Consider the following 67,762-nt stretch of genomic DNA (forward strand, 5'->3'; position numbering starts at 1 on the left):
ATCTCCTGCCAGGTGAAGCCTTTGGGGTCTGGCTGCGGTGACTCCATACCAGTGTCGTAACCTGTTCCGGCGCTTTTCCTGTTCATGGCTGAGCAATACTCCACTCTGGACACCCCACATGAGTTGTTCTGTTGACGGACATTTGTGGGGCCTCTAACTTTTGGCAAGTGTCAATCACAATGTTCTGAACAGGCATATGCAAGTATGGGAGCCCCTGTCTCCAGTCGGGAGTTCTAGAGGTCAAACTGCTGATTCGTATGCTAACTCCATTTTACTGTTCCTGGAACTACAAAACAGATTCCCATGGCAACTGTACAATTTTCACATTCCTAAAAAGAGTAAATGAGGGTTTCTAATTTTCCTTTTAAATTAATATTTTAGAATTCCAGCCGGGTGGTGATGGTGCATGCCTTTAATCCTAGCTCCTAATTTGAGACCAGCCTGGTCTATTCAGTGAGTTCTAGGACAGCCAGGGCTGCACAGAGAGCCCTGTCTTGAAAACAAAATCATAATCACAGTAATTTAAGGACAACTTGTAGGAGTAGGCTCTTTCCTTGCCCTACATGGGTACCCAGGATCGAATTCAGGCAGTCAGGCTTGGTAGCCAGCAGGCATCCTTATTCAGTCTTGAGCCTCAGTTTCCCCCACTACTCCAAGATGGGAACAGAGGCGCATGAACTGCCTGCGGGGTCACGACTCCTGCGGTTCGAAGCTTTCTTCCTTTTTCTTGCCAGATTCTTGCCAGCTCCCGTGGACGCGCTGGACGTCTCGTTTGCACGAGCCATCCCCTTTGGGCCGCCAGAGGGCGCCGTAGGCAAAGCGAAACCATCGGCATGCAGGTCCCTTGCGCTCCTACAGAGGGAGGTGCCTGTGCCGAGGAGCGGCGCTACACCCCTGCAGGCTTCCTCGTCTGCGGCTTGGTATCACGTAGCCCAGGCCGACCTAGAGCCCTCTACATAACCCAAAACGGCCTTGGGCTCCGGATCCTTCTTCTGCACACTTGTTTTCTTTTTTATGTGTTGTTGTTTTGCACAAGACTTAAAATGATATTTTTGTTCTGTAAGTGGGTGGGTGTGCACGTGCCACCAGGAGCGTGCGGAGGTCAGCAACTCGCGTGAGTCGGTTCTCCCTTCCACCACGTGGGTTCTGGGGATTGGGCTCGGGTTCCCAGTCTTCACAGCAAGCGTCATTCCGCACCGGCCCTGCACCTGCGTCCAGAGCACTGAACCACTGAGCCTGCGCCACAAACCCTTGCTGCAGGAGTGCTTTTTGTTTGTTATGAACAGGGTGTTTGAGGCTGGGGTTCTATGGTTAGAAAGCTTGCTTAGCATGCACTAAGTCCCTGGTACCGTGCCCAGGACCTGTTCGTGGGGATCCCTGCGTTCTTTCAAAGACTAGGGGTGACCTGGAAGGGGAAACTTGTCTGTCTTTGGCTGCCGTTCCAGCTACTCCTTAGGCTGAGGCAGAAGAATGGTGAGTTCAAGGCCAATCTGCACTGCTGTCTAGGGAACGTCCAGAGCATGCCGGAGGAGAAGGCTAATCAGAGCGCCGCCCCTGCACCCGGGTTCTTCTAGGGGTTACCATAGCCCCGCCTCTACACCCAGATACCCGTGGGGGTCACCAGAGCCCCACCCCTGCAGCCGGGTTCCCCTGGGGGCCACCAGAGCTCTGCCCTTGCACCTGCATCCCCTGGGGGTCACCAGAGTGGTGGCTGCTCCGGCTCCGGCCCCGGCCCCGGCCCGCATCCCGGTCCACGCGGTACTTGCGGCGGCGCAGAGGCTCGGTGATGCTGCGCCTTGCGGGCTCGTCCAGGTCCTCGGGCTGCAGGAAGCTGCGGTCCAGCAGCTCCGCCGCCTCCTGCCAGTTGGCGAAGCAGGCGGGTCCCAGGCGCTGGATCTCGTCCGTCGCGTCGCTCGTCAGCACGTCCCCGCCCGGCTTGAGCACCACGACGGCCGGCAGACGACGCACGGAGAACTGGCGCCCCAGGTCCCTGCGGGGAGCGCGCGTCAGCCCGCCCTGGAGACCCCGCAGCTCCCGATGCGCTGCGCGCGCTGCCCCCAAGGGCCGCCAGGGCCGCCCGAGGACCCGCTGGCTCCCCAGGGCTTCTGCACCGGCTCCTCACACCTTCCCACTCCCTGCCCCATCCTCCCTTTCAGTGTCCACTTGCTGTGTGTGTGTGTGTTGGTCTGTTGTTACTGGGAAGAGGGAGGCCCCGGGGGCAGGGATTTCAAACAGCTGAAGAATGTTCCGGCAATGTGTGTTGAATGAATGAATACATACTGTGAAAGGTTATCAAATAACGTCAAACTGGGCAAAGGACAGGCCTCTCCGCGGGAATGACATTTGAACTGAGATCTTATGGGTGCAGGGAGGGATAGAAGACTGGGGAAGTGTTTGTTCCGGGCAATGACAGAGTATGTGCAAAGGCCCTGGGGTGGGCAGGGGCAGGGGTGTCACTGTTCTGAAGCCACCAAGAAGCTGTGAGGATCTCCAGGCCAGAATCCACCCCGCTGTGAGCTCTACATTCACGGAATGAGGAAGGCCAGCATGAATTCTCATTATGAAACTATGCCTTGAACTCTCCATGCAGACTGGGATCTCACAGAAATCAGTCTGTTGGGATTAAAGGCAAATGTCACCACACACATCTCAGCCGAGGGTTTTTGTTTGGTTGGTTTTTTGTTTTGGTTTATTGAGTTTCTCTGTGTAGCCCTGGCTGTCCTAGAAATTGCTCTGTAGCCCAGGCTGGCCTCCAACTCAGAGATCCACCTGCCTCTGCCTCCTGAGTGCTGGGACTAAAGGTGTGCGCCACCACCACCACCCAAGCTGGCCTCATGTTTATATAGACAAGGGTGACTTGCTGAGCAGTTACAGCACACTCCTTTAATCTCAGTCAGCGGGAGGCAGGTGGATCTCTGTGAGTTCAAGGCCAGCCTGGTCTATAGAAGGAGATCCAGGACAGACGGGGCTACACAGAGAAACCCTGTCTCAAAACAAAAACAACCAACAACAGACAAAAAAAGTGACTTTGCACCCTGATCCTCCTGCCTGTTGGGATGATGGTTTATGTGGGTGGCCGGGTTCAAGCCTCTATAGGAGACTCTGTCCACTGAAACACAGCTTTCTGTTTGCTGTCTCTATGTGTGCCTCCATGCATGCCTGTGCACCACCTGTGTGCAGTGCCCACGGGCACCAGGAGAGGGTGCCAGAGCCCCAGAACTGGGCTTCCGTGTGGGTGCTGGGAACTGAACCCAGGTCCTCTGTGTGAGCAGCAGGTACCCTGGCCTCTGAGCTTCTCCCCAGACTGTTTTTCTGTAGCCCCCGGGGTCTCTCTCTATGGAGCAAGGCGGGCCTTAAACTCCTCGGCCTCCCAAGTGCTGGGATGGGAGGCCTGCATACCACACCAGGGGCTGGTTGAGTGAACTTTACCCCAGATAGCAGGTTCCTCTATGACACTTAGAGCTTGTATTTCTTCCCTGCGTCCCATCTGTCCAGATGCTGCTCATGGGGGGCAGGGCAGAACCTACTTGGCTGCGCAGGGCAGTGAGCGGGTGTCCCAATCATCATCATGACATGTGGAATGGGGCCTCATGACCAGACCCTTGAACTTGTGCAAGAAAGTCAGTGAAATGGGTGAAAGGTCAGGTAGTCAGCTGCTCATTACAGACTCCTCAGCCCGCCTTCCCCCAGCTCAGCCCAGATACCAGCCCCGGGGCAGCTCAGCCAGGGGCATGCGGAAGCCGGTGGTTCCAGGAGAGGGACTGGGCGGCCAGATGCCACTACAGTAGTCTCTCAGAACTGAGATGAAACTCGGAGCCTCTGGTATTTACTACTGGTAGTACAAATGAGAAGCTGGGTGTGGTGATGCATGCTTGTCATCCAGAACTTAGGGAGCTGAGGCAGGGGGATTGCTGTGAGTTCCAAGTCAGAGCACCAAGAGAAGTTAGAAGGTGGCTCAGAGGGTCAAGTACTTGCTGTCAAAGGATGAGGACTTGAGTTCTGGTCCCAACAGCCCAAAAGCAGGGTAAGTGTGCTCGCCCAGGGCCCCTGGAGCTTGCTGACTGCTAGACTAGCCCTGTCTGTGAGCTCAGGGTGCACCGAGAGCCTGACTCAGGAATCGCCGGAGGGACCGACATCAGCCTTCACCCCACACTGCCAGTGCATGTACACAACACATGCTTGAGGACAGGTACATGTGGGCCACATACACACACACACACACTAACACGCACACACGCACACACATGCGCACATGCACACACACGCGCACACACACATACATACACACACATTCACACGTGCGTGCACACAGTGCACACACACATACACACACGTGCACACACTCACATGCACACACACTAACACGCACACATGCACACACACGCACAATGCACACACACACTAACACACACACATGCACACACACGCGCACATGCACACACACGTGCGCACACACATACATACACACACATTCACACGTGCGTGCACACAGTGCACACACACATGCACACACACATACACACACGTGTGCACACACACTCACACGCACACACACACACACAGTGCCTGGTGTAATGACTGTTTTGTTGGTTTGGGGACAGGGTCACCCTACATAGCCCAGGCTAGCCTCAAACTCCCGCTGGTCCTGCTTCCACTTGCCCGTGTTAGACCGCGGTGTGTACCCCACATCTGGTTTTACAATGCTGGGGATGGAACTATGGCTTCACGGATGCTGGACAAGCACTCGAGTAACTGAGCTTCAGTGCCCACCTTTGTTTTAGAGCTGGCCTTAACTTATAGCAATCCTCCTGCCTCATCTCCAAGTACTGGGATGGCAGGCTCCCGTGACTGCATCTAGCAGCCATCATGTGTTTCCCTGTCCTCCTCAGTGGGCTGTGATGGAAGATGGATGGACCCTCTTTCTGCACTAGCTTCTAGTACCGGACAGTAAACACTGGTTTGCCTTCCACGGAGACACCTTCTCCAGGAAGCCCTCCCTGGCCTTCCCTGGGGCCTCACCTCCTCAGGTCATCATGGAAAGGCAGGAACAGCCACTTTTCAGGCATGTCCTTGAGGAACAGGTCTTGTTGCTCCTCCGTGGGGTCCTGGGACACGTAGATCAGGGCCAGCTGTGCCGCCCGCAGCACGTAGAACTCATCAGTGAGTCGAACAAAGAAGTCTTTGAGGACTGGGGCAAAGGCCTGGCACTGGGGGCAGGCCCCGGCGCCAAAGAACAACAGCACAAGGCGATTCTCTAGCCGGCGGCTCAACTCGGCCTCAGTCTCCACCTCATCCTGGTCACTGTTGTTCCTGATCAAGATACGGCCAGAGAAGAGGGATGCCATGGCAGGAGCGTGTGAGGGGCTGGGGGCCCATACAGGGATATGCTGTGGCCCAGAGCCTGCTTACTGGGTTCCCCTTAGCCCCAGGAATAGGAACCTCAGAAGCCAGATTAGCTGCTAATCCTCCTGTAGGTCGACCTCTGCAGGGCCGGCATTGGTTTGAGGCGGCAGGGAGGTCTCATGGACCTTCCACAGAGCCAAGATGCTTGTGAGGTGTTAACACAACAGACAGCCTGTGAGTCCAGCAATGAGGCAGGAAGATCGCTGCAAGTTCCAGCATACCCTGGGATATATGACAAAAAATGAGAGGGGTTATGGTGTGCTCAGGGTGGAGCCCCGCCTAGAATCCCCCAGTGAGGGGCTGGGGGCGTGGTCAGGGTGGAGCCCCGCCTAGAATCCCAGTGAGGGGTTGGGGGCGTGGTCAGGGTGGAGCCCCGCCTAGAATCCCAGTGAGGGGTTGGGGGCGTGGTCAGGGTGGAGCCCCGCCTAGAATCCCCCAGTGAGGGGCTGGGGGCGTGGTCAGGGTGGAGCCCCGCCTAGAATCCCCCAGTGAGGGGCTGGGGGCGTGGTCAGGGTGGAGCCCCGCCTAGAATCCCCCAGTGAGGGGCTGGGGGCGTGGTCAGGGTGGAGCCCCGCCTAGAATCCCCAGTGAGGGGCTGGGGGCGTGGTCAGGGTGGAGCCCCGCCTAGAATCCCCCAGTGAGGGGCTGGGGGCGTGGTCAGGGTGGAGCCCTGCCTAGAATCCCCAATGAGGGGCTGGGGGCGTGGTCAGGGTGGAGCCCCGCCTAGAATCCCCAGTGAAGGGCTGGGGGTGTGGTCAGGGTGGAGCCCCGCCTAGAATCCCCAGTGAGGGGCTGGGGTGTGGTCAGGGTGGAGCCCCGCCTAGAATCCCCAGTGAGGGGCTGGGGCGTGGTCAGGGTGAAGCCCCGCCTAGAATCCCCAGTGAGGGGCTGGGGGCGTGGTCAGGGTGGAGCCCCGCCTAGAATCCCAGTGAGGGGCTGGGGGCGTGGTCAGGGTCTGGCTTCCATCACCTGCAACACAGTAAAGCTAACAAAACAATAAACTCCAGTATTGAAGGGATATGCTTGACAGAACTTCAGCAATTCATTTCTAGGCAAGAATTTTGATTAAAAACCAAAATAAATACTGTAGGCTCCTCCCTTTTCTGTCCCCTCTCATCACCCAGAATACATCTGGAAACTCAAGAGTTTTCCAGCACCCCCCTTAACCATCAAAATCCAGATAAACTTTTCCAAGTGTGTCACCCAGGCAGCTGCAGCCTGTGCTCTGGGTTTGGACATGCTCCTGCACAACTCAAAGAAACCTTTGTTGTTGTTTTTGAGAAAGGGTCTCTTGTAGCCCAGGCTGTCCTCAGATTTACTATGTAGCCAAGGTTGACCCTGATCCTCCTGCTGCCCCAGGTTGTGAATCCTGATGTCTTCAAAAACAGGTAAGAACAGAGAAGGTGCCGACGGCCGGACAAAACTGTCGCAGGAAGGGAGAACACAGGAGTCATTCCCAAGGCAAGTCCTAAGGACTGGGAGATCTACTCAGGAGCCCACTCTGCGCATGTTTAGTTGTTTTTTAAGCATTTATTAGGGTAGCAGGTCCCACGTGTCACAGTGCACTTATGGAGAAGAAAGGACAACGTGCAGGCAGTCTCTACTTCCACCATGTCCTGGGGATCGAACTCAGGTCATCAGGCTTGGTGGCAAGCGCCTTTACCTGCTGGGCCATCTCTTCAGCCCTGCACATGTTCATGAAGATAATAGTTTAAAAAGAAAAGATAGCGCGGTGGTGGCGCACGCCTTTAATCCCAGCACTCGGGAGGCAGAGGCAGGCGGATCTCTGTGAGTTCGAGGCCAGCCTGGGCTACAGAGCGAGTTCCAGGAAAGGTGCAAAGCTACACAGAGAAACCCTGTCTCAAAAAAACAAAACAAAACAAAAAAACGAAAGCAAAAAGGAAGGAAGGAAGGAAGGAAGAAAGGAAAGAAAGATGGAAATGTTTGGGGTGGGGTGGGCCTAGCCGGAAGTCAAAGATTACAGCGAAGAGACAGGAAGCTCCTGGGCATGCTCAGTTGCCTCTTGAGTTTCGCGCAGATACCAGCAGAAAGGACAGTCTGAAGATGTGTCAGTGCCAGCGATGACCAACACTGCGGGCTTCAAGGTGATGTCACTGTCCTTCCTTCTCCGGGTGTCAGCATACTGTGTTCCCCAGCTCCTTCAGCAGCCAGGGCTAGCCTTGGACTTCCTGAGCGCCCACCTGGTTTACAGGGTAAGGGAACTGGGCGTGGAAGCCAGGGCTTCCTACGTGTTGCACGTTACCAGTGAACCCCATCTTCCACATCTTCAGCTTTTCCAGACGGGGGCTTCCTCCCTCTCCCTAATGCCGGGTCCAGAGGAAGCCACCAGCCTTTACTTTTCTTGTTTATTTATTTTATTTAGTGTTCTGGGAGTTTATTCCATGATGTGGGTCCCAAGGATCATACAGAAGTCCTCGCCAGCCTGCTATCAACCTGTCAGATTTTAGGACTGAAGAGCAGGTGTTGAGATTCCAGTGAGTGGTCAAGAGCCCCACACTTAGATCAGCGCTCTGTACACTAGAGGGGGAGGGGAGGAGGAGGAGGAGGAGGAGGAGGGGGAGGAGGAGGGGAGGAGGAGGGGGGGGAGGAGGAGGGGGAGGAGGAGGGGGAGGAGGAGGGGAGGAGGAGGGGAGGAGGAGGGGGAGGAGGAGGAGGGGGAGGAGGAGGGGGAGGAGGAGGGGGAGGAGGAGGAGGGGGAGGAGGAGGGGGAGGAGGAGGGGGAGGAGGAGGGGGAGGAGGAGGGGGAGGAGGAGGAGGGGGAGGAGGAGGAGGCACAGGCTGGCGAGAGGAGGAAGTGGGGCAAAGGGCACAGGAGATGTTCCAGGAATATGGAAACAGGAGGAGGCCAAGAGAAGGGAGAGCAGCGGCTGAACCCCAGACTTAAGCTGGGGGGCCTGTGGCAGCACTCAGTGCCTTTACCTGTAAAATGGGGTGATCTCAAAAGAGGGGGAGATGGCAGCTCTAGGGTCTTGTCGAAGTGGACCCCTGGCTGTCTGGTCCAGTGTTTGGCATCTTCAGCAGCCCCCATCCCACCCCCCACCTCCCTGAGCCCAGTGGCAGCTGCGGGCGGAGGTGGGGCCGCGCCTGCCCAGCCTTGGCCTTGGCTCTGGAAGCCGGCCCGGCTGGCTGCCTCCCAAGGAGAACTGTGGGAAGGTCGGCCAAGCAGGGCAGAAAACAAGCAAGCCGGCAGGGTGGGCAGGGGGCGTGGGAGGGTGGCTGGGGAGGGCAGGGCACTGCACACCGAAGGGCTCCTCCTGGGGAGACCCGCCAAGGGCTGGACTCACCAGTTCCCTGTCCAGGCCTGCGGTGGCTTCAGTGAGAACCTGCGAGGGAGCAGCGAGGCCGGGGGCTGCAAGCCTGAGCAGGTCAGCCTGACAGCAGGGTGGGGCAGCCCAGCAGCAGGCTAGGGGTAGGGGCGCCTCTGGGTGGGCGCTTAGGACTCGGGTGCAAGCAGGCTCGAGGGAGCTCCTGCCCCGGGGAGTTACGAGAGATCATGGGGTGCAACAGGATTTCGTGGGGAATCCTGAGGTACAAGGAGGGCTCGTGTCAAGGGAGGACGGGGACCTGATGTGTGCTAGACACTTCCCTGGGGTTCCGGGGTGTGGCTGTTACGGTTTTGGAGCGGGAGAATTCAGGTGCGGGGGCTCCTGATCTCCACGACTGAGGCCTGTGCAGCCCCCTGGGTGTGAATTTCGACTCCCTGGGAGCCCGGAATGCGGAGAAGCCCGGGGGCTTGGATCTGGGACAGGCCGGCCCTGGGCGGAGCTGCGCCGCGGCCCGGGATGGGGAGCTCGGACACCTTTCGGTGTACCCGCGCCGGAGACACGCCCCCTGGTGCCACGGCCCCGCCCTCAGCTCTGCGAGTTTTCACCGCACGCTGGGACCAGGAGCTGCCCCCCCCCTCCCCCGTACTTGGTTGCCGTGGAGACTGGTAGGCGGCCTGGACGGGCCGCTCTAGCTTGCGAGTCTCGTTGGCCACGGGCTCTCTGGCCCGCGCATCCTCTCTATGGTCTAGGCCTCCGGAAGGGGGTCGGCCTGTGCGGAGCAGGGTGAGGGGCTAGGAGCGTCAGGCGGCAGGGAAGAGGGGCTCGGGGCGGAGCTAGGCGCTGGGTGGGTCGCACTGGCCCGGTCTTCCGGTGAGCCGTGACTGACAAGGCCTGGAGGCGGCGCGGAAGGCCCAGGTAGAATCTGGGTCCCGAGCGTCAGTAGGCTAGGGGCTGTGGGCGGGCCTGCGCCTGTGGGCGGGGCCATAGGCCTCGCCTGGGGCGGGGCCGGGGTCAGAGTGGGCGCGTGCGTGCTTGGGCGGGGTCACGGGACGCTGCTGAGGGCGGGGCCTGGGTCCGGGCGCGTGCGTTCGCGCCGGTGGGCGGGACCGGAGGCCTCACCTGCGGACGGGACTTGGGGAAGAGCGCGCGTGTGCGCTGGGGGGGCGGAGCCACAGCCTGGCCTGGAGGAGGAGCCTCGACCAGGCTGCCGGGCTTTGATTTGAGGCTCGCACTTGGGGGCGGAAATAGAGGCCTCCGCGGGGAGCGTTACTTGGTTACCTAGGCGGCCGCTGAAGGGACGCCCAGGCTCTGAGGCGGGATAGGCTCAAGGACAGCATGTGAATTTTGGGACACAGGAGAGGGATGGGGCGACACGGGGGCGTGGCCTGGGCCTTGGCCTGCGAAGGGTCCAGGTGTGTGCGGGGTACCAAGGAGACCCCAGCTTCGGGGGCTGAAGCTCAGGCTGGAGCGGGGCGGGGGCGGGCCGGAGGGCCATGATTGGCAGTGGCGTGGCCAATCCCAGGCCTGGGGCGGGGCTTAGGCTGCCCGGGAGCCCGCTCGGAGCCGCGGGCGGCGGGCACCGGGGACGCGTGCGGCCGGGGCCAGGTTCTTAGTAAACGCGTCTGGGTTCAGGCAGCAGCCGGAGACCCAGTGTGGCCCGGGCGGCGATGCGGCCCGGGCCGGGCGGGGCCTAGGCTGGGCGCGGGGCCTCAGCCGTCTGCTCCGCAGGATGCGGGCTCCCGGAGCGGGGACGGCCTCGGTGGCCTCGCTGGCGCTGCTCTGGCTGCTGGGGCTCCCCTGGACCTGGAGCGCCGCAGCGGCGTTCGGCGTGTACGTGGGCGGCGGCGGCTGGCGCTTCCTGCGTATCGTCTGCAAGACGGCGAGGCGGGACCTCTTGTAAGTAGACGGGGCTGAAAGCCGGCCACGACGCGGGGCCCTCGGGCGAGCCGGTGTCCTGCAGGGCGGTGTGAGGGTCCCGGTGTGGCCTGGGGCTGCTTTACAGGCGGGGCGGGGCCCGAGGGTGGAGTGACAGGTTGCCCGGCTCTGCCGGGTCCGGCAGGAGACAGAGCCGGATCGAGCAGAGCGCATGATTAGGACTTGGGCTGCTAGGTGTTAGGTGGCCACGGTGAGGGACTGGGTGGTTGGTAGATGTTGAGAGCTGGGGGTTCCGGTGGCGCGGTGGAGACTGCGAGGCCTCTAGGGGTGACCCACTGTTCAGATTCTTGGAATAAACAGGTTTGGGGTAAAGGTCTTGGGGAGTCCAAAGGACTAAGGGGTCTCTAAGGAGTGTTGGCCCTTGTGTGGAACTTTGGGGTGTTGTTCTAGATCTGGGGGATTGTCACTGATGTACCAGGGCGTCTCTGGAGGTGAGGTTCCTGGGGAGTCACGGCGTGCAGGGAACCTGGAGGCTTCTGGGAGGTCTCTCGTGGTGGTTTTGTTGAGGGGAGCTGGGGGTTGTTCTGAGGTAACCTCGGTGTTGCTGGGATTCCGAGTCTTAGGTCAACCCTTGGGGAGCCGTCTGAGCACCTTCACAGGCCTCCTTCAGGGGGGCAGACTGAGTAGTGCGAGGTTTATGGGGATGGTGTGGAATGGGCCTCACAAGCTGACTGGCTCTGAGCCTTCTCTTCTCCACACAGTGGTTCTTGCCTGGTCTCTGCCTCCTGCACTCTGTTTCTGTTTTTCTTCTCTCAGAGCAGTGGAGAAACTGCATTCGAAGCAAGTAGTATGGATCAGAGAAGACACGGAAGCGTGGCAGGGCACCTGGGTGAGGGCACTCAGGGCTTTGCTTTTGGAGATGGGCTCTCATGTAACCCAGGCTGGCCTTGAACTTCTGATCCTCTGCCTTTATCTCCCCAGTGCTGGGGTGACAGGCTTGTGCCACCACATCTGGTTGCTGCTGTGTATGCTGAGCAAGCGCTGCCCACTTAGCCCAGGCCACAGTCATTGTTTTACTTTTTGAGTTCTTATGGAACCCAGCTTTCCACATGCCCCCCCCACCCCGTTTCTTGCCCAGACTGCCCTGGGACTCAGATGCGTCTGCCTCAGCCTCTGAAGTGCTGGGGTGACAGGCAGGTGGATATCTCAGAACTGACTGAGTGGCTCTGGAGAGACGGCTCAGTGCTCAGAAGCTTGCTGACAGTTCCTCCAGTTCCGGCCATCGCTGCCGTCCTCGGGCCTCTGCAGCACCTGCTCCCACATGTGTGCATATGCATGCAGGTCCTCAAGCGCACACATAAAAACAAAGCCAGTATTTTATTTTTAATGAGCAGAGCGTGGGTGTGCAGTACACCCATGCCACACAGGCAGTCATGGGCAGGTGCAGGCTGTGTGACTCCGAACCTGGCTGGCCACTGGGAGTAGCCTTTGCTTTTAGAACGATCTGTTCTTTTGTGCTGTTATTGTTGGTGGTTTTCTTTAAGATTATTTATCTTATGTGTATTGGTGTTTTGCCTGTAGGTATGTCTGTGTGAGGGTATTGGATGCTCTAGAACTGGAGTTACAGACAGTTGTGAGCTGCCATGTGGGTGCTGGGAATTGAACCTGGGTCCTCTGGAAGAGCAGCGGGTGCTCCCAGTATCTGAGCCATCTCTCATCTCTCTTTGTCTGTTTTGATGTTTTTGAAACTGAGACTTACTGGGACCCAGGTTGGCCTTAAACTCCCCATCCCTTGGCCTTGGCCTTCCAGTGCTGGACATTGCTGCCCAGCTGTGCCCAGTTCACCTGCAGCCCAGGAGCACCTGCCAGCCCTGCCGGGGTCTCCCATGGGGCCTGCTTTTCTGTTGGCTGAGTCCTATGGCTCTGGATAAAAGAAGCTGAGGCCGGAAGAGGCCCTGGGAAGGGCCAGGCTGGACAGAGGTGTCTTTGTGCTCAGTGTGGGGGTGGCTTGGGCAGCTGCCAACCTGGGTGCCGGGGCATGTGGTAGGGACAAAACACCGGATCCCTGCCTGCCGGCGTGGGCCCACTGGTGGGAGAGGCAAGCTGGAGGGAAGGGCCCTGACAGGCCCACAGTGCTGCTGGAACCTGGCCTGCCTCTGCCTCGCAGACCCACCAGCTGTAGCCTGGTTCCCATTTGCAACATTCAGAAGAATAGCTTCCTGCCACCCTAGCCCTGTGTCCTCAGCTGACACACCCACCATCTTCATGGATCCTAGGGCAGTTAGTGGAGCTCGAGGTTCAGCCGGTTGGTTGAGTAGGTGAAGGCTTGCATGCTGACGGTGCATTGGTTAGAGGTGGACACCCAGGATCTGACTGTACTTTGGGGGGCCCACTTCTCTTATTTCTGATTTAGATCCATGAGGTGCATGCATTGAGTGCCTGCGGAGTGCGGCATCAGCATCTGCACTGTGGTAGGCCCATGCAGGGTCTTGAGGGAGCTTTGTTCAGTTCTGAGTTGCCTGTCTTTCACTTGCTGTGTGACCTCATCTGTGATAACTTACTTCTCTGAGCCGTCAACTTATCCATCGAATCCCAATTGTGTATGGGAAGCCCTGTGGTGTAGGTATAGGCAGTGCTTGTGTACATACTAGGTGTTTAATAAATGCTGGGGCCAGACATCTGCTGAGGCCACCCCATTTTAATTTTTTGGTGTGGTATTTGGCTTTCTTAGTTACTCTGTTTATTTTTATTTTTATTTATTTTTTTAAAGATTTATTTATTTATTATGTATACAGAAGAGGGCGCCAGGTCTCATTACAGATAGTTGTGCGACACCATGGGAACTGAACTCAGGACCTCTGAGCCATCTCTCCAGCCCCCTAGTTACTCTGTTTATTAACCGAGCTGTGTTCACTGCTCTCTGTTCATTCTGGTCCTTGGCCATGGTTCCAGGGATCACCCCAGGAACTCATTGCTAAGGAATCTGCCTCTATTGACACCCCAGGAGATGTAGCCTTGAGCCCCAGGCTGTCAGACTTTAACCACAGGATGAGCATGGAAAGCCAATTTTTAAAATTATTATTTAATTTTTTTATTATTTTATTGGATATGTATGGGTGTTTCTCTCTCTCTGTCACATACACACACACACACACACACACACACACACACACACACATGCATGTACACACACAAATGCACCATGTACATGTCTAGTGTCCACAGAGGCCAGAAGAGAGCATCAGATCTCTTGGAACTTGAATTACAGTTGGTTGTGAGCCACCATGTAGGTGCTGGGTACCCCTGAGATGTCCCCCAGCCCCTGATTTCATTTTGAGGCAGGGTCTTGTTGTGTAATTCAGGTGGTCTAGAACCTCTGCCTCTGCCCTTGGGAGCTAGGATGGCAGATGAGCACCATCTACCAAGCTTGGGTCGTTTTTTTGTCATCAGCCAATCAGTACATACCTTGTGTTTCTCTTTGTACTCACCTTACTTATTGCCCACTATGACTGACTGGGGCACGGTGAGCCTAGGGCCCAGGGCAGCCACCGTGTTTGGCAGCTTGTCTGTATGCAGAAACACCACAGCATCCTCAAAGATAAGGTGTCTGGGGCTGCTTTCCAGCACATGGTCACCGTCCAGGACCCCACAGCTGTAACAACAAAGCCCTCACGGGTGACCAGGAATGCTGATGCACAGTGCCGAGCAGGAGCAGAAAGGTGGGGACACACACACACACACACACACACACACACACACACACACACCCGTACATAAGTGACTCCAGTTTCTCTTCTGGGTAGGAGAAGTAGATGAGTAGCTCAGGAGGCTTGCCCTCAAGCCTGATGACCTGAGTTCCATCCCCAGGACCCTCAAGGTGGAGGGAGAGAACCGGCTCCCACAAGTTGACCTCTGACCTCCACACACACAGTGAACGAATGAGTACATTAGTGTAACTTTAAAAAACGAAAGCTTAAAGTTCTCTTTGCTTTGCAAGCACCCAGGAACGATGCTCCTGGGCTCACAGAGGTGTGTGTTCATGTGTGTCCCGTCAGGTGGTCTCTGAACGACAAGGGTGGAGTGTGTCCTGATGAGTCAGATCAGAACAGCATTGGCTGTTTTACATTTGTTGTGTGTGTACTCACGTGAGCGTGCATGTGCAGATGTGGAAGTCGGAGCACAGTTTGCACACCTTTCATCTAGCCATTTGAGAGGAGGTTCGAGGCCAGCCTGGTCTACATAGCAAGTTCTATGACAGCCAGGGCTACACAGTGAAACACTGTCTGGTTCTTTCTTTCTTTTTTTTTTTTTTTGTTTTTGTTTTTGTTTTTGTTTTTCGAGACAGGGTTTCTCTGTGTAGTTTTGTGCCTGTCCTGGATCTCACTCTGTACACCAGGCTGGCCTCGAACTCACAGAGATCCACCTGGCTCTGCCTCCCCGAGTGCTGGGATTAAAGGCGGGCGACACCACCACCCGGCAATTTTTTTTCCCCTTAATTTAAAGCTTTTTAAACCTTATATTAACTTTTTTTTTTTTTTTCCCCTGAGACAGGGTTTCTCTGTGTCATTTTGGTGCCATCCTGGATCTCACTCTGTAGACCAGGCTGGCCTTGAACTCACAGAGATCCGCTGCCTCTGCCTCCTGAGTGCTGGAATTAAAGGTGTGCACCACCACCTGGCAAAATATTCTATTATTTTTGTTTGTTTGTTTGTTTGTTTTGTTTTTTGAGACAGGGTTTCTCTGTGTAGCTTTGCTCCTTTCCTGGAACTCGCTTTGTAGACCAGGCTGGCCTCAAACTCACAGAGATCCACCTGCCTCTGCCTCCTGAGTGCTGGGATTACAGGCGTGCGCCACCACTGCCCGGCTCTATTAACATTTTTGAAGCAAGATTTTTGAGGAGGGGCTGGACAGATGGTTCAGAGGTTAAGAGCACTGACTGCTCTTCCAGAGGTCCCGAGTTCAATTCCCAGCACCCACATGGTGGCTCACAACCATCTGTAATGAGATCTGGTGCCCTCTTCTGTATACATAATAAATAAATAAATCTTAAAAAAAAAAAAAAAAAGGTTTTGAGAAGACCCTCTGTCCTGTAGCCCAGGCTGGCCTCACAATCACTGTGTAGCCCAGCCTGGGCTAGCTCATGAGCTCATGATCTCCCGCTGTAATGATAACCAGCTCCCTTAGTGGAGACCTTTATCAGTTCTCAGGGCCCCAGCCCCTCTTCTGCTGCACCTCTAAGGTCCCACTTCAAAGTCTTCAGCATAATCTCATGCCTGTCTTGAGCACTGATGACCTGTCCCAACCCTGGGAACATGTGTGTTGTTGTTTGTTTTTGCTCTTTTGGGGGGCCCACAACCCAGCTCTCAAATAAATCACCTACAGAGGCTTATTCTTAATTATAAATGTCTGACCTTAACTTGGCTTGTTTCTTGCCAGCTTTTCTTAAATTATCCCATCTAGCTTTTGCCTCTGGGCTTTTGCCTTTCTCCACTTCTGTATACCTTTCTTTTTTTTCTTACTCTGTGGTTAGCTGTGTAGCTGGGTGGCTGGTCCCTGATGTCCTCCTCCTTCTCATGCTCCTTCTTCTCCCTCCTCCCGGACTTCTCCTGTTCATTCTCTGTCTGCCAGCCCCACCTAGCCTTTCTCCTGCTTTGCTATTGGCTGTTCAGCTCTTTCTTAGAGCATCAGGTGTTTTAGACAGGCACAGTAACACAGCTTCACAGAGTTCAACAAAGGCAACATAAAAGAATGCACACACCTTAAAATAATGTTCCCAACACATGTGGCTGTGCTTGGGAGCAGCAGCTGTTCCCAAGGGCTGCGGGACCCCTGGCTGACCCCCAGCCCAGGCCCTGGGTGCTCCCATCCCTCTGGGATCATTTGTGGCAGATGCTGAACCAGGAGAGCTGGGCCTTGGGCCTCAGGTCATCTCCTCAGATCTCTCCTGGCATCTTTCCCTTCCCTCCTCTTTGTTTATTTTCAATTGTTACCTAATATTTTTAGTTTCTATGTATTTACTTGCACAGATGTCTGACTGCATGTGCCGTGTGCATGCCCGGTGACTGCATGTGTCCATGTGCATGCCCGGTGCCTGCAGAAGGCGGAGGAGGCTCTGTGTGGGGCTGGGCTGGAGCTCCATAGGCTGGGGGCTGCCGTGTGGGTGCTGGAGTCAGACGCAGGCCCTCCGCGAGAGCAGTCGGCGCCCTAACCGCGGAGAAAACCCCAGCCCGAACCCCTCTCTACATGTAGCACTGGTTGACCTCGCACTCCCATCCCCCTGCCTCAGACCCTGGATGCTAGGTTGGCAAATGACTAGGAGACAGACAGGATAGGATGAGAAGTGAGTATGTAGTCCTGGGTGCCAGGGCAGAGGTGCCAGGGCAGAGATGCCGGGGCAGCGGCAGTGCTCTGGGGTCCTGGAGTGTTTGAGCATAGTGAACCAAACCTGAGGGAGAGCATGGCTGGTGCAGCCAGCGCGTAGGGCCTGGGGAAGGAGGGTGCTGGGTGTGTTCAGGGAGACGGTTGGGATGGGGATGGCACAGGGCATTTTTCTTGGTCCCCTCGAGTCTCACCCAGGCATGTAGGAGGTGTTGGACATCTGGGGAGAAATGAAGGGCTGAGGGCTGGGCCTTGGTGGGTGGAGGACTGACCTAGCATGTCCTGGCTTCCATCTCTAGCCACAAACTGGGCATGATGGCACGCACCTTAGGGCCTTTGCGCCAGCCATGTGGAGGCCACCATCCCCTCATCCAGCCACTGTTAAGAGCTCTCATTTTTACCCTGCCCCCCATCACATTCAGTTCTTCCCAGTGCCATCCCTGTGGGGATCACCTCGCAGAGGTCTGTGACCCTGGAGGGGTGTGGGGGCCTCAGAACGGCACTGCTTCAGCTGCCGCCTAGAGGGTGATGGGCGGAGGAGGGAGGACCGAAGGGTGACAGGAGGAACAGACGGATGAGGAAGGGGTGAGTGAGTGAAAGAAGCCGGTGTGGTCCAAGAATCTGACACCTGACGGTCACTAGGCCATCGGGGAGACCACATGGCGACTAACACTCGTGTGCTAGACACACTGGCTTTGGGGATTCTTAGTTTCCTGGAAGGTTGGTATCATAGTTTCCAGGGTAGGCTGATATCCCTGCCCTGAGATCTCAGCCATTAAAGAAGTAAGCATACTGGACCCCCAGCTGTCCTAGGGCCCCAGACTGGGGAACCGAGGCTCCGGGAGGCTCTGGGCAGTGACCCTGGGCCCCTTCTCTGCAGCGGCCTCTCAGTTCTGATTCGTGTGCGGCTGGAGCTGCGGCAACACAGGCGCGCGGGAGACACGATTCCGCGCATCTTCCAGGCAGTGGTCCAGCGACAGCCGGAGCGCCTAGCGCTGGTGGACGCGAGCAGCGGTGTGTGCTGGACCTTTGCACAGCTGGACACCTACTCCAATGCGGTGGCCAACCTGTTCTGCCAGCTGGGCTTTGCACCAGGCGATGTGGTGGCTGTGTTCCTGGAGGGCCGGCCTGAGTTCGTGGGGTTATGGCTGGGCCTGGCCAAGGCTGGTGTGGTGGCAGCGCTGCTCAACGTCAACCTGAGGAGGGAACCCCTGGCTTTCTGCCTGGGCACATCAGCTGCCAAGGCCCTCATTTATGGTGGGGAGATGGCGGCAGGTGAGGCCTGGTGCACACCAGGGGTGTGGGGACCTAGGGCTAGGGAGATGCTAGCCAGGGGTGCTTGGTAACTGTGACCCTGAGCCTCTGTCACCACAGCGGTGGCGGAGGTGAGCGAGCAGCTGGGGAAGAGCCTCCTCAAGTTCTGCTTGGGAGACCTGGGACCTGAGAGCGTCCTGCCCGACACGCAGCTCCTGGACCCCATTCTCGCCGAGGCGCCCACCACACCCCTGGCACAAGCACCAGGCAAGGGCATGGATGGTAAGTGAAGGGCCTCTGCCATCTCCCCTCGGTCCTCAGCTCTCCCAGTGCCCAACACCCGCTTCTCCTGCAGATCGGCTGTTCTACATCTATACTTCGGGAACCACAGGGCTTCCTAAGGCGGCCATTGTGGTGCACAGCAGGTGAGCGGGTCCTAGAGCCCTCTGTCCCCAGTCTGCCCGGGCTGGGCCCTGGCCCCTCTGACTGAGCCCACCCATCTCCCACCCATCTCCTGCCCATCTCCTGCCGCTCCCTCCCCTCCCCCACACCCTGGCCCTGCACCCTTGAGGGTTGTTCCTTTGTTTTTGGAGACAGGGTTTCTCTCTGTAGCCCTGACTGTCCTCAGACTCGGTCTGTAGACCAGGCTGGCCTCTGCCTCCTGAGTGCTGGGATGAAGGGTGTGTGCCCCGCCCTTGAGGGTCTTGCATCCTAAATCCCCTGACCATTCTGCTTTGGCCCTCACCGGGTCAGGTCATGACTCCGTCCTGTCTGGCCCCACCTCTTCCTCTGCCCACAGTGGACTTGGAGCCTTTCGTGTGCTGTACCCCCAGACAGCCTCCCGAGGGCCCCTCCCCACACATGTCCCTCAGATCTCCGCCAGTGACTTGCCTGTCCTCCAGGTACTACCGCATCGCAGCCTTCGGCCACCACTCCTACAGCATGCGGCCAGCTGACGTGCTCTATGACTGCCTGCCACTCTACCACTCGGCAGGTACGTGGACGCCCAGGGGCGCGGGTGGGACCCCGCAGGGACCCTCACAGCCACCCTTCCTCTAGGGAACATCATGGGTGTGGGACAGTGCGTCATCTACGGGCTGACTGTGGTGCTTCGGAAGAAGTTCTCTGCCAGCCGTTTCTGGGACGACTGTGTCAAGTACAACTGCACGGTAGGCCCCGCCTCCTCCCCAGGCCCAGCTCACCACCCCTGTGGCCCTGCAGCCCTCTGGGCTCAGGCTGGTCAGGGCACACGCCTCCTGCACAGGTCACGCCCTTTGGCAGGCCCCGCCCCTCATGACTAGACCCCATCTGGGCCCTGCGTTCAGGGCATGCCCTTCCTGCCCTGGCTCCACCTTAAGGTGCTCACCTGTTCACTCAGACCCCGCCTTAAACTTCCAGGGCAGATCCCGCCCACCTTGCCTAGGCCACTGTTTACTTAGTCAATCCCACTCAGTTGGCACTTAGGCCTCACCCACTCAGCCAACCAAGGTTCAGCCTGGGGGCCAGATCTTGCCACTCCTCTGGCCCTGATATACCGGACCAATCCCTTGTCCCCTCTGACCAAGTCCCGTCCTTTGTGCTCAGTCCCCCCACCTCCTTGCAAGGCCACACTAATTCTAGACAGGCCATGTTCCACCTGCGCAGGGACGGTTTCTCCCACCTTGATGATGGAGGGAGTCTCTGTCCAGGAGAGGAAGGGGGGCCGTCCCTGGGACGCTTTTAAAGGCTGTCTGTGTAAACTCTTCATAGTCTCCTGCAGCGTCACCGGAGACATGCACCTATTTTACAGTCAGGGAAACAAGGCTGTAATGCAGCTGGTATGGAGCCAGGTTGTCTGATTTTCTCCAGGTGCTGCCTAAACAATGCTGGGTCCCTCCTGATGGGGCAGGAGACCCTGTAGGATCCGCTCTCTGGGCAGGGGGACCCTTAGGTGAGGGAGTTGAGCTCAGGCAGAGCACTAAAGCGAGAGATGGGAGCACACACTACACATAGCCCCTTCACACCACCCCCCAGCCCCTTCACACCATCCCCTGAGCCCCTTCACACCATGCCCCAGCCTCTTCACACCACACCCCAGCCCCTTCGCACCATGCCCCAGCCCCTTCACACCACACCCCCAGCCCCTTCACACCACGCCCCAGCCCCTTCACACCATGCCCCAGCCCCTTCACACCACACCCCCAGCCCCTTCACACCATGCCCCAGCCCCTTCACACCACACCCCCAGCCCCTTCACACCACACCCAGAGCCCCTTCACACCACACCCAGAGCCCCTTCACACCACCCCCAGCCCCTTCACACCACACCCAGAGCCCCTTCACACCACACCCTGAGCCCCTTCACACCACACCCAGCCCCTTCACACCACACCCTGAGCCCCTTCACACCACACCCTGAGCCCCTTCACACCACACCCAGCCCCTTCACACCACCCCCTGGGCCCCTTCGCACCAGGCCCTGGGCTCCTTCACACCAGGCCCTGGGCTCCTTCACACCACCCCCTGGGCCCCTTCACACCACACCACAGCCCCTTCACACCACCCCCCAGCCCCTTCACACCACACCCTGAGCCCCTTCTCACCAGGCCCTGGGCTCCTTCCCTGCTCCTTGAGACAGGGAACTGGCTCTCCCCCAGCTGAGGTAGGTGCAAGGCTGCTGGCTGAGGAGGAAAGAGCTGGGTGTGTCCAGGTTCTGGGGGCACTAGCAGTTGACAGGCAGGGCCCAGCGCATCACGGGACTTGTCCCTGTCCTCTGCGGGCATTGGAGGGCTTCACACCCATCTTGGGGAGAACTACTAATCCACACTTGAAACCCTAGAGTCACTTGAGAAAAAGCCAGAGGATTCTGGAGCTGGGTGGTAGGTCAGCACACAGCCCAGCCCCACGTTGGAGGCCCTGGACTCCAGCTCCAGCAGCCCCCAGTACCCTGCTGCTGCTGCTGCTGCTGCTGCTGCTGCTGGCGGCTCCTTGTTAGAACTCAGTGGGGCCCCTAGAGAGCAAGGACTCAGCAGTTCAGTGGCAAACCACAGGCTCTACACCCCGACCTCCGTCTAGGTCCAGAACATTCCATTCCCACCCACAGACCCACCTCTCGCCTCCCAGGACCTGGTGGACTCCATGCAGCTAGTGCACACACTACAGGTCCTCTAGCGCTGGGAAGGCATGCCGGCTCCTTTCTGGTTTTCATATTCTCTACTCTGGAAACCCGGGTGTGGATGGTGAGGCCACCCCAGCCCGGATGGTTGCTTCTCTGCTCTTCACTTTGTTCATGTGGGGCTGGTGTGATGTCAGTACCTGTCCTAGCTCCCCTTTTTCCTTTGTTGTTTGAGGCAGGGTCTCTCCACATCTATCCCCTGCTGTCCTAGAACTCACTCTGTAGACCAGCTGGCCTCTGACCATGCCACAGCATGTTGAACCTGCCTTGTCAGGTTGCCTGTGGTGGGGCATGCCCTGGGGCACGGGTGCCCATGACATCCCAGGGTCCCTTTGTCTGACGGTTTTCAGGGACTGCTCACTCTCTGCGGATCCTTCAAAGCCATTTCTGTCAATTTGTGTGTCAACGAAAAACCCCCATGGGGCAGAGGGGCAGGGTGAGGGACAGCGGGGTGAGGGACAGCGGGGTGAGGGACAGCGGGGTGAGGGACAGCGGGGTGAGGGACAGCGGGGTGAGGGACAGGGGTGAGGGGTGAGGGGTGAGGGACAGCGGGGTGAGGGACAGGGGTGAGGGGTGAGGGACAGGGGTGAGGGGTGAGGGACAGGGGTGAGGGGTGAGGGGTGAGGGACGGGTGAGGGACAGGGGTGAGGGGTGAGGGACAGGGGTGAGGGACAGGGGTGAGGGGTGAGGGACAGGGGTGAGGGACAGCAGGGGTGAGGGACAGCAGGGGTGAGGGACAGGGGTGAGGGGTGAGGGACAGGGGTGAGGGGTGAGGGACAGGGGTGAGGGGTGAGGGACAGGGGTGAGGGGTGAGGGACGGGTGAGGGACAGGGGTGAGGGGTGAGGGACAGGGGTGAGGGACAGCAGGGGTGAGGGACAGCAGGGGTGAGGGGCAGGGGTGAGGGACAGGGGTGAGGGGTGAGGGACAGGGGTGAGGGACAGCAGGGGTGAGGGACAGCAGGGGTGAGGGGCAGGGGTGAGGGGTGCATGGTAACAGGCAGAAGGCAGAGCTTCAGAGCTGAACAGAACAGCAGAGACCAGAGGCCTCTGGAACCCTGCCTCAGGGCTGTCGGCCAGACCCTGGCAGATGGGCGTTTGCTTCGCTTCTGAGCGAGGCTGGCAGTCAGGATGGCCTGGACCGAGGTCCTCCTGCCCGGGTCTCCTGAGTGCTGGGGGACGGGAGCAGAGGAGGCTGGGAGGGCAGCCCTGGGGATGGGCGGGGTTATAGTGAGATGGAAGACACCAAGACCCAGACCTGAAGCCTTCTCGAGGACGGACGGCTCACAAAGTGGAGATGCTGCATAGTAAACTCTTCAGGCGGTGCGACCCAGTGTGACCCCTCTCTACCCTGCACGCCCTCTCTCTCTCTCTCTCTCTGTCTCTCTCTGTCTCTGTCTCTGTCTCTGTCTCTGTCTCTCTCTCACATTTTCCCTCTCCCTCTCCCTCCTTTTTGGAGACAGTCTCACGTACCTGCCAGCCTGGAACTTGCTGTGTAGCCAAGGCTATGGACCCTTTGGTCCTAGCATCATGTCCACAGCCCTCCATTTTATTTGGCTAGCCCCTCCCCCCAGGTCTCCCCTTTCCAGTTGGGAAAAGGAGGGGACACTGCCCTGTCACTTCAGGGGAGAAAGTCCCCTTTCCAACCTTGCAGTAAAAGCGCCAGTGAGCTGGACATGGGGGCTAAAACCTGTGACCCCAGATTGGAGGCTACACACCTGTCATCCTAGCATTTGGAAGACTGAGGCAGGAGCATAAGTTCTTGGATAGCCTGGGCTACATGCACAGGGGTGACGCTTGCCCAGCTCACCGCCTCGGCTCTGACCCTGCACCTTAGAGTCCTCAGTGCGGTTCTCATTGGCCCGGCGCTGCCTGTGCCTCCTGTCACGCAGGTGGCAGCCATGTACTGTCCCTTGTGTGAGGCCCCTGGGTCTACCCAGCTTGTCTCTGAGCTGGCCGTGGTACGCCCATGACAAAAATGTTTCAGCAGAGCTGTGCAGTCCCTGACACAGAGACTGGGTGTGGGGCAGTGGGTCACGGAGGGTGGAAGGAAAAATTTGGGTTCCTTGCAGAAGATGGGAAAGAGACACTATGCTAGATCTGCGTGGGTGACTGCCTCATGCCAAACGTGTCCCGGTGCCTGGCCAGGCTCAAGTCGACTTCCTTGTTATTGTCGGCCTCAGTTTGTCCATCTGTAAAATGGCGCATGCAGCCATACAAAAGGCCACCCAAGCGGAGAATTACAGGATTAAACAAACGAACAAACCCTGGGCTGGTGGTGCAGCCCTTCAATCCCTGCAAAAGGAAACAGAAACAGGCAGATCTCTGAGTTCAAGGCTAACCTGGTCTACATGGTAAGACCTTATGTAAAAGAAAGAAAAAACAAAAAACGAGTGAGGGGAGGGATTAAGAAGAATTCGAGGGTACCCGGGAGTTTACTGGAGGTGACACCCCTACCCTGTGAGGCAGTGGGCTTTGTGTGCGGCCCCACCCCAGCTCAGGGTGCCCAAGGACAATTGCACCAGGTCAGGGCGACATCCCCGCCCTTCCCCTGCCCCGTTCTGATTGGGCGTTTCCGATGCCCTGCCCCGCAGGTGGTGCAGTACATCGGGGAGATCTGCCGCTACCTGCTGAGGCAGCCGGTTCGCGAGGTGGAGCGGCGGCACCGGGTGCGCCTGGCCGTGGGGAACGGGCTGCGGCCAGCCATCTGGGAGGAGTTCGCGCAGCGCTTCGGCGTGCGGCAGATCGGCGAGTTCTACGGCGCCACCGAGTGCAACTGCAGCATCGCCAACATGGACGGCAAGGTTGGCCGCCGTGGGTGCGGGCCGGCGCCGTGGGTCCCCCGCCACGCGCGCCCTGGGCCAGGGCGTGGGCTGCAGTGCCGCCGGCCGCTCACCGCCGTGTCCACCCCAGGTCGGCTCCTGCGGCTTCAACAGCCGCATCCTCACGCACGTGTACCCCATCCGCCTGGTCAAGGTGAATGAGGACACGATGGAGCCGCTGAGGGACGCCCAGGGCCTATGCATCCCGTGCCAGCCTGGTGAGCGTGGCCCCCGCCCGGTGCCCCGGGGAGCCGGGTCCCCACGCCTCCCACCCCGACTCAGCCTGAGTCACCCCTTCCAGGGGAGCCCGGACTTCTCGTGGGTCAGATCAACCAGCAGGACCCTCTGCGACGCTTCGATGGCTACGTTAGCGACAGCGCCACCAGCAAGAAGATCGCCCACAGCGTCTTCCGCAAGGGCGACAGTGCCTACCTCTCAGGTGCGGAGCCTCGTGGCCCGGCTGGCTGGCTGGCTGTGAAGCCCGGTCCCACCTGCCCCTCTCGCCTTTAGGTGATGTGCTGGTGATGGACGAGCTGGGCTACATGTATTTCCGTGACCGCAGCGGGGACACCTTCCGCTGGCGCGGGGAGAATGTGTCCACCACGGAGGTGGAAGCCGTGCTGAGCCGCCTGCTGGGCCAGACGGACGTGGCCGTGTACGGGGTGGCCGTGCCAGGCAAGCCGGGGACACAGGGTGGTTGTGGGGTGCAGGAGTCCACCGGGAAGGGGCCTGCAGGTATAGTACCCTTGGGTCATCCACAACCTGGAGAAGCAGTTGCTGACTTGGTGGGACACTGGATTGGGAGTCCATTCGCGTTTCTAACCTCAGTTAGGGGCAGTCAGGATCAGAAGGATAGAAACGGCTCCTTTATAAAATGGATATTGCCAGGACCAGTGTTATCCCAGTTGGGAGGTCACAGAGTAGAGACCAGGACTTTCTATGGGTGGGCGGTGTGTTCAGCTGAGCCTCCCTCTGCAGGAGTGGAGGGCAAAGCCGGCATGGCGGCCATTGCGGATCCCCACAGCCAGTTGGACCCTAACTCCATGTACCAGGAATTGCAGAAGGTTCTGGCCTCCTATGCCCGGCCCATCTTCCTGCGTCTTCTGCACCAGATGGACACCACAGGTACAGCCCCTGTCTGTACCACAGGTGCGCCTGGGCGGTGGTGGCGGCACGCCTTTGATCCCAGCACTTGGGAGGCCGAGCCAGGCGGATCTCTGAGTTTGAGGCCAGCCTGGGCTACAGAGCTAGATCCAGGACAGGAGCAAATCTACACAGAGAAGCCCTGTCTCCAAAAACAAAAAACAAAAACACTTGCTGTGCTCTGACCTCGGCCTCTCGGGTTCTAGGATGGCAGAGTGTGCTGGCACCAGCATTGATTCTCCATGCTAGGCAGGCGCCCTCCGGCTGAGCTGTCAGACTGGGAGAACTGAGTCCCAGCCCTGAGGTGCGCCATTTCTTAATAGACAAGATAATCTGTTTTCAGATGGGTGGTTGCTCCTTCACATACTCCCAGTACTCAAGAGGCTGAGGCTGGATGATCACCTTGAATTTGAGGCCAGCCTGGACTTCAGAGTGAGACCCTGTTTCCAAACAACAACAAACACCCAAGATACTGCTTTTGGACTTTGGGGGACTTCAGATAGTACATTCAGCTCTGACACAACAGTATGGGTCTCCAGGGGTATGGACCAGACTTCATTAGCAAGCACAGCCGGGGCCACACCAGGCCTGCCTCTTGCCTGAGCTGACATTTTCTTCCTGTCTTAAGAAGTGAAGGGTGCCGGGCGGTGGTGGCTCACACCTGTAATCCCAGCAATCGGGAGGCAGAGCCAGGTGGATCTCTGAGTTCGAGGCCAGCCTGGCCTACCAAGTGAGTTCCAGGAAGGGCACAAAGCTACACAGAGAAACCCTGTCTCGAAAAACCAAAAAAAAAAAAAAGTGAAGGGTGTGAAACCATGGAGCTGTCCAGTGGGCAGCGGTCAGGGAGAGTGTCTACCGCTGAAGGGAGCCCTGTGCAGAGACCTGTTTCTGGGTACCCACCTCTCTTCTCCTCCCTTCCCCCAGGCACCTTCAAGATCCAGAAGACCCGGCTGCAACGTGAAGGCTTCGACCCACGCCAGACCTCAGACCAGCTCTTCTTCCTGGACATGAAACAAGGCCGCTACCTGCCCCTGGACGAGGCAGTCCACAGCCGCATCTGTGCTGGGGACTTCTCGCTCTGATGAACCTGACCCGTGGGATGGGCCTGGACCCTGAGCCCTGGGCACCTGACACTCCTGCTCAGCAGCCTCTCCTGCCTGGCCACCTGGCCAGCAGCACTGGTGGGCATGAGAAACTGGAGCCTGAGGGCCAGGTGTCTCCCTCCTACATCTCATTATGCATCCATCCAGCTCTGCCTTTCTCTTTTTCTCCATCTCTTTTCTCCCGACCCACGGGCTTGGGCATTTAGCTCAGTCCACCAGGAGCCACACAAACACATCTTGGCTACTGGGTCCTGCACTGGGACCAGTGTCCAGGGGTCCAGGCTGTGGCGCCCACCTCCATCACCATTGTGCCTTAGGAACCTGTCCTCGGCTCCCTGTGGAGCAGGTGGTCCACCCTGCTGCCCTCCCTGCTGAGGGTCTGTAGGCACTCACATTAGCTGGGTGACATCAGCGTCCCGCACTGACCCCCAGTCAACTGGAAATTTTATTTTTTTGTTTTGAGACAGTGTCTCACTGTAGAGGCCAGGCCGGCCTCACACCCACCACCCTACTGCCTCTGCCTGTTAATGAGTGCACTGCCCTGCAGTTCCAGATAGATGACATTTATGCACTATTGCCCCGGGGCCCCCACTTTCCCCTCATATCCTGGAAGCTCCGGAACTGACTGACCATTGGATGTGGCTAATGATGGCCCTGCCCACGTGTGTCTGATGAGGGGTCACCAGGCATCCCCTCTTGGGGCCCTGACCCTAGCAAAGCTCGGGTGTCTCCTTGCACAGCTGGAGGGACCCAAGACGGCTGCTGTGGTGTTCCCGGTGGGCGCCCCCTGCTGACAGCCCTGGAAGTACTACTTCCTTAGCCAGACCTGTTGCCTGTGACACTTGAGGTCTACCCTTCTGGCTCCCATCTCCCCACTGGGTCACTGGTGACAACTCAGTCACCAAGTCCGGCATCTGCCCTCCTTCATCTTCGGGGGCCCAGCCCCATGAAGGGTGTGAACAGCACAGCATCCACAGGCTGCCGCACTCCTCCACACAAATGTGCTTTCCTTGTTGGTTTTAAGAAATAAACGTGCGGAGCCTTGACACTTGCCAGAGCAGTGTCACTGGTCTGTGTTGAGACCTAGGTGTGAATTTCTGCAGGTCACACCTGAGCAAGCTGCAACAGGACACCAGGTCTTTGTCCTAGTTAGGGCTACTGTGATGAAACGGGAAAGCAGCTGGGGAGGAGACAGTTTATTTGGCTTACACATCCTGAATCAGTCCACGGAGGGATCCATGGCAGGAACTTGAATGGAGCACAAACTTGGAGGCAGGAGCTGACGCAGAGGCCATGGAGGGGTGCTGCTCACTGCCTTGTCCCCATAGTTGGCATTCAGCCCGCTATCTACAGAATCCAAGACCACCTGCCCAGGGGAGGCCCGTCCCACAGCGAGCTGTCCCATTAATTATCCATCAAGAAAATGCTTTGTAGTCTTGCCAGTCTCTAGGGGCATTTTCTCAATCAAGCCCCAACCCCAAATGACTGTGACTTGTGTCAAATTGACACAAACTAGCCAGCACATCCTGTCTGTCTCCGGAAAATTAGAAAAAGCAAGGCATTGTGGTGCATGCCATTAATCCCATCAGTCTGGAGGCAGAGGCTGGTGGATCTCTGAGTTTGAGGCCAGCCTGGTCTACAGAGTGAGTTCCAGCACAGCACACAAAGAGACCCTGCCTCAAAAACAAAAACAAAAACAGAGCATCACAACATTGATGGCCTGGTCCTTTGGCTGGAATTGTACAAAAAGCAAAGGTTTATGTAGCTCAGTTTTAGAGACTGGAAGTCCAGATACCATTACCACATTTTAATTAGTTCCCAGATGCCCCATCTTTAAACAGGACTAACTTTTCACCATGTATGCGTTCATGCGTGTACGTGTGTGTTACAGAGCCTATGTAAAGGTCAGGGGACGATATTGATTCTCTCCTTCCCCTATGTGGCTCCTGGGGATGGAACTTAGGTGGTAAGGCTTAGTGATAAGCATTTTTGCTGGCTGAGGCATCTGGAAGGCACCATTTCTACCTTCTTTTATTTTTTTATTCAAGGCTTTGTGAGTTAAACAGGAAGTCATTCTGACAGCACAGGACCCTTGGCCTCCAGGCCAGCCTCTGCAGACAAGGGAGCTCCAGCAGGGCACCAAGCAGGCTTCAGCTCGCTTCCCTCCAGCCTCCAAGGTTGCCCCAGTCCCTGCCTGGACTTTGGTGCCCCAGAGCAGGATGATGCATCTGCCTGTGGGTACCAAGTCCCCAAGTGGTGGAGGGCCTGGCCTGCAGGCAAAGTGGCCTGCTGACAATGATCCCAGCCCTGGGGTGTGTACTGTCCCCACTCCTGACAAAGCAGCAGTGAGTTGACACCAGGCTCAAGGGTGTGTTTGTTATCTCCATGCATGACAGGGTTTGGACCTGTGTTCTAGAAGGAACAGCCAGTTCCAGCCAGCCAGGCTGCACAAGGAGATTCTTTCTCAAAAAAATAAAATAAAAATAAAAAAATAAAAAGGGCTAGCCAGCTGGGAGCAAAGACACCTGTCACCACAGACCCTGGGAGACAAACATTGGGATGCTGAGTCCCAGGCCAACCCTGGCCCCACAGTAACAACCCACTTCAGAGCAGCCAGAAGAAAACATGAACACCAATAATGTTTTAAGCCTCAATTTTAAATAAAAAAATGCTAATTGCTCTTCCTACCCCAGAGTGGTGTCCATCATTAACTCTCATGAAGGGGACAGCAATAGCTGTCCACGGTACTCATGCTTGGCCTTCTTGGCCTCCCCTTTGCTTTTCCATCTCCCAGGACAGAACCTTGGGACTTGTTATCACACAGCTGTAATCTCGCTAAGCTACACTCCCAGGCCTGTTGTGTGATATTTTGTGTTCTGATAAATAAAGCTTGCCTGGAGATCAGAAGGTGGAGCTAAGCCACTAGTTAGCCACAGAGGCCAGGCAGTGGCGTCTGACACCTTTAATCCCAGCACGTGGAAAATCAGGAGTTCAAGGCCACACAAGACTGAACCAGTTTAAAAGAGAAACAGCCAGGCAGTGGCAGCTCATGCCTTTGATCCCAGCACTCAGGAGGTGGAGACAGGATCTCCATTCAATCTGAGGTTTCATAGAGATAGGACACCCCCCACCCTCAGTTTGGTCTGAGATTTCCTAGAAGAGATCTCTAGTGGCTGCTGCTTGGCTTCTCTGGTCCTCCGGGTTTTTATTACTAAGACTAATCAGGGTCACGCTTCACAGGCCATCCCTGGGGGATTCTAGGAGGGGCTCAAGCCCCCTCATCTTACTTCTGAGCCATGCTTAGGTATTTATCCAGGCTGATGTTTAGCTCCTAGAGAATTCTCCTGCCTCCGGCTCTCAGTGAGTTGGCTCCACAGGCACAATGGTGATGCTGAAGACAGGGTTCATTTTAGGACTTATGTTTTGACATGGGCATCACATGAGGTCACCATGAACCGTGCTCCTGGGAGGTCATTTCTCCAGAATCAACGGGACCAAAAGCACTCCAGATTGGGGACTTCAAAAACTTCAGAATCTTGGTACAAACTCCTGCCCAGACAACTGATGTCATTCATGCCTTACACACACAGCTTGAAAGGAAATGTAGATACTGAAATTTGTTTCACTTATTCCATTTCTGTGAATAACTGAACTTAGGTTGTCAGGCTTTGGAGTGCCTTTATTTACTGGGTCACCTTGAACACTCTAAAACCCCCTTGACTCCCTTCAGGAGGCAGGTTCTCATTATGTAGCCTTGGCTGGCCTGGAACTCGCTACCTCTGCTTCCTCAGTGCTGGGATCAGAGGTGTGCACCACCACATCCAACCTAAATATTCTTAAAATGTACTCACAAGCCAGGAGTGGAATTCATGGCTTTAGTCCCAGCACTTGGGAGGCAGAGGCAGGTGGACTCTATGAGTGGGAGGCCAGTCTATATAGCGAGTTCTAGGACAGCCAGGGCTGTAGTGATATTTTTGTTTTACTCATTAATAAAATTTGCCTGAAGATCTGAGAGCAGAGCCAGCCACTAGATTAAACATAGAAGTCAGGCAGTAGTGGCACACACCTTTAATCCTAGCACTTGGGAGACAGCGATCTGGATTTCTGTGAGTTCAAGGACACACTGGGCTACTTGAGATTGATCCAGTTTAGGGGAGAAACAGAGTCAGACAGTGGTGGTACACACCTTTAACACCAGTATTTGGGAAGCACACATGCCTTTAATCCCAGCACTAGGAAGGTCGGGATAAGAAGTGAAATGGCTGGGCAGAGAAAGGCATGTAAGGTGTGAGGAGACAGGAACTAGAGAGTCTCTTTTCAGCAAGGACTCCGAGGCATTCAGCTGGGGGATTCGTGGAGAAAGTATGGGCTGAGGAGTTGAAGTAAGAAGTGGTTGGCTTGTTTCCTCTGGTCTTTCAGCATTTACCCCAATATCTAGCTCTGGGTTTTTATTTTAAGACTATTTAGGATTCGTGTTAAACAGGGCCACACAGAGAAACCTTGTCTCAGAAAACCAAAACCAAAGCATTTACGTGCCATGTTTTGTGGAGTATTAACTTGCCACCTGCAGCCTCACAGTGGCACTCAGAAAGCTGGTGGTGGTGGTGTGCGGCTGTGGGTTCACACGGGTCCCTGGAAGAAGGCACAGCACACACACCTCTACCTTTTCAGCTGTAGGACTCAGCCTTTCACTGGGGGACTCACACCTTCCCTCAGCCAAGGGCATTTTTATTGTTCTCCAAATTTACACTTGAGCAAGTTGACTGTCATATCCTCAAAATAACCTGACGGGGTCTCCAAAGGGACAGGGCCAAATGTAAACACTCAGTGAAGGAATATCACAGTGTGCTGGATTCTTCCAAAACAAGTCTTGCATAGGCTTTGTACCCTTGGGAAACTCTCAGACAAGATTTGCATGGGAGGGCAACAAGAGAAACAAACGGTGAATTAAGGCCAGGTGCTGCACTCTGGAACCAGGCCAGGTGTAACTCAGTGGGAACTCTCCTATCATGGGGGTTTGGGGCTGGGATACAGTCAAGTGGCTTAGCCCAGGCTCAGCACACACAAGGCCCAGGATTGAGTCCCAGCACGAATGACTGAGTGCTTGGATTTTGGAGCTCTCTCCGAGAGTTCAGCACGGTCAGGCTCACAGTATCAGTCACTCATCTGGTTGCTAGGACTCGGTGGGCTTCTAGAGGAGAGTTAGCTTCCCACCACCATAAAGAGGATCACAAGTCCAACTCAGTCCTGGGGTATCCCACGCCCTCTCCTGGCCTCTGCAGGCACCAGGCAAGCACGTGCTACAGAGGCGAAACACTCATGCACACATAAAAATAAATTAAGCAAAAATAGAGGGGGAAGTTAAGGGGGAGGAACCAGAGGAGGACTATGTGGGTCTTCACGGCGGAAGCGGCTGTCACCACCAAGGTCCAAACTCTGGCTGATCTATTTGGGTCAACGATCTTAACAGTCCCAAAGGACTGTTTCCGTATTTTCCCAAAATAGACCGGGCAGCTGGGAGCCTTACAGCCACCTGTTCACGCGCACGAGTGGGGGCAGTTTCACATCCAAAAGCAACAGGATGTTCAACTGTCTCGCAGCGGTTGTCCCGCGGAGTTTTCTCTTCTGCAGACAGCGTCTGGCCGGGGCAGGGAGAGTCGTGCAGGCACGGGGATGTCATGGGTATATGTGACAGGGTCCCACTCCTTAGCCCAACCTGGCCTCAAACTCACAGCCAGCCTGCAGCCCTTGTCGCCGCCGGAGTGCAGGCGTGAGTGTGGCCCAGCACGCTTGGCTTACGGACTTCCTGGTGCTGTAGCTGGCTCTCTGTGCGCCCCACCGCTCCGCAGACAACCGCTGCGCCCACAGGGGTGCAGCTGCACGCCGGCCACCCCAGCACTCCGACCGAGGAAGGACGATCTGCGCCACCAAGGTGCGCCCCGCTCTAGGAAGCTCCGTGGACTCCCCACCCACCACCCTGGAGCACAGCGTGCACGGGGTTCCGGGAACAATCCGCCCGGCCTCGGCGAGGCGTCATCTGCGCTACTGCGCATGCGCCCAGCGCTCTGGCTCGGAGCGACGGCGCAGGCGCGTTGGCGTCCGCCGGGCGCGCCACCGCCTCCCCGCCGCAGCCATGGCCGCAGCCGCGCCGGGGCTCATCTCGGTCTTCTCCAGCCCGCAGGAGTTGGGCGCGTCGCTGGCGCAGCTGGTGGCGCAGCGGGCCGCGAGCTGCCTGGAGGGGGGCCGCGGCCGCTTCGCGCTCGGCCTGTCGGGCGGCAGCCTGGTCTCCATGCTGGCCCGAGACCTGCCCGCCGCCGCCGCTCCCGCCGGGCCCGCCAGCTTGGCGCGCTGGACGCTCGGCTTCTGCGACGAGCGCCTCGTGCCCTTCGAGCACGCCGACAGCACGTACGGCCTCTACCGGGTGAGCGCTGCGGGGCGCGTACAGCCGGCTACGGCGGCCGCCGCGGGCCACGCGGAGCCGGCCCCGTCGCCGAGGGAACGCCCAGGAGCTGCTTGGACGCCTGCGCGCCGGCCGCGCTGGGGCTTGCTGAATGTGCAGTGACGTCCGCCACGCCCGGCCCGAAGGGCCACGCCCCGGCCGTGGGGCCTTGAGGGTCAGGCTGTTGGTGGGCTCAGCCTGCCTCTGGCGTCCGGGGTGTCTTGGCCCTCAGCTTCCTCACCTCAAACACGAGCAGCCTGGGATCTGACGGCCAGCTGGCCCCCCGTAGGGTCCGGAGCGCCCTGCTTCACATACAGGGAAACTGAGGCATGGAGGACTGAGCCCTGAGCACCCCTGGGTGTCTGCCACTGCCCCCCCTGGGGAGGCTGGCCCAGTGACGTGGACCCTGAGGCAGGGACCACCACACTCACTTCAAGGTGGGGAAACCGAGGCCGAAAGATTCAGGTCCCCATGGCCCTCATAGGGACCTCAGGCTTGAAACTGCACCCTTTGAACGCGGTGCCTGCCCCCAAAACTGCACTCCACAGTGGGCTGCGGGTACTAGCACAATGCTCAGTTGGTATAGTGCTTGTACCTCGGTTGGTGATTGTAGCTCAGTTGGTAGAGTGCTTGCCTAGAATACACAAGGTCCTGGGTTCCTTTCGAGCATCCTGTAAACCAGGTATGGTGGTGCACACCTGTCATCACTGAGGAGCTGGAGGATGGAGGGTCATGAGTTCAAGCTCATCACCAGCTGTCCAGTTGGAGGCCAGTCTGCTACCTGAGACCATTTTGATGCTACCCACCTAAGAGAAATAAAGCAAGCATCGATAACTAGGCCCCTCTGAGGGGACACAGTTAAAAGCTCTGTCTTTGACCCAGGGGACCCAGGGAAGCCAGATTTCTCCACCAGGTGGAGTCTGTGCAGGATTTGATGTTAGAGGTCCCGTAGGTGGTCTGATGCCCCAGCAGTGGGCGTCTTGCACAGAAAGGGACCAGTGGGCTGAAACAAGCCAAGGAGAGTGAATGCAGCAGCCAGTCCAGCTCTGCCTTCCTGGCTCACACACCTTCCTGCAGCCTTGAGCTGGAGCCTTGTGCTCATCTGTTCCCCGTACAGGGTCGCAGCATCCTGCACGCTGCAGCATCATCGAGAACACCAACCGGCACAGCGGGCCCCCTATCCCCACCTCAGGGCACTGCGAGCTTTGTCATTTGCTCCACTAGGCGGGACATGGAGACACAGGCTAGCTAGCCCAGGTCTCAAAGCAGATCAAAGGGCCTGGAATTCAACAAGTACCCTCTTCCCAGGGCCCACCAGGTGCCAGCTGCATGCTGGACGCAGCAGCCAGGCTGGGTCCCTAAGGTGGGAGCCCCAGGCAGATCTGGCTCTGGAAGAAGGAGTCAGTCAGGCCGCGCAGTGCCCATCTGAGTGACACGGGGTTCCTGGCTTTAGGCAGGTTCCTGTTTGGACAGACTGGGCCAGGCCTCTGATGCCACGGTCATATCACTTGCTGACTGTCCCTTCCATTCCACAGACACACCTGCTCTCAAAGCTGCCCATCCCAGACAGCCAGGTCCTCACCATCGATCCTGCCCTGCCCGTGGAGGATGCTGCAGAGGATTATGCCAGGAAACTGAGCCAGGTGGGTCCCAGAACCAGTGGAGAAGCCGTAAAAGACTTGGGGACAGGCTGTCACTCTGAGGGGTGGCCTGTTGCAGAGAGACTCTGGCTGGGGCCTCACATCTCAGGGACACTCATCTTTAGACCCAAGGTCACTGAAGGGGAAATCGAGCCTCCAGACTGGATCAGTCTGGTGTGGTAGCGTGTCTGTGGTCCCAGCACTTGGGAGATTGTGGCAGGAGGCCTGTCCAGAGCTCAGGCCGGCCTGAGGGTGACACTTAGCCTCAAAAAATACTACAGACCTCATACCATGCCAAAGCTGCCCAGTGCGGGGTGCCGCTATATTGTATAGAGAACACAATGGCGTGCTCTTCTGCTGAGCAGCAGAAGGTGTTGAAGCTAAGGCTGAGGAACCCAGACATGGGGACCTGGTTCCAGCCTCTTTCTGTGTGACCTCTGAGCCCTGCACACACTCTGACCCACCATCCTTCCCATCAGGCCTTCCAAGGAGATGATGTCCCTGTGTTTGACCTGCTGATCCTGGGAGTGGGCCCCGATGGCCACACCTGTTCACTCTTCCCTGGTCATCCCCTCCTACAGGTGCGCATGGGGACCCTCCCAGCCCTGGCCCATCTTTGCCTGTGTCCATCCCCTGGATATCTGGTGCCCACACCCTCCCAGCCCAGCCCTGCCGAGCCTCGGATCCCTTGGGCATGGTGGTGAATGCCTGTCACTTAGGAAGGGGCACAGAGAGCGAGTGAGGTTGAGGGCGTCTCGGTCACAGATTAAGAACCTGTCTCAAAAACCCACGAGACAGTCAGAGGAAACCTGTAAGCATGGTGCTCAGTGGGGCCTGTCCCTCCTGGCCTTCTTCCAGGAGCAGGAAAAGATCGTGGCTCCCATCAGTGACTCCCCAAAGCCACCGCCGCAGAGAGTGACCCTGACACTCCCCGTGCTGAATGCAGCCCAGAGCGTCATCTTCGTGGCCACCGGGGAAGGCAAGGCAGCTGTGCTGAAGGTAACAGGCATCGGGCGAGTTATGGGAGGTCAGACGGGTGGTCATGGGGCAGGGGAATGAGGAAAGTTTGCAGAGATCACAGGGCCCTGAGCGGGTGTTGGGTGTGGCCATGTGTGTCTCTAACCCCTTCTCAGGACAGGATTCTGGGGCTGATGGCCGCTGGCCTAGTTCCAGACTTAGTTAGAGACCCTATATCAAGGGGACAGGGTGCAGGTGATGGAGCGGGACACCTCACACATTTAAAGGAAAAATAATAATAAGGCTGGGCTGCAGAGACGTCTCACTAACTGGCTGAGTGCCTGCTGTCCTTCCAGAGGATCCAGGTTCGACTCAGCGCCACCATGGTCCATCACAACCATTTGTAGCTCTAGTCCCAGGGGTTCAAACGCTGCCCTCAGGCCTCTGTGGGCACGAGGCAGGGACACGGTGCGCAGACACATGCAGGGAAAGCACCCACACACATAAAATAGAAAACAAAAATTTGTAGTTTTTTAAAAGCAAGATGGCTTAGTGGGTAAAGGGGCCTGTCATCAAGCTTGAGTTCTCAGACAGCCTGAGTTCAGACCCCAGCACCACCTGTTGCCCCCATACTGGGAGGACCATCCTTGGCTACAGAGCAAGTTCAAGGCCAGCCTGGGCCGCATGGGTCCACCTGTCCCTAGTAAAACAACCTGTTCCTGCCAGGGAGCTTTAGAGCCCGTGGTGTGCGGGGCAGAGCAGAGCGGGGCCCCCACGGGTGCCTGTCCCTGCCTGAGCAGATCCCGGGTCCGGCCCTGGGTCTGAGGGCGCCCGTGTCCGTGTCCACACAGCGCATCCTGGAGGACAAGGACGGCGCGCTGCCCGCCGCCATGGTGCAGCCGCGCACCGGCGCCCTCTGCTGGTTCCTGGACGAGGCGGCCGCGCGGCTGCTGTCGGTGCCCTTCGAGAAGCACTCCACGCTGTAGCGGGGCGCAGGCACCCCGGGGCTGGCCTCGGGCCGCGGGGGCGGACCGACTGGGGATTAAACGGAGCGTCCCTGGAACTCTGGTCTCTGTGGTTCTTGGTGGCCGAGGGTGGGGTCGGGCGCTGAGCTCGGGACCCAGGACCGGCTCGCGGGTACCATGTGGCTGCTGTGTTCCGGCCGCGTCCCTGCCACAGGAGCACGCCAGGGTTCACCTGGCACCTCAGCCAGCGCCTCAGTCTCCCCTGCATGCTCAGAGTCTTGAGCAAGGCGAACTGCCGTGAGCTTCCCCTGATGATGCCATAGGGTCGCGTAATGACGAGGGAAGTGTCCGAGCGACTCTGGGGTCCTGTAGAGGTTTGCTCTCCCACCCCCTCTTGCAGAGCTGAAATGTGGGCGCAGTGGTCCCGGGGACCTAGTGGGAGCCTGAGGGGCACCCCAGGAAGGTCACACAAGCCAGACATGAGTGGGAATTGAAACCTCCCTGAGCCAACTTGGCACGGAAGGGTGGGGTCCAGAACCGCAGATGGGAAGTTGCTTCTGGTGTCTGGTCCCCGGGGACTCTTCGGCTGTGACAATGAGGAAGTGGGACAGGCTGGGACACAAGCCAGTGAGGACACAGTGGGAAGGAAGCTGCCCTGCCGGGGACTTCCCACAGCCGAGGGCAGGGTGGCATGAGGACCCCACGGGAGCAGTTCTGCGTGGGACATGTCCATTGCCTGTGTCCCTGTCTCAAGGGGCCGCTGCTGCTGGGCCCTCGTGGGCAGATGGGGGGTTGTGTTCCCACGCCCCAGGTCACTCATTTCTTCCGTTAGCTATCCGCTCCTTTTGTTGAGACAGGAGTTCACATAGCCCAGGCTGGCCTCCATGACCTAAACTCGTGACCTCCTGCCTCTGCTTTCTGAGTGCTGGCATGGCAGAGATGTGCCACCCACCCACCTGTCCCAGGGCATTGTTTTTTCCATACTGCCTTGGTCTCCTCTGGGGCGGTCCCCACTATGCCCCACAGAAACCCCAGTCTTAGTCCAGCATGCCCCCAGGGGACAGGGAGAGGCAGGTGCAGACCGGAGGGGGCAGACGGGAGGGGCAGAGGGTTGTGCCAACAGCAGTACCCTCCTGGAACCGGGGCCACTTGGCTGCTACCTAGCACCCTGAGCAGAGGTAGCCAGGAAGGCTCTGCACAGTGACAGGATGGGGGTGCGGCCCTCCAGCCCCTTGGACAAACGGCAGCAGCAGCAGCTGAGGGGTGAGCAGACGGGTCGGGGTTCGGGTCATGCTGCACAGGAGGCCTCACTGGCATGGGCCCCCAGCACCACATATGTAGTTCCTCGTAATTCTCTTGTCCTGCCAGGAGTGGGCTTGGCTTGGAGAGCCCAGAATTTTGTGTAATGTTTTGAGACACAGTCTCTCTGTGTGGCTGTCCTGGAACTTGCTCTGTAGCCCAGCCTGGCCTGGAACTCAGAGATCCTCCTGCCTCTGCCTCCCGCTGACTGGGATTAAAGGCGTGCACCACCACTTTTTGGCTTTGGAAGATTCCAGATTCAAATGAAACTCAAGGAGCTGAGCATGGCGGCTCATGCCTGTCTTTCCAGCACTCAAGAGACAGACAGATCCCTGAATTAGAGGCCAGCCTGGACTACATAGTGAGTTCCAGGACATCCTGGGCTACATGTGACCCTGTCTCAAAACAAAATGAAAAGTGAAATGTGGCATTTTTTGTTAGGGGACTCCAGGGCCCTGCCGGAAGGGGTGGGGGCTGTGGCAGGAAGATGGGGTCCCCACCTGACCCCAGACAGTCCCCATGCCTGGGGGGCTGCATGGACACTGGGACTGAGGCTCCCTGAACTGTCTGTCCTACGCTGGGCCTGGGAGAGTGGGCTGGACGCTCATGGTCCTGACTAACAGGACTTGGTGACTGCCCACCTAGGGGAGAGGGTAGGCCAGGCTGGAAGAGGGTGTGTGGTTGGCAGTGAGTGTGGGAGCAGCATTGGGAAGGGGACCAGCCCATGCAAAGTCTTGCATGTGCTGCAAACCATCTCTCCAAGTCTCAGGCTTGACTGCTACCTGAATTTGCTGTGTGCCATTGGGTGACTGAATCCCCCTCTCTGGGCCTCATTCTCCTGAGGTACAACAATATACTTGGATGAAAATACCGTGTGTGTGTGTGTGTGTGTGTGTGTGTGTGTGTGTAGGCCAGTGATCACCCTCGGCTGTCCTCTTAGACATGGAGCCAGGGTCTCTCACCTCTGCCGGGGCTCACCGGGCTGGCCGGCTTGGCCTGAGGTGACAGGCAGGTCCCTTCTCCCCCACAGGTCAAGTGGACGGCCTGCTGCGGGCCTTCTTGCCCTGTTACCGCAGGCAGCTAGCTGCAGCCGTGCTGAGGCAGATCTCCAGGGAGCTAGAACCCCGGGAGACGGTCGGAAGCCAGCTGTCCCACACCAAAGTGCGTGGCACTGAGGATGAGGCATCCCCAGGGCGTGTGGGGACCCAGCTGAGGTTGACTCCCTCTCTTTGTTCTCAGTGGTGCTGACATGTGACTGAGGACATGAGCTGGGGAGGATGTGCTGACCCCAGGGCCTTTGCACAGGGGGACCAGGAAACTCTGGAGGTGGAGGCAGGCAGAGGCTTGGGGAAGTGTATCCCTGCAGGGGGCACAGCCTGTGTAAAGGCCCTGAAGTTGGATAGATGGGGGAGGGAGGGCAGCTTCTGCAGCCACAGCACCGGGGTCCACTCCGGTGAGAGGACCCCATGCCCGTGTTTCTTGCCCCCTTGCCCTCTGACCCTGGAGATGTAGCCGCTAATAGGCTCCCATGGCCTCCATCTGCCCCTATCCGGGGACGGTCCTGGACTGCCAAGGCAACTCAGGACCAGAGAGGTGGAGTGAGCCACGGGACAGCCACACCACACAGGTGACTGGAACCTGGGGTTTCCCACTGGCTCCCTTCCCTCCCTGCCAAGGGAAGCTCTGTGGGCCAAGGTCACATCTGGGGACTCTCCTTGTCCCACGCAGGCATCACCATACCTGCTACAATTTTGTTTTGTTTTACTTGAGACAGTCTCATGTCTCTGAGCTAGCCTGGCAGTGTAGCTGAGGCTAGCCTTGAGTTCCTGACCCTTCTGCCTCAGCCTTCCTGGTGCTCGGCTAGCAGGCTCTGGGTGGCAGCCACTGCCTTTGGGCCTTTAGCATATGGTGGGTACATGTGGCCACATTTACATGACACTAGTTTTCCTTCGGGTCTCTGTAGCCCAGGCTGCCCATAGACTACTTGAGAAACTGAGGAAGGAGGTCCCTGGGACCCAGCAGTTGGTGGCCTACCCGGGGTTCCACAATTGGATCCTGCCCCAATCAATCAATTGAATGTTTTTTTAAAAATCTGAGTCCCTGCTTTTGGTGGCAACTGAGTCTCGGGCAGAGTTCAGGGGACCTAAAATCTATCCTAGAACCAACAACAGCAGGCATCCCCTTGCAGAAGCTGCCTCGAGTCCGGGAGCACCAGGGACCCTTGACCTTGCTGTGGGGCCACCCACCACAGTGGCAACCCACCTTCTGTGTCCTGCGGGGGGATGGACGTCTGGAATGGTTCAGCCAAAAGGAGGTGAGTAGATGACCAGAGCTGCTGTCTAGGATCCCAGTGAGGGGCTGGGGGCGTGGTCAGGGTGGAGCCCCGCCTAGAATCCCAGTGAGGGGCTGGGGGCGTGGCTCAGAGTGGAGCCCCGCCTAGAACCCCAGTGAGGGGGCTGGGGGCGTGGTCAGGGTGGAGCCCCGCCTAGAATCCCCAGTGAGGGGCTGGGGGCGTGGTCAGAGTGGAGCCCCACCTAGAACCCCTAGTGAGGGGCTGGGGGCGTGGTCAGGGTGGAGCCCCGCCTAGAATCCCAGTGAGGGGCTGGGGGCGTGGTCAGGGTGGAGCCCCGCCTAGAACCCCCAGTGAGGGGCTGGGGGCGTGGTCAGGGGGTGGAGCCCCGCCTAGAATCCCAGTGAGGGGCTGGGGGCGTGGTCAGGGGTGGAGCCCCGCCTAGAATCCCAGTGAGGGGCTGGGGGTGTGGCTCAGGGCGGAGTTCTGGCCAATAACAGGCAAGGTCCTGAGTTGTGGCTGGCCCACAGAGGTGTAGAGGAGTGATTTGGGAGCTTGCTGACTGGCCTCGGGAACCTCAGTTTGGCCTCATGTCTTTGCTTGGTCACAGGAGTATGAGTCTGGGGGCCGTCCACTGGGCTCCACAGCCCTGACCGGGTACACGCTGCTCACTTCCCAGCGTGAATACCTCTGCCTTTTGGATGACCTCTGCCCAAGCTCCTCTGGTAAGGATCCCTGGGTCCCCTTAGTGTCCCTTCCTCCGAGCCTGGTGGCTATCCCACCCTCCCTGTGCACTTGGTGAAGCTGACTGGGTCCTCCTTTATCTATTACTAGTAGATAAACTGTGTGTGACTCACACAGTGTCTACAGATGTTACCAGCTGTCCCCTGGTGGACGGTATTGATCCCTGAGTATTCTTGCTTTGGGAAGGAAATGAAGTACCCACCATCCCTGGAGGACATCAGTAAAGCCAATGGAACAAAACCCAAATAGCAAAGAGTCTGAGGAAGGAAACAAAAGCAACCACATCTTTACTCCCAGCACCTGGAGGCAGAGGCAGGCAGATCTCTGAGTTTGGGGCCAGCCTGGGCTACAGAATATGTTTTGGACAGCCAGGGCTGTTACACAGAGAAACCTTGTCTTGGAGAACAAACAAGCAAAAACAAACAAACAAATAAAGTAACAAAATAATACAATAAAAATTAGAGCTTAAAAATGGCTCAGTGGGTCAGAGTTCGATTCCCAGCACCCACATCAGGCTGCTCACAACTGCCTGGAGCTCCAGCTCCCGAGCATCTGATGCCTCTTACCTCAGGCACCTACATACACATGCACAAACGTACAGATGGTTAAAAACAAAAAACCATGAAGCCCAGGGTCAGTAAGCATGCAAGGAGACAGACATGGTGGGAAGCAGTGTGCAGGCTTGGGCCACGGTCACAGGCCAGCTGGGGTCCTGGGCTTCCAGTTTCTCCCACTCTGTCGCTATTCACTTGTTCCAAAACGATGCAGAGTTCATCTTGCCGGACCCACGTAGTACTAGGGCGCTGGCGGTGTTTAATCTTTGAGAATTTTTGCTCTAAAGCGCAGGCTGGTCCAGAAGCCACACCAGCTCTTCCAGGCTGCTGTCATGCTTTTAGGAGACCTCGCTCAGGAGGAGCCGCTGAGGGTGCTGGAGGAGCCGGTGAGCTTCCCGCTCTTCCTCGCGCACCCTTTCCGGGCTCACCTTTGCTTCTGTGCGGGCACTCGAGGAGCGCAGCGCGCCTGGAGGCTCGGCCTGCAGGGTGCCATCCGGCTGAGAGCCACCGGTGTGTCCCAGGGTGGGGCGCAGGTGGGGAGCGGGAGGACGATGGGCGTAGGTGTGGGTCTCCCCGGGGAGGGCCGGGGCACGGCGCGTGGTTGACGGCATCCTCAGTCCTGCAGCGCAGCCGGGTGCCCGCGGCCTGCGCCTTCCTGGACGCCGTGCAGCTCTATCGACGACGCCGGGGCTTTGCCGGTGGCGATGACGCGACACTGGGCTCCGATGCGGAGGTGAGCGGTGTCCCGGTGTCCCGCAGGCCCGGGGAAGGTTCCGCCACCCGCCACACACTGCACTCTCACGCTTCCCCTGCAGGTGCTGAGCGCCGAGCTGATGCGGGAACTGTTGCCGGCGCTGCGCTCACAGACGCTGCGGGGCCTGCGGGGTGCGGGGCGCGCCCGGGCCCGGGCCTGCGCCGAGGTGCGGAGCCGGGCGCGGCGAGGGGATCAGGAGAGCGAAAGGGAGGGAAGGGAGGCGCCCCGAGCCCCACGCGTTCGCCCACACCACCCTCGACGCTGCAGTTCCTCGACGCTGTGCACGCGACGGTCCTGGCCCGGGTATCCGCAGGGCTGCGCGCATTCCAGCCAGAAAAAGACGCGCTGCTGGCGAAGCTCGAGAGGACAGTGCGCGCGGAGTTCGAGCAGATCATGCAGCAGCGAGCCCAGTGGGCGCAGAAACTAGAAGGTGAGCGAGACCGGGTAAGGCGCGGGGCCACCGGAGAGAGGTGTGGGAGGGCCGTGGTTGGTGGCGGAGGGCGAGAGGTGGAGCCCGGGAGGAACGAGGGTGGGTCCAGGAGGACGAAGGCGGGGCCACAGAGCGGGGGCGGGGCCACAGAGCGGGGGCGGGGCCTGGGAAGGAATGCAGCCGGAGGCTGAGGGGCGGGGCCAGCCGGGAGTGGGCGAGGGGCTCCGGGAGCTGGGCCTGCTAGCAGGGGAGGGGGCCTGGAGGCGGAATCAGGGCGGAGCTAGCGGGCGATGGTATTTCCCTGAGGGGCGGGGTCTCGCGGGTGGAAGGCGGGGCCTAATCGGGCGGGGCGGGGTCTGGGGAATAGGCTGGGGAAAGGAAGTAGCTGGAGAGGATTAGAGTGGGACTCTGGATCCTAGCTTGGAGAAACCCCGAGAAGCGAGTGGTGCCAGAGGGCGTGGCCTGGAACCTGGAGAGACCCTGGCCTGTTAAGTTGTGGGCCAGGTAGGGGACACGAGGTGGCCTTGCAGGGTTTGCTCTGCAGCCCAGTTATTAAGACCCGGGTTTGAATCACCTTCTGCTTCCTCGACCTGTGCCTTTGGGCTAGGTCTCACTGCTCCCAGTCTCAGTCTCCTCATCTGTAAAATGGGTGCCCAGCCGGCCAGGCTGAGGTCCTGCTCCTGTGCATCTACTGAGTGCCTGGTGGAGAAAAATCCAGGTCCACATATCCCCTCAGCCGAGATCCGGGACCCCCTGGAGGCATGCCTGTGCCGCATGGTGGATCCGCAACTGCCCCAGCTTACCCTTGCACTGCTGAGCCCTGTGGAAGCCACCCTCGGAACGGTTCGGACTCTCCTCATCCGGGGCATGGACCGGCTGTCTCACCACCTGCACAAGAACCCTTCTGGCACACGGCTACGCAGGGAGGTTAGCATGTGGGCTGTCAGTGGCACGTCCGCCTTGGCTTGTCTGTCATAAGCCAATGGTGTTTTCTCGTCCGACGGCCATTCATATGTACGTAGGTTTATGAATTTGGGGAGATACCTTGGGACCCAGAGCTGATGCAGGCCTGCTATCGGGAGGCGGAGAGAAACCGCAGCCACCTGTCCCAGCTGGCTGAACCATTTGGCTTCCTGGGGATGCAGAGCCTGGTGTTTGGGGCCCAAGATCTTGCACAACAGGTGAGAAGAGTGAGTGAGAAGGATGCGCTGGGTGTCCCTAGTAGAGGGAGAGCGTGAGCATTATGGGCAAGGGATGGGTCCAGCTGGTAGGCAGGCAGAGCCTGGAGAGAGAATGAGTCTGTGGAGGGCAATGGGGAGCCTCAGAGGTGTGTGAGCAAGGGCAGGAACATGGCCGCACCCAGGTTTAGAAAGCTCTGGGTGCTGTTAGGAGTTCTGTGTGTAAAGGCAAGAGTGGAGGAGGCTGGAAGCCCTGATCCAGACGGAGGTATGGCGGTGCAGGCCTGGCCCAGCACTTGGGAGGTAGAGGCAGGAAGATCAGGGTGGCAGGGTCATCCTCAGCCTCACAGTGAGTTTGAGGACAGTGTAGATTATGTGAGGCCCTGTCTAAAACAAATAGAAAGACAGGCAGAGTTTCTCTGTGTCCCAAATAACCACCCAGAGGCTTATTATTAATTATAAATGCTCAGTCGATAGCTCAGGCTGGTTACTAGCTAGCTCTTACATTTTAAATTAACACATATTTCTTATCTACCCTCTGCCACATGGTGGTACTTTCTTTCAACACAGCACATCCATCTTGCTTCAGACTCCACCCTTCTTCCCAACATTCTCTCTGCCTCAAAAATCCTGCCTAGCTACCAGCCAGTCAGCTTTTTATTAAACCAATCTGAGTGACAAATCTTCACAGTGTATAAAAAGATCATTCCACAGCATGGTTTTGTTTTTGTTTTTGTTTTTGTTTTGAGCTGAAGATTGAACCCAGGCCCTTGCACTTGCTAGGCAAGTGCTCTACCACTGAGCTAAATCCCCAACCCACACAACATGCAGCATGTTTTGAAGGCAGGGGTAGGGCCCTGCCATGGAACAGCCTGGGGGTAAGCCATTGGTACACACTTGTTCAGTTTGCACACTGCACAGGAGTACTCCCGGGGAGGCTGGAGGTCTTTCCTCAGACTAGAGCCTGGGGGCAGGCTGCTGGGAAAGTATTGGGCACTAGAAGCCTGAGCCGGAGCGGTGGTCCTGGGTGCGGGATCATCTGGGCGTCTCCTTCACAGCTCATGGCGGCCGCCGTTACCACCTTCCTACAACTGGCTGACCAATGCCTGACCTCGGCTCTGGACTGCAGCCAGGCAGCTGAGCAGCTGCAGAAAGTCAGGGGCCTCGTGCTGAAGGTGAGGCTATGGGAGGGGCCTGTGCCCCAGAGTACTGAGGGCCTTTACAGGCTGGCTGTGTCCTCTGCAGAAGTTCACCTGGGACAGTGAGACCACTCGATGGAGCTTCACCAGGGACTGGCTGCTGGGAATCTTCTGGCCCTTTGTGTGGAGCCAGCTTGTGGTGAGCTCTAACTCGGTGAGTGGACACCTGAGACATCTGTCTGGAGGAGACAGAGTACCCACTCTTGCCTGGAGCACAAGACCCCACCTCTGCTCCCCGAGCTGGGTGGGGGCTCTTCTGGGCTTCCACAGTGCCCTGTGCATTGGTTCATCCCTAATGCTGGCTGACCACACGCACTCCCAGAGTTCCATCCCAGCGGTGCTGGGCCTGTGCGGGCTCCATGGTCTAAAGGGGAGAACTGCCTGCCTGTGCAAAGGTCTGGGGCAGGACGGGCCAGAGAGGAGCCAGTTGAAGGAAGAAACAAGAGAAAGGGTGTGGATGAGGAGGTCCCAGCCTTGTCTAGCTGCCTGAAGGTTTGGACCTGCGAGAATGGGTGTGACTAGATGCCAACAGGACGCTTCGGCGAAAGCAGCTGTGGCTAGGTCTCAGCTGAGACACTTGGGAGGTTGGATGGTTGTGTGGCCTTAGTCCATTTCTGACACTGTAACACGTGCTATGGCATGTGGGACCATGGGTGAGCAAGCCCCTGTTACAGACAGGGAAGCAAGAGCCCCCCAGCAGATCGGGCCAGGGCTGGGGGAGCACACAGTCCTGCATCCAGCCAAGCTCCTCTGGTCCTAGGAACAGCCTGAGGTGGATGGGGACATCCTGGCCATGGGCTGCCAGGTTCTGACCACTGAAGGTGTCTGCAGGGACGTCATCCAGGGCCTCCTTCTGCAGAGGATTGACAGAGGTGAGCTCCCTGGCTGTGGCTCAGGGGAGCCTTGCTCAGTCCCTGTCAGTTCCTGCGGACGCTTGCACGGAACTGGAGGGTCCTGAGTGACAGAGATAGGGCTCCATGAGTGGCACTGGGGTGGGATTCTCAGGAGGAGAGAGGCAGTTGTCCCTGGTACCCGAGAGTCGGTCTGGAGTCCACTCAGAGCTCCTGGACGCTCACAAGGCCCTGGAAACAGCAGAGGGGGAGGAGCTCAGTTAGATGAGTGTCAGAAACTCGGAGATGATGGTGTCCTCAATGTGTGGGCCAAACAAGAACAATGGAGCTGAGACAGTGATGCAGGCCTGCCGTCCAAGCAGTCCTCCTGCCTCAGCATCCTGAGTGCCTGAACCCACATGGCCAGGAGAGTAGAATTTTTTTTAATGATTCAATTTTATTTTATGCACATTGGTGTTTTGCCTGCATGTCTGTCTGTGAGGGTGTCAGATCCCCTGGAACTAGAGTCACAGATGGTGTGAGCTGCCATGTGGGTGCTGGGAACCAAACCCGGGTCCCCTGGAAGAGCAGACTGTGCTCTCAACTGCTGAGCTGTCTACTCCTGAGAGCAGAAGTTTTGAATGGCTGCAGACTAAGTCCAGAAAAGGGGACCTGGATGAGTTTCAGACTCCAGAGCTTGTGTACATCCTTAGGGGAATTCCATCTGTCATTGATTAGTAATGTCTGCATTGGTGAAGCATAGAAAGAGGATCAGGGAGGCTGCGGCTGGCCTTCTTCAGATGGGCCGGGCGTTCTCTCTTGTTCTAGAGTTGAAAAAGAGTCTTGGTGCCAGTGACAGAGTGTGCTCTCCAGCTGGCTGCTCAGTATCCCTGTGAACCAGGAAGGAGCAAGTGAGTAGCTCACAGGTTCTAGGCAATGGCAAGGAATGGCTGTGGGGCTGCACAGGGTGTGTAGGAGTGTGGCAAGGGTAGAGTGGATGGAATAGAATGAACTTCATCTCCTGAAGTGGCCAGGCTGGCCAAAGATATGATGAGCAGGTAGAGAAGCCACTGGCCCTGACGTGCACGCATGTTTGTTTTGGCAGTTTTTGGTCCTGGGAGCCACTTCCAAATTACCACACAGAGACTTATATTGATTGTAAATGCTTGGCCAATAGCTCAGGCTTGTTACTAACCAGCACCTACATTTTCCTTGTTTATACTCTGCCACGTGCCGGTACCTTTATTGCCATGGCAGTTCATCCTTTGCTCCCTCTGCGTCTGGCTGGAGACTCCTCCGACTCCGCCCTCCCTCTTCCCATCATTCCCAGTTTGGCTCTCAGAACTTCATTCTGTTCAGCTTGTTTATTAAACCAATCACAGTGGCATATATTTACACAGTGTACAGAAGGATTATTCCACAGCACACACGGGCAGAGATGGTTGCAGGCTTGTGTCTCAGTTCCTGCCACCCAGGCACAGTGGGGGGTCTTGTCAGTTATTTTGTTATCAACACTGGAGGGGAAATGGTGATGGTCAGTCAAGGCACTGTGAGGCAAGGTGACTTGGGCTCACCTGTTACACAGCCGTGGCTGACTTAGACACTCTTTAGTTTCACATGAAGTCACATAAGGGAGTAATGGAAAGACCCTTGTATGGTCAGATATTCATATACAAGGAACTTGAGTGTCCTCTACCTGCCACATATACCAGGGTGAGCCTGTACGCACAGCCTTATGGGTGAATCCCCGTGGAATCTCGGGTGTGGAGAGGCAGGCTGGCATTTCCACGGGGCCCTGCGGCGTGCTCTCCCACCTGGCCACTGTGTTGCATAGCTATTCAGTTCCTCTTGCTTTGTGAGCCTTTTCCCTGCTCCAGCCTCCTTTGGCTGTCAATCCCCCAGGCGCTACCCCTGGGTTGGGACATGGGACATCCAGGTGACAGTTTTCATTTCCACAGATGAGGGGGCTGAGGCTCAGGTCTGAAATGGAGAGACCGACCCTGGTGGCCAAATTCAGCCACTCCACCCACCATTGCTTCCAAGAACGTTCCAGAGCCGAGTCTTCACCCACGCCATCCTGGTGGACAATGGACAAAGACCCAAGCGTGCGAACTGCTTCTGGCTTTTCAACTGCTGCATCCAACAAAGCGTCATAGATTGTATGTTCCGGCTAGAATTTGTACACTCAAGTTCTGAGCTAGCCTGGGCTGACATAGTAAGACATTGTATAAAAAATAAAAAATAGAAAATCCAAACCTCTGTTGATTTGACACATGTATCCCATTAATTTCTTTCTTTCTTTCTTTCTTTCTTTCTTTCTTTCTTTCTTTCTTTCTTTTTTTTTTTTGGAGCTGAGGACTGAACCCAGGGCCTTATGCTTGCTAGGCAAGCGCTCTACCACTGAGCTAAATCCCCAACCCTATGGGTACTTTTTTTTTCTTTTTCTTTTTTTGTTTTTTCGAGACAGGGTTTCTCTGTAGCTTTGGAGCCTGTCCTGGATTAGTTCTGTAGCCCAGGCTGGCCTCGAACTCACAGAGATCCGCCTGGCTCTGCCTCCCGAGTGCTGGGATTACAGGCGTGCGCCACCACCGCCCGGCTAATTTCGTCTTTTATTACTAAAGTTTCTTTTAAAATGTTTGCTTAACATGAGTGGGCACGTGGCGGTCAGAAGACAACTTTCAGAAGTGAGGTTTTCTCTTTCCATCAAGTGGATCTTAAATATCAAACTCGGGTCATCAAGCTTGGCGGCGAAGCCACCTCGCTGGTCCTCATTTTCACTTTTATCATCTTTGATTTCTAACTGTTTGGATGACTAAATTGAACTTTAAAATGCCAAGAGCCTTATGCTTGATTGGCCAGCCGCGGCGAAGCCCCGCCCCCAGCCCCGCCCGCTGGGGTCCTGGTCCCGGCTTCCGCGCCAGCACCGCCCACCCCGCCCCCGCCCCGTCCCCTCCCGGGTCACGGTCTCCACAGCTGCTTCCGGCGGTTCCAGGGGTTTCCCCGACGCTCTCCTGGGCCCGAGGAAACCCGAGACCCACCAGACCTGCTGAGCCAATCCCCGGCCTCAGCACCCCGACGTTTAGTTTTAAATTTAACTTGCTCATCTTGCATCTCTTTGGCTGCTGCAGACGTTCACCGAAACGCAAGCCTGGCCTGCAAAAGCTAATTCTGGAATCTGGGCGGATGCTGACACACCTTTGAGAGCAGCTGTTAGCTACCCAGGCGGTTCACTTCCTCGGTATGGGATTTCATAAAATCCAACATCGAGCAAGTTAGCCTGCCCTGCCATCCCTTAGAAACGCGGGTCATGCATTCCTTTGTTTTTAATAGGTCTGGATATGCTGTAACCAGGGCTGACCTCAAGCTCCCAGAGATCCTCCTGCCTCAGCTTCCCAGATGTTGGGATTTTAGATGTGTAACCCCACACCTGGTGAAAAGTTAATTGTTTTGTGTGTTTGTTTGTTTAGTTTGAATGGAGTCTCATGTAGCCCAGGCTTCCCTGGACCTATCTGTGCAACTGAGGATGCCTTGACCAGAGAGTTAACAGCTTGATCATCACTGGCTGACTTACTCTTAAGAAATGATGTTAATATGACTAATGAGAATATTCCTCATTAGGATGTGGGGGGAAAAAAACTTGGAAGGACTGGTCAGTGGTGGTACATGCCTTTAATCCCAGCACTCCGGAGGCAGAGGCAAGTGGATCTCTGTGAGTTCAAGCCCAGCCTGGGCTACAGAGTGAGTTCCACGACAGACAGGGCACACAGAGAAACCCTGTCTTGAAAAAGCAAAACAAAACGAAACAACACCCCCCCCACCCCACCCCAAAAAAACTGTAAGGGTTTCTGTGGGTATATGGATAGTGTCTCCAGAGAACCTAGTCAACAAACAGGAGCCTCTGGGTTCTGGCTTCAACCTCACACCCTGTGGAAGTCTCTGAAGTCACTCACTTTACAGAAGCCATGGAGGGAGGGGGCTGGACTTGGAGGCAGCTGGTTGATCCCAGGACCTTCAAATTCAGCAGCTCCTGGGTGAGGCTAGGGACCAGAGAAGCCTGTCACCCCAAACACAGGAGGCGGACACAGAAGGGGCACTGTGACTTCACAGTAAGTGTGGGCCTGTTTCAAAACCAGAAAAAAGGGGCTGGTGAGATGGTTCAGCTGGTAAGGCGCTAACCCCGAAGCCCTTTGTTTCTTCTCTTGGAGTCACATGGAAGGAATGAAAAGAACACCCCCCCACACACACACACAGACACACACAGAGATACATACACACACAGATACACACACACACACACACACACACACAGATACACATACAGACACACAGACACACACAGAGATACACACAGACACACACAAAGATACACACACAGACACAGATACACACAGAGATACACACAGACACACACAGAGATACAGACACACACACAGATACACACACAGACACACACAGAGATACACAGACAGACACACAGACACACACACACACAGACACACAGAGATACACACAGACACACACAGAGATACACACACACAGAGATACAGACACACACAGAGATACACACACACACACACGACACACACAGAGATACACAGACAGACACACAGACACACACAGAGATACAGACACACACAGAGATACACACACACAGACACACAGACACACACAGAGATACACACAGACACACACAGAGATACACACAGACACACACAGATACACACAGACACACACAGAGATACACACAGACACACACAGAGATACACAGACACACACAGAGATACACACAGACAGACACACAGATACACACACACACAGAGATACACACACACACAGATACACACAGATACACACAGATACAGACACACACAGACACACACAGATACAGACACACATAGACACACAGATACAGACACACACAGAGATACAGACACAGACACACACAGAGATACAGACACACACAGATACACACAGACACAGAGATACAGACACACACAGATACACACAGACACACACACAGACATACACATACACACACTGTCCTGACTTCCACATCCCCTCCCCGACACACAAATAAATAAAATTAAAAGGGACAAAATACACTTAGGGAGCTGTAGGTATCATCAGTTAAGACCACTTGTTGCTCTTCCAGAGGGCCAGAGTTCGATTCCCAGCCCCACATGGTGGTTCACACCACCGCGAACTCAATTCTAGCCCATCTGACGCCCTCTTCTGACCTCCATGCATGCACATGGTGTACAGACACATGTGGGCAAAACATCCGTACACACTAGATGAAAAAATGAACAAAACGGGGGGGAGGGGACCACACAAGCCGCGGCACTCTTCCGGAGGTCAGAGGGCAACAGTTTTGGGGTTGGTTGGCTCCTTCCAGAACTCAGGGCGCGCAGTAGAAAGCGCTTTTACCCACTGAGCCATTTCGCTGGCCCCTTAATATGTATGTAATTCAGAAGTAACAAACAAACGGAAATAACCATGTCGCAACCGAGGAAACAGGCTGTCATGGTCCCAACTAGGCGCCTCTGTCCAGAAGCAGAGTAATTTAGAGGGCTCAGGACAGGCGACACTTCCAGGGCGCGGTCACAGGGCGGCTCTGCGCCTTTAAGGTGTGAGCTGGGGGCGGGGCTCCGGAACAGTCCTACAAGCTGACGTCATGCGAGAGGGACGGGGCGGTCGGCGGGAAAGTAGTGTTAACTTTTAAAGGGGCGGCCTTGTCGCGTCCACTCTCCCGACCACTCACAGTACGGCCGGAGAGCCCCTTCCCTTTAAGGAGCGCGTCGTAGGAGGGACTTGGATAGCCCCTCCCCCAGACCCCTTTAAGGAGCAGCCCTGGTCCGCCGGCAGAAAAGCGGCTTAAAGGCGACGCGTGGCGCGATGGCGGCGTTCCCCGGCGGGTTCCGCGCGCTGCGGTTGCTGCTGCCGCTGCTCCTGCTGCTGCTGCTGGGCGGCGCGCACGGCTACTTCCCCGAGGAGCGCTGGAGCCCCGAGTCCCCGCTGCAGGCGCCGCGCGTGCTCATCGCGCTGCTGGCGCGGAACGCGGCGCCCGCGCTGCCGGCCACGCTGGGCGCCCTGGAGCGGCTGCGCCACCCACGGGAGCGCACGGCGTTGTGGTGAGCTGCGGACCTGGGCAACGTGCGCGGGGCCTCGGCTGTGCACTCGGGGGATTAGGCTGTGCACCCGGGGGACCCGATTTTGCACCCGAGGGACGCGATTATGCACTTGGCGGACTCGGCTCTGCCCTGCCGAGACTCAGTTTATGCACCCGAGGGACTTGGCTTTCTACGTGGGGACTTGGGTTATGCACCCAGGGAACTCAGCTATGCACCCGAAGTTTTCGTCCCTATTGCAGCTTGGGACCCGGAGTTACTGCCCCCTTCTGACAGATTCTGAGCTGCTTGCTACCAGCCCTCGCAGCGAGCTGCGACCCTGTAGGACCCCAGACTCCCTTAGAACGGGCCAGGCTTTTGCTTCCAGACCCTTCCGGTGCACTGTGCAGGGCCAGCAGCTTCCAGATCAGGCACCCCAGGCTCGTGCCGGCTGCCACGCTAAGATAAAGTCAACGAACTTAACAGGTTTTCTGCCCCTGTGTGACCTGAGAATGGAGGAAGGGACCCTTCACACAGAGACCCTGGCCTGGGAACTTGACATCCTGACTCAGTTTCCTTTTACATGATTTTTCTTTGTGACAGGGCCTCACAGCAATGTGCTTTCCAAATTAGCAGGCCTCATTCATCTGTGTAGCAGTGAGCTGTGCTGGGCAGTGGGCTGTGCTGGGCAGTGGGCACTGAGCCGGACGGTGCTTTATCCAGGGCTCTGTAGCTGGTGGGGACCGAGCCAGCATGGGAAGCCCCCAGTGCCATCCTGTTGATCCATCTTGCCTTTGTTTCCCTACTTTTCTGACCCACCCTCCCCTTGTGTTCGCAGGGTGGCCACCGATCATAACTCTGACAATACTTCAGCCATCCTTCGAGAGTGGCTGGTGGCAGTGAAGGGTTTGTACCACTCTGTGGAGTGGCGACCAGCCGAGGAACCTAGGTGAGTCTCAAGTCCTCACTGGAGTACCCAAGCCCAAGCTAAGAGCCAGCACGCATGCCCTACCCCCACCCTGGGCGACACCAGCAGATTGCAATCCTCCGGCAGACCTTTGTCCCCACTGCCCTTCACTCCATTGTCCAGCCTTGGACACAAACCCGCCACACCTCCATGGTGGAATTCCTTTGTGTCTGGTGGCCACCAGCTGCTGTGTTCCTGCCTCACTCAGGGTGTTGCCAGCACCCTCTTCTCTAGCTCCATGATGAGTCTGTGTCACTGTAGACCAGGTTGGCCTGGGACTTGCCCTCCTCTTGCCTCGGTCTCCTGAGTGCTGGAATCACAGGTGTCCACCCCCACACACCAGCCTGTGGGTTTGTATCCAGTCATTTTCTGGGCTCTCCTGTTCCTTTTGTGCCCAGAGGCACCTCCATGGCCCCAGGATCTTCCTCTCGAAGAGCTTTCCTTGGTCCTCAGCCTCTGTGGCTCTGGACCCTGCACCTCTTTCCCCAGGCTCTGCTTGGAGCCTTCAGATCGGCTGTATGCCTTATCCTCTGTGACGCCTGCTGTGATCTCTCCCAGGTGTTCCTGGGTGCCCCACCATCCCTACATCACAGCTCCTCTCTCATAGCTCCTACCCAGATGAAGAGGGCCCCAAACACTGGTCTGACTCCCGATACGAGCATGTCATGAAGTTACGCCAAGCGGCTCTGAAGTCGGCTCGGGACATGTGGGCTGATTATATCATGGTGAGTTTCTGAGTGGGAGAGGCTGGGCTGTCCAGAGGAGAGTTAGGAACCATGAGTAACTGCATTGGGCTGCACGGAAAACCTTGTCTCAAAAAAAAAAAAAAGAGGGCAGGGCGCTTGCTGTGCTACTTCAGTGGGTCCCATACCAGCCCCCCAACAGGACAGGTGGCTTTTGTATCCCCTTGGAGTTGGACATTGCATTGTATTTTTTAAAATACATGTTTTAAAGTAAGATTATTTGTGTGTAAAGGGCAGGCGAGGTCAGACGTCAGCTTGCAGGAGTGGTTCTCTCTTCCATTGTGCGGGCCCTGGGATTGGCCTCTTTTGGCTCACTGTGGAGCATCAAGGGACGCCAGCTAGGGGCCTGACTTCCTCTTCCCTGACTTGCAGTATTCTGTAAGGAGGAAGCTTCTGGGGCTGGAGAGCTCAGTGGGTGAGAGCACTGGGCGCCCTTGCAGAGGACCCAGGACCCACTCACAAACAGCCCTCAGGTCCTAAGGGTGCTACTGCCCCCTTCTGACCTGTGTGGGCACTGCACTCACTCACATGCCTGTGGGGAGGGGGGGGGGGAGTGGGGGGGCGTGGGTTTGAACTATTTATTTATTTATTTATTTGTTTTGAGACAGTTTCCCTGTGTGGCCCTGGAAGTTCTGGAGCTCATTCTGTAGACCAGGCTATCCCAGAACTCACAGAGATCCACCTGCCTCTGCTTCCTGAATGTTGGGATTAAAAGTGTACGCGGCCAGCCTGGGCTACAAAGTGAGTTCCAGGACAGGCTCTAAAGCTACACAGAGAAACCCTGTCTCGAAACAAAACAAAACAAAAAAGTGTACGCCACTATGCTCAGCTAGATTAATTTATTTTTATTTTGTGTTCATGGGTGTTTTGTCTACATGTCTGTCTGTGCAGCACATGTGTGCCTGGTACCTGTAGAGGTCAGTAGAGGTGTTACATCCCCCAGAACTGGAGTTACAGATGGTTGTGAGACGCCATGTAGGTGCTGGGAACTGAACCTGGGTCTTCTGTAAGAACAGCTAGTGCTGTAACTGCTGAATCATCTCTTTGGTCCCCAGTGAGTGTGTGTGTGTGTGTGTGTGTGTGTGTGTGTGTGTGTGTGATCAGGCTGAGCGTCCATGGCTCTCTGGCCCCTGTCCTGACAGTTGGTGGATCCAGGCATGTGGCTGGATCTGGCTTGCAGCCCTGAGAGTTGCTGCAGTTGGATTCCAGTGTCTTGTCTGTTCTGTTTGCTGATTGGTTGGTTGCTTGCTGTAAATCCTTGTGTGTGTTTACACTAGCCTGGAACCCATGGTCCTCCTGCCTCAGCCGCCCGATGCTGAGATTGAGGCTTGAGCCCCCCACTTTAACCTGAGTTGGTTTTCCTTGTGCAGTTGCTGAGGTGAACCCAGGTCTCTGGGTTTCACATGTGCTGGGCAGGGCCGGATTCTCCACCTAAGAACAGCTCAGTCCTCGTGCCTCTGCAGGGAACCTGTTTTCACAAGCACAGCAGGAAGGGAGGTCAGAGCTACTGTGAGCTTGGCTGCCTTTGACGCCCCCAATCCCAGGCTCACACCCCAGGAGGGACTCAGTCGGGATATACAAGAGGCAGGGCCCAGCCATGCAGACATGATTTTATTTTGTTTATTTATTTGTGGGTGGTCACATGTTGTCACAACCTCGGCGGGAGGCTGGAGGACTTTGGGGAGTCTGTTGTCTCCCCCATGAACTCAGATGGTCAGGCTTGGATGGAGGGCCGCTGATGATGTCATCCCGGATGCCCGGATCTAGGAGGCCTGTGGGGAAGGCAGGTGACTTCAGCTTGGAGAGTACAAAGAGACCCTAGGAGGAGGAAGGTGGGCCGAGCTCCCGTTTTCCAGAAGTGAAGTATTTGCTGGAGGTCGGAGAGAAATAGTGCGGACCTGGGACATTTCGGGCGTGAGTGACAAAAAGAGATAAAAAGGACGGGACGGGACGGGACTGCTCCCAGGTGTGGTGGAGGAGAAGGTTTACTGTAGATCAAAGGAGAGCATGGGTGGAGGCAGAGACGTGGGAGAGTGGACATGGCCAGGCTGAGCTGGGTAGAGGATGGTTGTGCCAGCCATCCTCTGTAACTACGGCACTGAGGGACGCCGGGAGAACCTGGCAGCCAGGTCCACTTTGAAATGTTAAAAAGGCACCTCAGCTGCGTTGATAATAAATGAATAATAAGAGGCAGAGTAATGTCTTTGACTACTTCCTGTTGGCATCGTAGTCGGGGACCTAAAAAAGCTGCAATGTTGGTCAAGTCAGGAAGAGCAGACTGTTTCTCTCTCTGTCCAGGCTCAGCAGGACCTTCTGGGGCAAGGGACATGCAGGCAGCAGTCTTTAATTGGAAATCTGCTGGGACAGAGGTAAAGTGAAGGAGTTTACGGGGAAGTCTTTTTTTCTTAGGTGTACATTTGATACTTTTTAACCCATGGTCCTGGTAGCCGAGGGAGGGGAGTCCCAAGACCAGGGAGAGAGAAAGATCCCAGTCTCAGGAACAAGGAGGTGGAGAAACAGGTTGTTGGTTGACAGTACTTATCTGGAGTCCATTTGACCTGTGAGAGGTGGGCCCAAGTTGATTCCCTGAAGCTTTCACTAATTTTTAAGTTTAAAAAGAGAAAAGTTTTAGACACAGTAGCATTCCTGCTGTTGTAATCTGTACTGAAATCCACGTGTAGAACAGGCAGTAGATTCTCTGCTTTGAGTCACAGTAAAAGCTTGGGAACCCAAAAGTGATCTTGGTTAAAAGCATGAACAGCTTTCCTCTAGAGTAGATGGGTGTTTTTAGCAGTGAGGAGCATTTCAGAGTCGTAATCTGAGGGGTGTAAGGACCGTGTGTACCTGACGTACTGACTTGCTTTATAGGGCTTCACTTTGAAACATTCCATTCCCACCCGTTAGGTTTCACTTTAAAAAAATGACAATTTTTGAAATGAAGCTCCTTCTAGAATCAAAATAAAACTTTTAAATCATAGATACAGTCCATAGAGACCAGCGACTTTAAATTTTCTAGCAGCTAGGTGGTGAAGAGTGAGAAAAGACGTAAGTGGTCACACATACATCCTAAGTCAGCTGTTCCTAGTAGACAAGCTTTGTCACCACACAAAAATCCATGCCAATCCAAAATATCTTAGAGAACTCTTGTTTTCTTAGTCTAAAAGGCAAGACAGTGGTAAACTAAGGGTTTGGAGGACTGAGAAGTTTTATAATTGTTGCTTTATGCCCTGTGGTCATCTTAAGTTGGGGAAGTCATATGGTACATACCCTTTAACCTTACTTAGTAAAGATGGCTGCCAGCCATGCAGCTGCTTACAACCTGAAGGTCATCAGCCAAGATGGTGGAGAGCCACATGGTTGCTATTTAAGAAATCTGTCAGGGCGATGGTGGCGCATGCCTTTAATCCCAGCACTCGGGAGGCAGAGGCAGGTGGATCTCTTTGAGTTCGAGGCCAGCCTGGTCTACAGAGCGAGTTCCAGGAAAGGCGCAAAGCTACACAGAGAAACCCTGTCTGAAAAAAACAAAAAAACAAAAAAAAAGAAGAAAGCAATCTGCTTTCCTAAACAAGCGTTGAATCTGAGTCACATACACAGTATATTCTAGATAAGAGTTGAATCACATATGTAGGATGTTGTAGCAAATTAAGATTCCCAATCATACAGGTTTCAGCTGTAGCCTTTTGCTGTAAGTTTTAAGCCAAATTTTGTTACAGATTCTGTAACCACACTCAATGAACTTATGAATCAATCCTGGGATAAAGAGCGTTTACACAGCAATCTGAAAAGACTTGAGCAGAGCACAGAGAAATCAGAGAGGCAAAGATTGAAAGTGGAAGTTACATGACCTTGAGAGCTAAGAGACTCTGGGGTCACGTGCTTGTGCGCTGGGAGTCATTACAATCTGCGGGTTTGGAACTCCAGTATGCCATCTCAGGAGACAGCAAAGCTTTAAGAAAATCTGTGTCCGGTGAGCAAGGGAGGAAGGGGCTGAGAGACAAGGGTGGGACGAGCAGGAACTCCCCCCAGGGAGGGATCCAGTATCCCTGAAGCCATGAGGGCAGCTCTTGGGGAGGCAAGGAATGTACTGGAAGGTACTCGCAATGTACCGGCCTAGGAGGGCACCAGGGGAGATAGAGTGGGCAGCTCAAGGGGAAGGGGCCAAGGAAAGGTGGAAGGCCCCAGAGCACGTGGGCAGCTCCTAGGGGAGGTGAAGGAGTCCAGGAAGGGGCTGAGAAGCCACAAGATTCAATCTGGGGCGTCCCTAAGCAGACTGAGATTTGTCCAAGCGAATGTCCCAAGTCAGAGAGGAGAGGCGTCCCTTCCATATGAGGGGGGCCTGGTAAGGGGAGGGAAGCCTCCCGACACACGGTGTGGCTCTCTTAGTAGACGAAGCAGGGAGAGATGGAGGGGAAAGACAAGCGGTTAGAGCCGCAGAGGACACAGCAGCTGGAGAAGTGCACACGTGGTGGGGTCCCCAAGGACATAGCAGGGAGATGCCCACGCGGTGATGGCCCCAAGAGGGGTGTAGCCGGGAGGGAGGAGCTGAGTGGGGAGATGGATGAGGTGGAAAGGAGGGAGAAGCCAGCAGAAGCAAATGGGGGTCACACACCTCAGGAGAGTCAGAGCCGCAGCTGATCGGAGAGGGAACTCATTCATGCTGCTCCCGAGTTTCAGCCCCATGAATGAAAAACAAAAGCCATAAAAAGGAAGGCCATGGCAGCTCCTAGGAATGGAGGACGAGGAGGGTTATTGGAGGTAAAAGGGAGAGCGTAGGCAGAGAGGGTCATCTGAGTCCAGAGTGGACATGACCTGACTGATTTGGGGGAGCCAGGTGCTGCAGCCTGGAGGCCAAAGGTACAAAGGGGCAGGTAACCAAATGTCTGGATTATGTAGGGAAGAGCCTCTGGGGGAGGGGCAGCCCAGCCCCTGGTATGCCTGCCATACCCTGTAACAGATAGGCACTGAGGGATGCTGGGAGAACCTGGCAGCCAGGTCTTCTGTGATGTGTTAAATAAGCACCTCAGCTGCCTGTCCCTGGTTTGAGCTTCTAGAAGCTCCTGGAACCTTGTGGAACCTTTTGGATCCTCCCCGAACAGACACCATGTCCCCTTCCCTGCTTTTGGCTTCTGTGGTTTGAGGTTGGCTCTTCTGCCAACCTGGCTGGATGTCACTGTGACCGTTTACTCAAAGAAGCTTTTTATAGAAAGTTAGAGGTTTTGGTGCTAGGGACTTTGGAGCACTGGACTGTGAAATCACTTCCCTGGCTGCGGGTCTGGTCATTTGGAATTTCAAGTTTAGCCAAACAGCAGGAGAACCAGCTTCTGGGGAACTGACTATCCTTGGCTCCACAGAACCCATTTTTATACACAGTTTACACCTTAGTGAGTCAGTTTCTGAGAACCAAAACCTCTTGTTTGAAGGAACCATCTCCCCAAGCGGTTCTCAGTCAGGAGACCTCTTGGTTTCCAAGTCCTCTCATAACTAAGTTTGGCAAAGGCTCTGAATCCTTCAGGAAGAACTCCGAGAAGAGACAGACAAAAGGTAGCGATCACAAAGGCAGTGCACGGCCCAGGCGCTCACACTCATGTTCAAGCTGGCTGCAGGGCTCTGAGGGACCTCAGGCTACCACTGGTGCTTTCTTCCTCCTCCTCGTCCTCCTCGTCCTCCTCCTCCTCCTCCTTCTTGTCCTCCTCCTCCTCCTCCTCCTCATCCTCATCCTCATCCTCCTCGTCCTCCTCCTCCTTGTCCTCATCCTCCTCCTCCTCGTCCTCCTCCTCCTTCTCGTCCTCTTCCTCCTTGTCCTCATCCTCCTCCTCCTCCTCGTCCTCCTCCTCGTCCTCCTCCTCCTTCTCGTCCTCCTCCTCCTCCTTCTCGTCCTCTTCCTCCTTGTCCTCCCTCTCCTCTTCCTTCTCATCCTCCTCCTTAAATTTTATTTTACATTCATTGGTGTTACAGACAGTTGTGAACTGCCATGTGGCTGCTGGGAATTGAATCCGGGTCCTCTGGAAGAGCAGCCAGTGCTCTTAACCACTGAGCCATCTCTCCAGTCCTAATTTTTTAAAATGTAACTATTCATTGTGTAGCCCTGAATGGCCTGGAACTCTCTCTATAGACCAGGCTGGCCTCAAACTCACAGACCCACCGGCCTCTGCCTCTGAGTGCTAGGATGCAGGCATTCACCATCACACGAGGCTTGCTATTTATTTATGGTTTCTGAGACAGGGTTTCTCTGTGTAGCCCTGGCTGTCCTGGAACTCCCTCTGTAGACCAGGCTGGCCTCAAAGTCAGAGACCCACCGCGGCCTCCCACGGTGTGCCCTGGCACCTGGCGAAGGCTGGCTGTGGCTAGACCTCTTCCTATGGAAACTGTGGGTGTTATGTGTGTGTGTGTGTGTGTTGGGGCAGTGAAGCCCAGCTGCCTGCCGTGAGGTCACTCTGTAGCTATGTGGTTTAACTGAGCTGCAGTTTTCCTAACACCAGATTAACCCGTCAGTGTGTGCAGTTCTTCGGTGGTCAGCCATCACTTTGTACAACAGCCATCTTTCCCTTCAGAACATTCCACCCCTGAGGTGCCCTCTGCCCTCCCTCCTGCCCCATCTGATCTGCTTCCCTCCCTGACTGACATTTCCTGTCCTAGAACCACACGCTCTGTGTCCTGGGTGTCAGGAAACTCAGCCTCAACCTCTTTAGAGCGCGTAGGAGGGCTTTCTTTGTACCACCAGCTCGCTACCAACGACGTGGAGACTTACTATTATGAAAGCTGGGCCTGTAGCTTAGGCTTGTTCCCAGGTAGCTATGATAACTTAAATTAGCCCATTTATAGTAATCTATGTTCTGCCACATGGCTTGTTGCCTCTCTTCAGTACCGTACGTCTATCCTGACTGGCAAGTCTCCCACCTCAGATTCTTTCCCAGAGTTCCTATCTGCCTGAAAGACCCGCCTATCCTCTCCTGCCTAGCTATTGGCTGTTCAGCTCTTTATTAAACCAATCAGAAGGTGCTTTAGACAGGTGAGAGAGAACAGAGACATCTTCACAGTGTACAAAAAGATCAATCATCCTATCATCAGCGAGAATTTGTGTGTCTGTCTTTTTGGGGTCAGAGTAATATTCCAAATTGTAGCCTCCATATAAATGCCTCTGCTCAGGGGCGTTTGTGTATTTCACTTTTTGGTTCCTGTGATAGGTGCCATGTTTGAACCCGTACCTTCCATTCTTTGGGGTTCATTTCCTGGAACGGAAAGTTAGACTTGTCTTTCTCTAACTTTTGGGGTGCTGCCAGGCTTGCCCTGGCTCACATAATATTCCAGTGTTTGCAGGGACTAGGTAGGGCTAGCATTTGATACCAAAGCTCCCAGGGCAGCCACCTCCCTATCTGTGGACACCCCAGGGAGCCATGGAGCCTGGTCCCGAGTGCCAGGGAGGGCAGGTGGCAGTTGATCACAGTGCTCTAAAGAGTCACACAGGGTGAATAGAAGGTGGGTCAGTGGCCAGAGCCATAGAAGAAGGCAGGTCAGTTCCTGGTCAGGTCAGGCTGTGGCTAAAATAGGGGCTGGGCTTGGGATATTGGTGTATGCGTAATCAACTGTGGGACTGCCCCTGTCATTACAGCGCACTGTGGTGGGTGGGGCCCGGGCCTGGCTGCCAGCCACGCTCCCAGCCCTAATGGACAGGGTTTTATTTTTAAATAATAAAGAAAGTAATTATTTCTTTGTGTGTTACTCTGAGTCGGGGCCTCTCTGAAGCTGGAACCCGCTGGCCCAGCTCCTGTTTCCATTCCCCCAGTGCTGAGATCCCTGCCTGCAAGACATAGCTTTCTGCACGGGGCTGGGTGTGCACCAGTCCCTTTTCCACACTGAGCCACACCCAGCTCACGACTCAGTTACTTTTATTGTCATCTTTAATGTGTATAAATGGATGATTTGCCCACATGTGTGTCTGTGCACCACATGCCTGCCTGGTGCCCAGGGCCAGGAGAGGGCGTCAGATCCCCTGTGGGAGCTGGGAACCAAACCCGGGTCCTCTGCAAGAGCGGCCGGTGCTCTTCACTGCTGAGGCGTCTCTGCAGCCCACAGAGGTGCTGAGAGGCTCCACGGGATGTCCATACCTCCAGCTGGGCCTGGTCATGCTGACAGCAGGTACCTTGTGCAGTTTGTGGACAGTGACAACTTGATCACCAACCCTGATACTCTGAGTCTCCTCATGGCTGAGAACAAGACGGTGGTGGCCCCGATGCTGGACTCCCGCGCAGCATACTCCAACTTCTGGTGTGGGATGACTTCCCAGGTAGGTGGGGACCGAGACAGACAGACACCATCAGGGTGGGGTCTGCAGGTGTCCCCAACCCCTTCATTACTGAGGTTGAAGCAAGAGCAGAGAGAGACTGGCCCAAATTCACATGGTGACTGGCAAGGAATGGCTGTTCCGGGAGGGACCTTCAGGCGTGGCTCAATCCAGGTGTTCCAGCAGACTCGGGCATCTGGGGAGGGACTTCAGCGGACCCAGCCATGTCCACTATGGTTGGGTAATCACAGTAGGGAGCTGCAGGAGGCCACATGGCTCTTGGGGATGCCTGCTGTAGCTGGATGCAGGCATCAGGGTGTGTACCCCACTGTGGGCTCCAGCACCTCCCCGACCACCACCCCAACCCCCACCGCAGGGCTACTACAAACGCACCCCTGCCTACATCCCCATCCGAAAGCGAGACCGCAGAGGCTGCTTTGCGGTTCCCATGGTGCACTCCACCTTCCTCATTGACCTGCGTAAGACCGCGTCCAAGAGCCTGGCCTTCTACCCACCACACCCTGACTACACCTGGTCTTTTGATGACATCATCGTCTTTGCCTTCTCCTGCAAGCAGGCAGGTAAGTGAGGCCGGGCGTCCAGTGGCTGTGTGGGTTCAAACTGCACAGGTCCAAGAACAGAAGTGCAGAGTGCAGATGCCCTGGTCACAGCTGTATTCCGAAGGTCCTGCTGCAGCCCTGGGACACAGTGTCTGCAGCATGGCTGCCTGGACCAGCCTTATCCCCAGCTCCTTGAGATGCATTGACCACCAGCTGAGCCTCCTCAGTCTGCACAGCGTTCACTTCCTTGTGTATTAACACCACAGCTCACAGGTGGAAGTCAGAGGTCCGCCTGCAGACATCAGCTCTCTCCACTGTGGTTCTGGGGATGGAGCGAAGATCTTTTTTTTTTTTAAAGATTTATTTATTTGTTATGTTTACAGTGTTCTGTTTGCATGTATCCCTGCAGGCCAGAAGAGGGCACCAGATCTCATTACAGATGGTTGTGAGCCACCATGTGGTTGCTGGGAATTGAACTCGGGACCTCTGGAAGAACAGTCAGTGCGCTTAACCTCTGAGCCATCTCTCCGGCCCGGAGCGAAGATCTTTAGACGTGGTGGCGCACACCTTTAATCCCAGCACTCAGAGGCAGAGGCAGGCGGATCTCTGAGGCCAGCCTCACTCTACAGAGCGAGTTCCAGGGCAGCCAGGGCTACACAGAGAAACCCTGTCTCGGAAAACCTAGAGAGAGATAGGGAGGGAGGAAGAGGAGGATCTGCCTCTTGTGAGTGCCCCTCAACTGTGGCGCCCTGACCGCTGAGAGCCTGATTCCACTTTTGTTTTGTTTTTTTTTTTTTGAACACTCACAAATCAATCAGCTTTTACGTTTTTGAAGAATGAACCAAAATCTGAAATCAAGAATAGTACATTTTGCTTCTGTTGAGGGACAGGTCTGCAGCTCGCCGTTACGCTGCCTCCATCCTGAGCACTGGGATGACGGGCATGCGTGCGCCATGCTGCCTCCCCTCTTGTCCTCCCAGAGGTGCAGATGTACGTGTGTAACAAGGAGGTGTACGGTTTCCTGCCTGTTCCGCTGCGCGCGCACAGCAGCCTGCAGGATGAGGCGGAGAGCTTCATGCATGTGCAGCTGGAGGTCATGGGTGAGTCTCCTTGGGCCAAGGCCTCGGCTGTCACATGCGCCCCACGAACAGAATGGGTGCTGCTGGGTGACAGTCCTGTTAATGGACCCATCAAGGGATGGGTCGCGGGCCAGCCTGGGCTACAGCTTTAAACCCCAGCTAAAAGACTGATCCTATTTTGCAGTGAAGTCAGGAGGGTTGGTACACCCATGTAGCATTTAGGGGGACACATTTGGGGTGACAGCAGCCAGTGTGAGCCTCACTGTATTTCTGTAAAGCTTCTGAGCATGTGACTGAGGAGAGCAGGGCTAGAGTGTTCAAATCATCACACATACACTTCTGCGATAATTCTGCAGTAGATATTGAGCACCTGCTGTATACCAAGCTCTGTGCTGCGTACTGGGAGTACAGTGTGAGTGGACAGACCCCACATTCCTTCCAAGATGTTAGAGATGGAGTTAAGAGCAGGGACTGTACCCTGGATCCAAGGCCTGACACTGTGGGGCTGGAAGAGGATCCTGACCAGAGGCCTGGAGGTGGCCCCTGGGGTGTCATAGCTGAGGTCTAGTTTGCTCTGGGCAGGAGTGTGGCATGGGCCACTTGGGAGCTGGTGCCAACAGCTGAGATGGGAGCATAGTCCAGTTGTACTGGGAGTTTGGAGGGCATGGGGTCCAGCGACCCCAGCGACCCCTGCTTTCTTCCCCTCAGTGAAACACCCGCCAGTGCAGCTCTCCCGATTCATCTCAGCACCCAGCAAGACTCCAGACAAGATGGGCTTCGACGAGGTGGGTCGGGTCCTCCCTCCCCCACCCGGGAGGGGAGGCAGCTGCCTGACCTGGGGCTCACTGAGGCTTTGGCCACAGGTCTTCATGATCAACCTGAAGCGGAGGCGAGACCGGCGGGAACGCATGCTGCGGGCCCTGCAGGAGCAGGAGATCGACTGTCGGCTGGTGGAGGCTGTGGACGGCAAGTATGTCGTGTGTGTGTGTGTGTGTGTGTGTGCATGTGTGTGTGCTTTTGTGTGCATGTATGTGCATGCATGTGCATGCATGTGTGTGCACGTGTGCTTGTACATACCGAGATATGGAGGGGATGGAGCCAACTCTGGCAGATCCTCGGTGCAGCCAGGAAAGCAGGAAGGCTTCTCATCCTTGCACAGGCTGCCATGCTCTTGAACAAAGTGAGGTGGGGTGGGATGGGTGGTGGACTCACACCCAGCCGGGTGGGGGCATTCACAGGTGGGCAGAGGTTGGTCAGTAGACAGAGCTGCTTCTGCGGAACCTTTTACCTCATCCCTCCCCATCCCCATCCCCATCCCCCTTCTCTCCCTCCTCCCCATCCCCCTTCTCTCCCTCCTCCCCATCCCCCTTCTCTCCCTCCTCCCCATCCCCCTTCTCTCCCTCCTCCCCATCCCCCTTGCTTTTTCCCCGTCCTTGCCCTCCCTACTGTACCCCTCCCCCTGGACCCGCAGAGCCATGAACACCAGCCAGGTGGAGGCCCTGGGCATCCAGATGCTGCCCGGCTATCGGGACCCCTACCACGGGCGGCCACTCACCAAGGGAGAGCTGGGCTGCTTCCTCAGTCACTACAGCATCTGGAAGGAGGTGGGTGTCGCAGTGAGGTACCCGGCTTGCCCCCCTCAGTCTCCTCACAGCTTAGGTCAGACCCAGAAGCCCAGGGAGGGACTGTGGCCCCCATGCTGCCGCCTGCACACCGCAGCAGGACCTGTGGCTGTCGTGTGAGCTCTTCATGGGGGCGGCCGCTTGCACAGATGCAGATGTGGGCTGGGGAGTGGAGGCCTGCAAGTGAGGCTGTGATCCCCAGTGAGACCTCTGCGCTCCAGCCCGACTCTGCTGCCTGTTTGGATAGACGTGATGGCCTCTGCCATTAGTACCGCTGGGCCGTGTGTTAGGGAACAGCAGGTGGTGATGTGCCGTGATGTCACTTGAGAACCAAACTTGGGACCTGCAAATTGGAAGCTGGATGGGTTAAGTGTTGACCCCAGATGGTGAGGTGCAGGAAAAGGGGCGCCTGGATGCCCAAAGTAATGGGTGCTTGTGTGGGCCACCCTTCTTTACTGAAGTTCCTCATGGGCAATCTGTTAGCTCCACTGGATGACGGTGAAGCCTCCCAGAGCAGGGGCATCCTAGACCGAGGGGAGGGTGAGGACCTGCTTGTTGTTTCCAAGAGGAAGGTTTCTTGATGTCACAGGCAAAGGTCCTGGGGCAGGAAGAGCCAGCAAGTGGGAGAAGAGAGACGTGGCAGGCAAACAGCTAGTTGTGGAGGGTCGGGGTGCACATTTCCTTCCTCACCAGCGGCTCGGGCTGGGTCTTTGTGGCTCGGCGGGCCTCCTCCTGCAGGTGGTAGACCGGGGACTGGGGAAGTCGCTGGTGTTTGAGGACGATCTACGTTTTGAGATTTTCTTCAAGAGACGTCTCATGAACCTCATGCGGGATGTGGAGAGCGAGGGGCTGGACTGGGACCTCATGTGAGTTGGGGTTGGTGGAGTGGGTGGAGATGGGACATCGGCCTGGGGATTGCCAGGGCTCAGGGCACAGCCCGGGGCTTAGGGACGGGGCCTGGAGGATATCAGAGATCTGCTCTCTGTTGGATTGACGTGGTTCCTGTCCAGCTTCCCCGTGCCCGGTCCTGTTCCTGATGTCTGGGTAGCGTTCTCTGGAAGGTGGGGGCACGTAACAAGTCTGCGGCTCTTCACTTCAGCTACGTGGGCCGGAAGCGCATGCAGGTCGAGCACCCTGAAAAGGCTGTGCCTCGTGTGAGGAACCTTGTGGAGGCTGATTACTCCTACTGGACGCTAGCCTATGTGATCTCCCAGCAAGGAGCTCGCAAACTGCTTGGTGCCAAGCCACTGACGAAAATGCTGCCGGTTGACGAGTTCCTGCCTGTCATGTTTGACAAGCACCCAGTGTAAGGAGTCTGGGGGTGTTTAGGGGGGTTGGGTGGCGGTCTGTGGAAGATCAGGGCAGGGGACTGCTGGGCTCTGGGGCTGGGGGCAGTGGGATAAGTCCTAGTGGACTTGAAGGATGGTCTGTTTCTGGCGCCTTGGTCTCCATCTCCCCGTGTGTCTCCTGTCTCTCCTAGGTCAGAATATAAGACTCATTTCTCTCCCCGCAACCTGCGCGCCTTCTCCGTGGAGCCCCTCCTCATCTATCCTACACACTACACGGGGGACGATGGGTATGTGAGTGACACAGAGACCTCGGTTGTATGGAATAACGAGCAGGTTAAGACTGATTGGGACCGAGCCAAGTCCCAGAAGATGCGCGAACAGCAAGCGCTGAGCCGCGAGGCCAAGAACTCAGATGTGCTCCAGTCCCCCCTGGACAGCGCTGCTCGGGACGAGCTCTGAGGCAGCTGGCAAAGAGCCAAAGCGACCACCAGGGGCCTAGCCGTCACACAGCTGCCCGGACTCGAGGGCCACCTGGGCAGACCGCAGCGGGCTCCGCAGCGGGTGGTTTTCATGTGTTCTTGCTCAGCCGCTACTTGCTCATTGGCAGCGTTAATGGAGTGCTTACTGTATGCCTGCGAACAGGGCTGGGCACTGGGAAACTGGGCAGGAACAGGCCAAGTCCGTTGTGTCACCGTGAAGGAAGGTTGCTTAGAGTGTCAAAGAGGAGGAATGATCCCCCATCAGCGATGGAGTTGACCATCAGGCATTTCTTGATCAAATTGAGTCAGATATTAGGGATACATACTCACTTTTAAATCTGTTGGAGTCTTTATTGAGGGCATACTGTGTATTGGGCACCATTCTTAGCTCTGGGAATACTGAAATAAGAAAAAATTCAGCATGCCAAGCACCTGCTAATGCCGGTGTCGGGCACCACTGAGTTGAGTGCCTACTGTGTGTCGCTCACGGTGCTGGGGAGGTCCCCCTGGTGCTCACCCCTTTAGAGGGCAGGCTCGGCTTACGGTAGAGTGAGTCAGCACTGTTCACCTCATGTGCCGGGCTGCATGCCGAGTACAAGGATGGAGGGGGAACAAAATTCATTTCTTCATGTCACAAGCATTTATTGAGCACCTACGGTGTGCCAGGCCTCGAGGACTCCCAGTTGAGTTGAGGAATACCCACCCTTCAACCTGTCTGTAGAGGACAGCATCTCCCACCTGTCCAGAGGGAGGTTGCTCTCCTCACACTTGACTGCTGGGTTTCAGGGTACTCGTGGCCTTACAAGCCCCCCTGGAGGGGGCATCATGGGAGCGGGGGCTCCCTTGCCCATCCCTGGCTTCCATAGCTTTTCCCTGCTCTTGTGATTTGGGGCCTTGACGTGGCCCAGCTGCGTTGGGGTGTTCCTCTTGGCCTTGGCAG

The 67,762-nt window shown here is 56.4% G+C and overlaps 5 protein-coding genes across 8 annotated transcripts in view; 4 read left to right on the plus strand and 1 right to left on the minus strand.

The window, feature by feature from the left end:
- Nucleotides 1-494: 494 nt before the first annotated feature.
- Nxnl1 (nucleoredoxin like 1) lies at nt 495-5,355 on the minus strand. The gene is given in 3 exon segments (XM_036175950.1): nt 495-1,692; nt 1,695-1,990; nt 5,020-5,355. Coding segments are annotated over 3 exon segments (720 nt in total). The 5' UTR covers nt 5,346-5,355; the 3' UTR covers nt 495-1,594.
- Nucleotides 5,356-8,649: 3,294 nt separating this feature from the next.
- On the plus strand, nt 8,650-27,496 carry Slc27a1 (solute carrier family 27 member 1). Of its 4 annotated transcripts, XM_036175941.1 has the most exons (14): nt 9,935-10,102; nt 10,419-10,586; nt 17,824-18,218; nt 18,318-18,479; nt 18,553-18,622; nt 19,100-19,191; nt 19,257-19,366; nt 23,943-24,152; nt 24,262-24,388; nt 24,472-24,609; nt 24,681-24,845; nt 25,149-25,295; nt 25,520-25,617; nt 26,238-26,299. In XM_036175941.1, the coding sequence occupies exons 1-13, from the start codon at nt 10,053-10,055 to the stop codon at nt 25,579-25,581; spliced, it is 1,896 nt and encodes a 631-aa protein (XP_036031834.1). In that variant the 5' UTR covers nt 9,935-10,052; the 3' UTR covers nt 25,582-25,617; nt 26,238-26,299. The 4 variants fall into 4 exon arrangements, with proteins under 4 accessions (XP_036031832.1, XP_036031833.1, XP_036031834.1 ...); XM_036175939.1 differs by lacking the exons at nt 9,935-10,102; nt 25,520-25,617 and adding an exon at nt 8,650-8,789 and having other exon boundaries at nt 26,238-27,496; XM_036175940.1 differs by lacking the exons at nt 9,935-10,102; nt 25,520-25,617 and adding an exon at nt 9,459-9,473 and having other exon boundaries at nt 26,238-27,496.
- A 4,998-nt stretch (nt 27,497-32,494) lies between these two features.
- Pgls (6-phosphogluconolactonase) lies at nt 32,495-36,515 on the plus strand. Its single transcript, XM_036175966.1, has 5 exons — nt 32,495-32,837; nt 34,391-34,498; nt 34,975-35,076; nt 35,354-35,494; nt 36,304-36,515. The coding sequence occupies exons 1-5, from the start codon at nt 32,550-32,552 to the stop codon at nt 36,436-36,438; spliced, it is 774 nt and encodes a 257-aa protein (XP_036031859.1). The 5' UTR covers nt 32,495-32,549; the 3' UTR covers nt 36,439-36,515.
- Nucleotides 36,516-37,625: 1,110 nt separating this feature from the next.
- Nucleotides 37,626-47,657, plus strand: Niban3 (niban apoptosis regulator 3). The gene is made up of 15 exons (XM_036175953.1): nt 37,626-37,680; nt 38,747-38,877; nt 39,905-40,030; nt 40,617-40,731; nt 41,647-41,814; nt 41,922-42,037; nt 42,120-42,224; nt 42,326-42,488; nt 43,225-43,415; nt 43,511-43,669; nt 44,725-44,841; nt 44,912-45,019; nt 45,626-45,737; nt 46,524-46,590; nt 47,600-47,657. The coding sequence occupies exons 1-15, from the start codon at nt 37,626-37,628 to the stop codon at nt 47,655-47,657; spliced, it is 1,791 nt and encodes a 596-aa protein (XP_036031846.1).
- Nucleotides 47,658-51,415: 3,758 nt separating this feature from the next.
- The window catches only part of Colgalt1 (collagen beta(1-O)galactosyltransferase 1), a 16,487-nt gene continuing 140 nt past the window's right edge, over nt 51,416-67,762 (plus strand). The window contains exons 1-12 of the mRNA XM_036175951.1: nt 51,416-51,826; nt 52,641-52,751; nt 53,377-53,494; nt 61,662-61,796; nt 62,170-62,374; nt 63,334-63,453; nt 64,141-64,217; nt 64,296-64,402; nt 64,904-65,036; nt 65,793-65,920; nt 66,154-66,360; nt 66,535-67,762. The exon at nt 66,535-67,762 is cut by the window's right edge and continues 140 nt beyond it. Coding sequence (XP_036031844.1) covers nt 51,591-51,826; nt 52,641-52,751; nt 53,377-53,494; nt 61,662-61,796; nt 62,170-62,374; nt 63,334-63,453; nt 64,141-64,217; nt 64,296-64,402; nt 64,904-65,036; nt 65,793-65,920; nt 66,154-66,360; nt 66,535-66,802 — 1,845 coding nt within the window. The 5' untranslated portion in view covers nt 51,416-51,590 and the 3' untranslated portion in view covers nt 66,803-67,762. The remainder of the gene's footprint in view (nt 51,827-52,640; nt 52,752-53,376; nt 53,495-61,661; nt 61,797-62,169; nt 62,375-63,333; nt 63,454-64,140; nt 64,218-64,295; nt 64,403-64,903; nt 65,037-65,792; nt 65,921-66,153; nt 66,361-66,534) is intronic.

This window comes from Onychomys torridus, unplaced genomic scaffold (assembly GCF_903995425.1).
Source record: "Onychomys torridus unplaced genomic scaffold, mOncTor1.1, whole genome shotgun sequence".
NCBI classification, from domain to species: Eukaryota; Metazoa; Chordata; class Mammalia; order Rodentia; family Cricetidae; genus Onychomys; species Onychomys torridus.

Bases quoted from the DNA above. Each gene is read 5' to 3' on its own strand.
- Slc27a1 (XM_036175938.1), top strand. From the start codon at position 10,053: ATGGGGCGACACGGGGGCGTGGCCTGGGCCTTGGCCTGCGAAGGGTCC. The intron at 18,219-18,317 runs GTGAGGCCTGGT...CTGTCACCACAG, and splicing joins TGGTGGGGAGATGGCGGCAG to CGGTGGCGGAGGTGAGCGAG. The intron at 24,153-24,261 runs GTTGGCCGCCGT...TGTCCACCCCAG, and splicing joins TCGCCAACATGGACGGCAAG to GTCGGCTCCTGCGGCTTCAA.
- Pgls (XM_036175966.1), top strand. From the start codon at position 32,550: ATGGCCGCAGCCGCGCCGGGGCTCATCTCGGTCTTCTCCAGCCCGCAG. The intron at 32,838-34,390 runs GTGAGCGCTGCG...TCCATTCCACAG, and splicing joins GCACGTACGGCCTCTACCGG to ACACACCTGCTCTCAAAGCT. The intron at 34,499-34,974 runs GTGGGTCCCAGA...CCTTCCCATCAG, and splicing joins ATGCCAGGAAACTGAGCCAG to GCCTTCCAAGGAGATGATGT.
- Niban3 (XM_036175953.1), top strand. From the start codon at position 37,626: ATGGGGGTGCGGCCCTCCAGCCCCTTGGACAAACGGCAGCAGCAGCAG. The intron at 43,416-43,510 runs GTTAGCATGTGG...ATATGTACGTAG, and splicing joins GCACACGGCTACGCAGGGAG to GTTTATGAATTTGGGGAGAT. The intron at 46,591-47,599 runs AACCAGGAAGGA...AATCCCCCAGGC, and splicing joins GGCTGCTCAGTATCCCTGTG to GCTACCCCTGGGTTGGGACA.